The sequence below is a fragment of the Bos taurus genome, chromosome 26, assembly GCF_002263795.3.
Source record: "Bos taurus isolate L1 Dominette 01449 registration number 42190680 breed Hereford chromosome 26, ARS-UCD2.0, whole genome shotgun sequence".
Classification (NCBI taxonomy): Eukaryota; Metazoa; Chordata; class Mammalia; order Artiodactyla; family Bovidae; genus Bos; species Bos taurus.
In genome coordinates, this window is record NC_037353.1 from 6,456,295 (window position 1) to 6,528,383 (window position 72,089).

Below are 72,089 nucleotides of genomic sequence, written 5' to 3' on the forward strand. Positions count from 1 at the left end.
GGAGCCTGGTTGGCTGCAGCCCATGGGGTCGCTAGGAGTCAGACACGACTGAGGGACTTCAGTTTCAATTTTCACTTCGTGCGTTGGAGAAGGAAATGGCAACCCACTCCAGTGTTCTTGCCTGGAGAATCCCAGGGATGGGGGAGTCTGCTGGGCTGCCATCTGCGGGGTCGCACAGAGTTGGACACGACTGAAGCGACTTAGAAGCAGCAGCAGCAGGCACTCAACTGAGTGGATAATGCCACCAATAGAAAGGTAAAGGTATATGGCCTCTAAGGGTCCTTGACATGATACCTGTGAGGTCCAGGACTTTCCACTTTATGTGCACAAAGGGCACGTGTTGTCAGAAAGCCTAGATTCAAATCCTGCAATCCCACTTGCAAGTGTTAGGAGCTTAGGCATACTAGTGAGCCCCTCTAAGCTTTATCTTCCTCATCTGTAACTTGGAGATAAAAGTGCTTTGTGTAGATAATGTGAACATTAAAGCTACTGTATCAGCAGAGCCTAGCACTGTGCCTGCTTGTAATAGGTACTCAATACATAAACTATCGCACAATTGCACTCATCTCACATGCTAGCAAAGTAACGCTCAAAATTCTCCAAGCCGGGCTTCAACGGTACATGAACCCTGAACTTCCAGATGTTCAAGCTGGATTTAGAAAAGGCAAAGGAACCAGAGATCAAATTGCCAACATCCATTGGATCATTGATAAAGCAAGAGAGTGTCAGAAAAACATCTACCTCTGCTTTATTGACTATGCCAAAGCCTTTTTCACAACGAACTGTGGAAAATTCTTCAGACCACCTGACCTGCCTCTTAAGAAATCTATATGCAGGCCAAGAAGCTACAGTTAGAACTGGACACAGAACAACACACTGGTTCCAAATTGGGAAAGGAGTATGTCAAAGCTGTATATTGCCACCCTGCTTATTTAACTTATATGCAGAATACCTCATGAGAAATGCTGGACTGGATGAAGCACAAGCTTCAGGACACGACTGAGCGACTGATCTGAACTGAACATTCTAGATTGATTAGTGAATAGTTATTAAGGATGTATATGTTACTAAAATCTGTCTGCCTATGCAGGAGACATAAGAGATGTGGGTTCAGTCCCTGGGTCAGGAAGATCCCCTGGAGGAGGGCATGGCAACCCACTCCAGCACTCCTGCCTGAAGAATCCCTATGGACAGAGAACAGTCAGACACAACCGACATGACTTAGCACGCATGCATGTTACTAAAGTCAAATAGACAAAGTTTTGTACTGTAGCATCAGAAAGCAGTTCTTCTCCAATAGAGGGCAGTTCAGTATATGGTATAAAGCACTAGACAGACTGGCAAATGGCTTTCTCAGTGCTTACTGGTTTTGACAAAAAGAGCACCAAGTAGTGACTCTTTTTCTAGAGAGAAGACAGCCTGCAATAAAATCTGAAATAATCCCAATAAACTTACAAGCTCTTTGGGCTTTTCTATATCTTTGATGGTGTCTCTAACTATCTTACATCTAAGGAATAACTTCCAGACCAATGAATTCTGATCCCAATCATTGATGATCAAATGGTGGAACGGCATCACTATCTTCCTGTTACATGAGTCCTGAGAGCTACACTAAAAGAGCGTAAGAGTTCGCGTGCCCGGCCACTATCTCACATAGGCAGAGCTGAAGACAGAGTCCCACGAGATAAACTGAGAGGGTGCTGAGGGCCCCATGTCCTGTCAGTGTTTCTCAGGAGTGAGACTGGAAACGAAACACAAGCCTGCACACTGCTTTCTGCTAGGATGTGCCACAGCAATATTTTCTCTGACCTTGAACACCATTTACCCCTGCTGCTGGCAGCTCTTAGTGAGGACACTCATCCTGACCACATTTCCCTCGTCATCACATTGATTCATTTACCAAGAAATGACACGACGTTACCATTTCAGGCCGTCAGATCAACTGTATTAGCACTGGGTGTCACTGTTGTTCCATGAAGACCGGACACAAGCGTGCTTCTTCCTCAGCGAGTTTCAGAAACGGCCGAGAGGCTTCTGGAAAAGCTCATCACAAACTTTGGCAGAACCACACAACGTTTCTCAACCAGCCTGGCCTTAGCGTTGCTATTTTCAGATTCTAAATCTAACCTATTCCAAGAGCAAGAGGCCAGGAGGAAAGCCAAGAGGCCTCTGAGGCACAGAATTTATACAGATTTCATCAAATTACTAGGATTACCAGAAAGGTATATTTATAAGCAAGAAGTTCTGCACTTGCTACAAGTTTCATAAACACAATAACAGCAACTCAATGCCTTAAATATATATTAATATCTGAATCAAAATGAATTACATCATCATCCCATGAAAGAGTTCCAGGAGCATTTCTTTGGTAAATGAGACACAAATATTAACTCTTGCTTCTTATTGCAGTCACTTCATAACCAAGTAACAGCCCGTAATCAAGGCTATTAAAGCTTTCAGTCTAACCTTCTAAACGGCTCTTGGACAAAAGCAAGCACAGCAGGCAATGCATTTTGAGGCAATTACAGGCATAACTCAAGTATTTACAGGACACAGCATTGTAATAGAACAATCTTTTTGGTATTTCCGAGGTAACAGTTAAATCCTTCAGCAGTGGTGGCCCATCAGGGGTGGGAAAAGACCAATTGCTCCTGAGGGTGGAAAATAATTTTGCAGCTTAAGCTAGTGAGGGATGGCATTTCTTCTTCTACTACATTCAAAGCGCACTCCAGCAACTTTTTTTTTCCTTCTTCTACATGATTTCCTCATGACAATGTTGTGGTTACTTTAGCAGGGGGTGGAAAACTGATAAGTGTAATTGCTGTAATCACAGGATGTATAGGATGTAAATATTTGTAGGGCAATTAAAAACGATTTGCCTCTTTAGCTTCTTAAAATAAAAGGCACATCTGAACAGCAAACGAGTGGAGTTTTTGTTGTTGTTGTTTGCTTATGTTTTTAAGTAGAAAAGATTTTAAGAGGCAAGAATATGAAATGATTTACCTAAACTTCATTTTGTGGTTTGGTTAGATGTGAATAAAGGGGAGAAAAACAAAATATTGTGGGTCAGGAGAAATGTGCCATCAAATAACTAAAAATAAATTTCAAGAGAACACCCTAGGGTTATAAATGATCTCAGTGTGTGGTATTGTCAATTATCTTCTCCAGCAGGAACACTGTTTGGGGGGCAGGGGATGTCTAACTGCCAAGATGTTATTGTAACGAGTCAAGGGCTTTGCCTCATTGATTAGACACCGGTGGGATGGTAGTCAAAATCCCATGCCTATTAACCACCATACCAAAAGTGGCAGTTCTCCTCTGAGAATAGCTTTTCTTTTTCACTCTTATCTGATTTATACATAAAATTTTGCTTCTCTACATTCAAAGTAACGTTTTGATTGCATTTGACTCATGCACTGCATTTCTAATGTATTCTAATATACTGGGCTTCCCTGGTGGCTCAGTGGTAAAGGATCTGCCTGCCAATGCAGGAGACACAGTTTCAACTCCTGGGTTGGGAAGATCCCCGGAGTAGAAAATGGCAACCCACTCCAGTCTTCTTGTCTGGAGAATTCCATGGACAGAGGAGCCTGGAGCACACATCAGTCCATTGGATCGCTAAGAGTTGGATGTGGCTTAGCGACAAAACAATGACTAATCTTTACTAACAGCAAAGAGAACAAAAAGACTACCATCTACCCTGTAGAAAGTGTATGGTTTGCATAAGGTAGGAAAGAGGAGGGCTGAACAGCATTTGGATACTCCTATAGCACACAGGTTAAAATTGGCATACTACAATTTGGATAGGCAAAAAGTTATAATTTGTTATGTTCTATCACTGACGTCATCTTACCCTTGATCCTCAATTTCTCTGATTTAAAAAAAAAAAAAAATTCCCAGGGACTTACCTGGATGTCCAGTAGTTAAGACTCCATGCTCCCAATGCTGGGGCTGTGGGGACTGGGGGTGGGTGGGGGCAAGGAGTAGGGGGAGTGTTCCATCCCTGGTGGGGAAACTAGATCCCATATGCTACAACTAAGCGTTCACATGCTACAACTAAGACCCAGTGCAGCCAAATAAATAAAATACTAAAAAAAAAATATATATATATATATATATATATATATCACAAGCACAGAAATCCTTAAACTTGACCAATGGGTGGTTTCAAAGGCTCTCAGGGTCACTTAATCTCTTACAGGTAAACAATCAATCATTTTGGATTTTTTACGTCTTTAGTGCTCTTAGGAGGCCATCTGGGGGTGAATAATCTCCTGAGGAGGAAGGAGAGGAAATTTTGATCCACCCACCATCCACTGTGAGCCCGGTTGAAATAACAGGCCGTCTCGGCACTCATCTCTGTCTTTGGCTTCATTTGTTGTCACAATGTCCATGGACATGCTCCTTGGAGGTCTGTGGTCTCAGGACAGACAGAGTGACAGGTTCCATGAAGCTCAGCAAACTTCTTGTGCTAGTTGGGCACTGAACTTTGACTTTTCCAGCACTGTTGATACTCTGAGACTTAGTGGTATGTCTGTCACCTGCAAAGCCCAGTGGAGTCCCAGGGAAGATAAGATGGATTCTAAATGATAAGATAAGGTCTAACTTATCTTTGTCTAGTTTCATTTGCTGTTGGGGGCTGTGTGCAGAGGCCTTCCACCTAATATATTGGATTCAAGTTCCCGTCACAGCACCATGGCACCTGACTGGGGTATAAGGAGATGGCGGCGGCAGGTCATGGGCAGAGACACCACGTGAACTCACACTGCAGTCCCAGAGCCCAGAAGCAGCACACCTGGGCCTCACCTGCCAGGACTCCGCCCCCTCCCGGTGGACAAGCACCCTGTGAATTAGCCCAGACAATGGCCCATCAAGGAGAGTGCACACTCTAGAATGCAAGCTCCTGCCTCTCCAGTCTTTGAACAAAGAATTAAATTTTCCTTTGCTCCTGAGCCAAACTCAGTCTTATTCTTTAGGCACAAAGGACACTGGGCAGGAGGACTCCTGCTGGGGCCTGACTCCAGGGGTTGGTAACATGTCCTCGGGACCCTTGACTTTGCAGTGGTGCCTGAGCCATTGGTGACCCTTTGGCAATTACACCTAATTTTATTTACTTATGCTTAATTTGGGGCTTCCCTGGTGGCTCGGATGGTAAAGAATATGCCTGCTAATGCAGGAGACTTGAGTTAGATCCCCAGGTCAGGAAAATCCTTTGGAGAACAGAATAATTACCCACTCCAATATTCTTGCCTGAAGAATTCCTGGACAGAGGATCCTGGCAGGCTACAGTCCATGGGGTTGCAAACATTTGAACATGATTGAATGACTAACACTTTCACTTTCATGCTTAATGTTAATTCTCAGCCACCTGCTTGGTTCTTCTCACAGAAATGCTGGAATTTCGGACATTTTCCATATCAGGTATAAGATATAGAGGAGCTTGCTGTCCCAAGTCTGTACATCTAGACCCTTCTCCTACCTGGTACAGACCCAGCTTTCTAATACCACGTTGCCTGAAGCAGAGGGATGCAGAGAAGAAGTTTGGGTGTTCTTTGATTTCCCCTCACTCAATCTGGAATCCAGATCAGGGTTTCTAACATATTGCTTTTTCTTTTTTTTCTCCCTAATTCCCACCCAAGGGTCCTTGGTCAGCATGGTCATCTCACCTGAATTACCTGGTCTTCACCACATCTCATTTACTAATCTCAGAGGTGGAATAGCTTTGTATTTCCATTTTCTATCTTAAAGTGCTGTGCTGTGCTTAGTCGCTCAGTCATGTCTGACTCTTTGCGACCCCATGGACTATAGCCCGCCAGGCTCCCCTGTCCATGGGGATTCTTCAGGCAAGAATACTGGAGTGGGTTGCCATGCTCTTCTCCAGGAGATCTTCCCAACCCAGGGATCGAACCCAGGTCTTCCGTGTTGCAGGTGGATTCTTTGCCATCTGAGCCACCAGGGAAGCCCAAGAATACTGAAGTGGGTAGCCTATCCCTTCTCCAGGGGATCTTCCTGACCCAGGAATCTAACGGGGGTCTCCTTCACTACAGGCAGATTGTTTACCAGCTGAGCTACCAGGGAAGCCCATCTTAAAGTAAGCACCCTCTGTTATATATTTTATCATAGAATCAGAGAGCATATTTTGAATTCCTAGTTTCATCCTTGATACGAAAAGGAAGATTTAGAAATCCTTTTTATTCCTTCACAAAAATCTGACTCATCTTCTGTGTTCAGTTGCTTAGTTTTGTCCAACTCTGCAACCCTACTCTATGGACTATAGACCACTCAGCTTCTCTGTCGATGGAATTTTCCAGGCAAGAATACTGGAATGGGTTGCCATTTCCTCCTCTAGGGGATCCACACTGAAGCAATATAAGCAATTTATTCCCTGGATTGAGAGTTATGAGACAACAAAATTTGGGGGACAAATTTTAATGATTAGCTTGGTGTCTTAAAAATATCATTTCAGTTATACTTCTTACTCACAATAGTTTTTAAAGATTAGCTTACCATCTTAAATAATATCATTTCAGTTTTATTTCTGCCAATGCTTTTGGAGTCTGTACAAAGCTACATGGCACTAAAGACATCCACAAAGTCCCAGGCATTTCTCTCACTTCTTTGTAAGAGAAGAATAGACTTGAGTTTAAGCTAAGAGACTCATAGCTAATGAAGAGAAATTGCCAAAAGGCAGATTTTGACCAACCGGACCAAATTCCTTATAATGTCAGAATTAAGTTCTGAAATTAGAAGTTAAGACAAATACTGCATTTATAAAAGTGATCTTAGGCAATTTCTTTGAGCCTGGTGGGCTTTGGTCCATGGGGTCGCAAAGAGTCGGATATGATTGAGCAACTTCACTTTGTTGCCTGTAAAGTATATTTCACTCTAATAAAAAGTAAAAACAAAGAAACAAAATGATCCTTCAGTTAGCCCAGTAATCAATTTTTATTCCTCTAATAGGGGTATGTTGCATGAAAAAGATACACCTCAAACTCTGCTGTCAGACTCAGAAATGCTGCCATTATAAACATGGGACTCATGGATCAATAAAGTTGTTACTCCTCTTTTTTCCAAGGGGATATAGAGTTCAAGTTGCAAACATTAGATGTACTTATGATGTAATGCAACGTTATGCAGAAAAATGTTCTAAGAAATATTTGATAATGAAATGCAAAACAAGTATGCTGAAAGTGATCAGATAAGGACAATGATAATAATAACAGTATTGGCATAGCTCTGTGTCAGAACATTATTTCATTTCATCCTCCAAACAGCACCATGATGTAGATATTATTATTATCCCTGTTTGAAGAAAACTGAGACATTATTCAGAGATAGGTATCTTACAGCATTAAGTAATCAGTCTAAAGAATAAGAAAAAAATATTTTTTTAAAGATTGGGAATCTTAGAATTCTGCATTTTCTCATTAAAAAGAATCAGAAAATGGAGTGATTACCCTGAATAGCATAATATAAACACAAATATTTACATGAAAACCATTGCAAAATTATTTCTTGTTTCTGCTAGGCCTATGGAAAAGAAAGAGAAACTAATTTTAGGATAAAGTTGCTGTTACTAAAGAGCTATATATTCTCTTGCCTTGAATTCTAATAGAAAATAATTCATAAAATGCCTGGGTGCATTCAAAATTGAATAGATGTATTTTCTAGTTCATGGTTTTCTATTGTTTCCACATGTACACACCAATTAAAACAATTTCAAACTTAATTTGTTAAAACACAACATTTCAGTTTTGCAGATCATGTTTTTAACATTAAACTTTGTCCTTCCCTGCATGCTAATCTTCAAAAACACTTTTTAAATCAATCCTTGCCTGATAAATATGTCCATTTGGTTTAGCTCTTTGACTCATGTTCCATAATAATTCTGATTTTTTTTTTTTCTGAGCCACAAATTGAAGCCAAGGGAAGCATGAATGCACAGTTTTCTTTCCTCTTTGTAAGTTTATACAAAGGTGAGGAGACATGTCTTTCATTAAGCAGATAGTAACTTCTTAAAGTTTTCAGAACCAGATGGACTAAATGATAACCTCTCTAGTGATTAGAATGTCTGATTCTTTCTAAGAGACCTTAAAGGAAGCCAATTAGCATCAGCAGATGTGTGTACAATGGAGAAAGGGAAGAAAAAGAGGGCAGTAGTGGCTTTTTAGGGACGTGGATAGAAAAAAGATAAGACTTCTAGACGAGGGGGATGTGGGGATTAGAGTTTTATGTAGAAGGTCTAGGGAAACAGTATAGGGGTTGTAGAGGACAAGGACAGGGAGGGGCAGTCACAGATTTGAAGGGAATTAATGTGGATACAGTACACCAAGGAAATTATACTTAACGAGTATGAGAAACCAATACATATTCTGTTAAGAGGGGAATATATATTACATTGTCTTTCATTCTGAAATTGTACCCTAGAATCAAGCATTGTATGAATGTTAAGATCAAAATAAGACTCCAAAATTCTCAAGAGCTCAGTTCAATTCCCCAGGTTCTTCTGAATATAGCTTAGATGAACACAGCTCAGTGGAAGTATTCTGACAGCCATGCAGGTAATTTAAATTTTTATATTTTATTTCCTTGTAAATTTTAAAACCCTTTCAGACAAATTGTAACTACAGCATTAATTGAGGTATCTCCTATAGCATGACTCCTCTAAATGTAAAGAAAAGATCTTGATTTTTTAAACTTATTTATCAATTGATCTTTACATTTTTTAGAAAGAGTTTGTTCTACTGTAATTGTTTGATAGTTTAATTGAAATTTTTAACTTTTTGTGGTTTTCAGTCTTTTTTCCTCATAATTATCTAGCAAAATTACTATCACTAACATAATTATTTTTAACATCAACCTAAAAATGCTTTTTTTGTGTGTGTGTGCACAAAAATGCAAGCTATTTTATAGCTTGCCAAGGTTAAAAACTCAGTTCCTATTTTAAAAATCATTTAAAATTTATTTAACATTTAATTATCAAATTTACTATGTGTTTTCTAAAAATATCTCAATTTTTCTCCATTTTATTATCTTTAAAAAATTTTATACAGCAATCAAGCAGCTGTTTTGTTTTGATCTGCTCCCCAAAATTTAATTGCCTGTCATTATTAAATTTTGACTTATATTCCTCTAGTTTCTTTCTTTACTCTTCCTATCAAAATACCAGCTTCTTTTTCAAACAGCCTTGTATAAGATGTATACATTTATTTTAAATTTGAAAATTAGCCATACTTATTTTAATGCAAAAAATAATTTAAGTATATTATTATTAAAATCATATTTCCATTTAAATACTGATTACAATTTACATAGGTAACACTTGTGTTGCCTGAATAAAAAATTCATGTAAACACATTACAAAAATCATCTGAATTGAATCAATCCATTGACATTGGTTTGATTGATATGATGTATGCATCCGTAGTACTAGAAAGGATGTGCTATCAACATACTTACTATAACATAGCAAATTTTATGAAATATTACTGTTACAGTAAAGCAAGTTTCCTACAGAAAAATAATCTACACTGCTTCAGGTTTTAAATGGAAATTAATTAAAATAAAATCAAATAAAGGATTCAATTCCTCAGTCTAACCTGTTTCTCATTAACATTTTCAAGTGCTTAATAGCTGCTGATGACTATGGCTCTTGTATAGAGGAGTATAGGTCTAAAAACAATAAAATGCATATTGTTATCTTTATTTGTATGTGTAGTGATGGAGGGACATAGTTCTCACTCCTCTCCTCACATGATTGGGACTACTTGACAAAATGTGGAGTTGTTATTTTTATCGCAACAGTTTCCAGAATAGTGATTAGATCACACTTACTAGTTTCATGGTCACTTTGTGCAAAAAGTTCCAACACTTGAGTGTGGCTCTCTCTCTCTCTCGGACTTTGCTGCTATATTTTCTGTTCTTGCCCTGCCTCCATAGGGTAACATAAGCCCAGATGAGGCCTCTTCATGCAGGCTAGCTGTCCTGAGCTCTCATCTTTTCCTACAGGACAGGAAGAATTTAGACTTTTATAGATAAACTTATTTATTTCATTTTGGAAACCAATTGGTAGTAAGAATAGAGATCTAAAAATGGCCCAAGTTCCACTTAGTTCTTGAGCCCAAATCATTTGTTAATCCAGTCTTCCAGCAAGTTCTAAATTGGAGGTAATTAGCTGCTACAGCTGCCAAGTCAGTTCAGTCACATTCGATTCTGTGTGACCCCATGGGCTGTAGCCCACCAGGCTCCTCGGTCCGTGGGATTCTCCAGGTGAGAATACTGGAGTGGGTTGCCATGCCCTCTAGGGGATCTTCCTGACCCAGGTCTAGACCTGTGTCTCCAATGTCTCCTGCATTGCAAAATTCTTTACCACTAGTGCCACTGGGAAGCCCAATTAGCTGTTACTTAATTTATAAAGAAGAGGTGGGACTTGTTTATCATTTTTATTTGCCTCTTGTGGGTATATCTGGCTTCCCTGATAGCATAACTGATAAAGAATCAGCCCACAATCAGGAGACCCTGATTCAATTACTGGGTTAGGAAGATCTGCTGGAGAAGGGATACTCACTCCAATATTCTGGCTTGGAGAACTCCATGGACTGTATAGTCCATGCGGTCACAGAGAGTTGGACATGACTGAGCAACTTTCACACTGTGAGTATATCTTTCTCAGGAACTTCATGGTGGAAAAGCAGTTAGGCAAAGATGGAGCTCAGTACTTCAAATTCCTTAGTTAAATATCACTTGATTATAGCCGAGTTCAGTTCATTTCAGTCGCTCAGTCGTGTCCGACTCTTTGCAACCCCATGAACCGCAGCGCGTCAGGCCTCCCTGTCCATCACCAACTCCCGGTGTCCACCGAAAACCCATGTCCATCGAGTCGGTGATGCCATCCAACCATCTCATCCTCCATCGTTCCCTTCTCCTCCTGCCCTCAATCTTTCCCAGCATCGGGGTCTTTTCAAATCAGTCAGCTCTTTGCAATGGCACAGCTATTTCTATTTTCATCTTAGTTGCATTGTCGTCTTTTTAATAATGACCCTGGAGCAAAAGGATGAAGTCTTTTTATCAACTTACATATACAAATGATACTGTGAATGGGATTATTTCTTTATCAAGATAATGATATTAGTCATTGAAGACATAGCTTTTGAGGTCACAGAAGGAAGTAATTAAAATGTTAAAAGATAGTCCACACTTATCTTAACCCAAAGAAATGTCCCTTTAAGAGTTGTATATGACTTATAAACATCTCATACATTTGAACGAGGTTGAACAGTTTCTGGTCCGCCCAGTTTCCTGTTCATAACCACCCCAAACCCTATTATTTAACCCTCTTGTTCCTGACAATAAGTTGTCCTGAGCCACGACTGCCACCTAGTGTCAATTTGAGGAAGAGTTTGATCCAAAATATATTTCCTGCATCATTTCTTTTATATTGATATATTCCACGTTCTCTGTCTTTCCATATCTAGCTTCAGTTTATTTCATTTATGCAAATTATTATTATATAAACTGAAATAAATGTGATATTATGCTCTCAGTACTGTTCTAGAGCTAGACTTTCCAGGTTTACTTTTCTTTACCACTTAGAGTTCTATGACCTTGAACAAGTTACTCAGATTTTTGTCCTCAATTGAGTCCTTGTAAAAATGCAGTGATAACAACACCTATCTAGTAAAGTTATTTTGAACAGTTAGTTATGTAATTTATATAAAAGGATAGCATCACCCGCTAGCATACAGAAATTGTACTGCAGAACAATAAGCTGCAAGTGTCATGTGCACATATCCTTTTTAGTCAGCTGCTTTCTTTCCTTTTCTCTTCCAATTTTGACTGTTTTTCCATCTCCCTCAAATAAACCTAAATTATGTCTGATAAATACATTATTTTTACAAATAATTAGAGATGTGACTGTAGCAAAGGAAAGGAGATTAATGTTTGACCGTGAAATTACAGGTGACTGACTAGCACAAATTATAATTCTCTTAGCAATACTCAAAAGAACCATTTAGAATTTCAGTAAATATCTTACTTGCTTCCTTTTTCAGTCCATGCAGGCTGTAATAATAAACTACCACAGACTAATGGCCTATGAACAACAGAATTTGTTTCCCACAGTCTAAGATCAAGGTACCGGCTGATTCAGTGTCTGGTGAGAGCTAGTTTCCTAGTTCACAGTTCACTGTCCTCTTACAATGTCCTCAGTTGTGGCAGGAAAGAGAGAGATCTATGAGGTCTCTTCCATAAGGGCACAAATCCAAATCCTGAGGGCTCCACCCCATAACCTAATCACCTTGCAAAGGCCACCTCTTAATACCTCACTTTGGAGGTCAGAATTGCAACATCTGAATTGAGGCTGTAGGGGAGGGGGGAGTGTAGGGAGACAAACATTTAGCTCATAACTTTCCAAACTTTCTCTTTTAAAAATACTCAGCTGTCAAGAAAATGTTTTCTTAAATATTTGATTCCAACTTCTCAAAGATTTAAAATTATTTTAATTACACAAAACACTAAAAGATATTTTCTTTTCATAAATCTTTAAATCAGAAATAATGGAGAAATTCTCCCTGAGTCCTTCATCGCTCAGTTCTACAAGCCACCCTTGACGTAAAGACTATTCCCTTTGATGTGTTTCATTTTAGGATTTTCCCCTGCATTTTGCCATTGCTGACGGTCTTTAGAAATCCCTAATTGACTCGGAAAAAGTCAGTTTTCATTCCAATCCCTAAGAAAGGCAATGCCAAAGAATGCTCAAACTATCGCACAATTGCACTCATCTCACATGCTAGTAAAGTAATGCTCAAAATTCTCCAAGCCAGGCTTCAACAACACATGAACCATGAATTTCCAGATGTTCAAGCTGGTTTTAGAAAAGGCAGAGGAACCAGAGATCAAAATGTCAACATCTGCTGGATCATCAAAAGAGCAAGAGAGTTCCAGAAAAACATCTATTTCTGCTTTATTGACTGTGCCAAAGCCTTTGACTGTGTGGATCACAATAAATTGTGGAAAATTCTTCAAGAGAAGGGAATATCAGACCACCTGACCGGCCTCTTGAGAAATCTGTATGCGAGTCAGGAAGCAACAGTTAGAACTGGACATGGAACAACAGACTGGTTCCAAATAGGAAAAGAAGTACATCAAGGCTGTATATTGTCACCCTGCTTATTTAACTTCTATGCAGAGTACTTTTATTCATGAAGTAACTTCTATTCATGAGAAGTGCTGGGCTGGATGAAGCACAAGCTGAAATCAAGATTGCTGGGAAAAATATCAATAACCTCAGATATGTAGATGATACCACCCTTATGGCAGAAAGTGAAGAAGAACTAAAGAGCCTCTTGATGAAAGCGAAAGAGGAGAGTGAAAAAGTTGGCATAAAGCTCAACATTCAGAAAACTTAAGATCATGGCATCTGGTCCTATCACTTCATGGGAAATTGATGGGGAAACAGTGGAAGACTATTTTTCTGGACTCCAAAATCACTGCAGATGGTGACTGCAGCCATGAAATTAAAAGATGTTCCTTGGAAGGAAAGTTATGAACAACCTAGACAGCATATTAAAAAGCAGAGACATTACTTTGCCAAGAAAGGTCCATCTAGTCAAGGCTATGGTTTTTCCAGTGGTCATGTATGGATGTGAGAGTCGGACTATAAAGAACGCTGAGCACGGAAGAATTGATGCTTTTGAACTGTGGTGTTGAAGAAGACCCTTGAGAGTCCCTTGGACACCAATGAGATCCATGCAGTCCATCCTAAACAAGATCAGTCCTGAATGTTCTTTGGAAGGACTGATGTTGAAGCTGAAACTCCAGTACTTGGCCACCTGATGCAAAGAGCTTTCTCATTTGAAAAGACCCTAATGCTGGGAAAGATTGAAGGTGGGAGAATAAGGGGACAACAGAGGATGAGATGGTTGGATGGCATCACCAACTCAGTGGACATGAGTTTGAGTAAACTCTGGGAGTTGTTAATGGACAGGGAGGCCTGGTGTGGCCATTGGGTCGCAAAGAGTCAGACATGACTGACTGAGTAAACTGAACTGAACTGACTCGAGTGCTTCTTTTCTGATCGTCACCACACATGGTGTTCAATTCTCAGACCCTTGCTCAGGGGATTACAAACATCTCCAAGGCTGGATGGAAGGTTTCTCTCTTGGCACTAACACAAGTGCAGCCCAAGGTCCTTCTGCTCCTCCACTCCTTGGTCCTATTGAGAGCCTTCCTCTGTTTCAACTGAAGACCTTGGTCTTCTGGTTCCTTTCTCTCTGAACGCACTTTCATTAGAACTGTGAGCAGAAAAATTGTCTCTTGGAGCACAAACCCAAATCTTTCTATCCTAGGCATCAGTCAGGAGTTTCCTTGAATATATGTTTCTGTTTCCTGAAGCAGAAAATGTCCTTGGGGTTTGCGTAAGAGAAACAGGAATATAGAGAAACTGAAAGATTATTTTAAGATACTATTCTGTCACACAGGTATTTAAACATAGATAAATATATGGTTTTATTTAGACTTAGCTTTTCTCACTCAAATGTCATCACCCTGTAGATATTATTTTTCAGATTGTTCTTTTATTTAATAACCATATTGTCATAAATTTAAAATATTGACTGAGGCACTAAAGGAAATCAACCCTGAATTTCATCGGAAGGACTATGCTGAAGCTGAAGCTCCAACACTTTGGCCAACTGATGTGAAGACTGACTCATTGGAAAAGACCCTGAGACTGGGAAGGATTGAAGGCAAACAGAAGGGGGTGCAGAGGATGAGATGGGTAGAGAGCATCTCCAACTCAATGGATGTGAATTTGAGTAAACTCCGGGAGATAGTGAAGGACAGGGAAACCTGGTGTACTACAGTCCACGGGGTCACAAAGAGTTGGCCACAACTTAGGGACTGAACAGCGGCTACGTGGAGTAGTAAAGGGGTTCAAGAGTTAGGAAATAAGCACTAAAATCTTATTTTAAGAATGTCCTTTTCCACTGGTTTTAGTTACAATGTGCCAGATTTAACAAATGTTTTCACCTTTGCTCCCTCTGTGAGTATGTATGACGGTGTGATTTTAGTCACTCAGTTGTGTCCGACTCTTTTACAACCCCATGGGCTGTAGCCCGCCAGGCTCCTCTGTCCATGGAATTCTCCGGGAAAGAATACTAGAGTGGGTTGCCATTTCCTCCTCCAAGGGAACTTCCCAACCCAGAGGTCAAACTGGTGTCTCCTGCATTGGCAGGAGGATTCTTCACCACTGAGCCACCAAGGAAGCCTGGGTAAGCATGTACACCAACTTCCAAACTATTGACTTATAAATGAATTTTATCAAAATAATCTATTTATAAGGTGGTGACCTTCTGTATTTATATTAGAGATTTGTTTTTTTAATCTAGTTGTTTTTTCTTATTCCCTAGAAATTAATTGCCTTCAAAACCTCTCCTGTGGTATAGTTCCCAAATTAGCAACAAAACCTAAGAATACATGATCATATTTTAAACCTTTCATAAGTGAAGTGAAATATAGTTTGCTCTTTCTACACAAAAATGTATGTATAATTTTTAAAAAGAGTTTTTGTCATTTTCTCTTATGGCAAATTGTATCTAAAGAATTTTACCATGCAGCATTAATTGCAAATCATATGACTATGCAGTCTAAGTCAAAGTGGACTTAAAGGTACAAATATAGTTCATGAACCAGTTAGAATATACATTTAATCTTGACTTCCTATGCTAAGTGGTAGTAAGTAGCTAAAGAAAATTCATTATCATGGATAAATACTAAAAGGAAAGTTTTGTTTAGTTTTAAGTAACATATAAAGCTCACCATGATATTGTATATATTTAGGCTAATTCGTGTGTAATTAGTCACTCAGTCATGCGTGACTGTTTGCTACCCCATGGACTGCAGCCCACCAGGGTCCTCTGTCCATGGGCTAATTCATAGACACATTCTTTTTTGCCTAAAGTAATTCACATTCTTTAAATTCACAGTATGTTCCAGTTGAGCTATTTCAAATCCTTAAAGTGATGCTGTGAAAGTGCTGCACTCAATATGCCAGCAAATTTGGAAAACTCAGCAGTGGCCACAGGACTGGAAAAGGTCAGTTTTCATTCCAATCCCAAAGAAAGGCAATGCCAAAGAATGCTCAAACTACCGCACAATTGCATTCATCTCACATGCTAGTAAAGTAATGCTCAAAATTCTCCAAGACGGGCTTCAGCAATACGTGAACTGTGGACTTCCTGATGTTCAAGCTGGTTTTAGAAAAGACAGAGGAACCAGAGATCAAATTGCCAACATCCACTGGATCATGGAGAAAGCAAGAGTTCCAGAAAAACATCTATTTCTGCTTTATTGACTATGCCAAAGCCTTTGACTGTGTGGATCACAATAAACTGTGGAAAATTCTGAAAGAGATGGGAATACCAGACCACCTGACCTGCCTCTTGAGAAATCTGTATGCAGGTCAGGAAGCAACAGTTAGAACTGGACATCGAACAACAGACTGGTTCCAAATAGGAAAAGGAGTATGTCAAGGCTGTATATTATCACCCTGCTTATTTAACTTATATGCAGAGTACATCACGAGAAATGCTGGACTGGAAGAAACACAAGCTGGAATCAATATTGCCGGGAGAAATATCAATAACCTCAGATATGCAGATGACACCACCCTTATGGCAGAAAGTGAAGAGGAACTCAAAAGCCTCTTGATGAAAGTGCAAGAGGAGAGTGAAAAAGTTGGCTTAAAGCTCAACATTCAGAAAACGAAGATCATGGCATCCCGTCCCATCACTTCATGGGAAATAGATGGGGAAACAGTGGAAACAGTGTCAGACTTTATTTTTCTGGGCTTCAAAATCACTGCAGATGGTGATTGCAGCCATGAAATTAAAAGATGCTTACTTTTGGAAGGAAAGTTATGACCAACCTAGATGGTATATTGAAAAACAGAGACATTACTTTGCCAACTAAGGTCCATCTAGTCAAGGCTATGGTTTTTCCTGTGGTCATGTATGGATGTGAGAGTCGGACTGTGAAGAAGGCTGAGCGCCAAAGAATTCATGCTTTTGAACTGTGGTGTTGGAGAAGACTCTTGAGAGTCCCTTGGACTGCAAGGAGATCCAACCAGTCCATTCTAAAGGAGATCAGCCCTGGGATTTCTTTGGAAGGAATGATGCTAAAGCTGAAACTCCAGTACTTTGGCCACCTCATGTGAAGAGTTGACTCATTGGAAAAGACTCTGATGCTGGGAGGGATTGGGGGCAGGAGGAGAAGGGGACAACAGAGGATGAGATGGCTTGATGGCATCACTGACTCGATGGACGTGAGTCTGAGTGAACTCCGGGAGTTGATGATGGACAGGGAGGCTTGGCATGCTGGGATTCATGGAGTCACAAAGAGTCGGACCCGACTGAGCAACTGAACTGAACTGAACTGATGTAGCTGTACATTTGCATGCATGCAGGCTAAGTCACTTCAGTTGTGACTGACTCTGTGCGACCCCATGGACCGTAGCCTGCCAGGCTCCTCTGTCCATGGGATTCTCCAGGCAAGAGTACTGGAGTGGGTTGCCATGCCCTCCTACCGGGGATCTTCCCAACCCAGGGATTGAATCCACATCTCTTGAGTCTCTGGCATTGGCAGGTGGGTTCTTTACCCCTAGCACCATCTGAGAAGCCCATGTAGCTATATAAATAGTATTAATAGCTTTCTACCATGTTGGGATTTCTTTTTGGAACATTATTTGGGAATGACATATAAATGCCTACTACAAGTGTGAACTTGTCAAAGCAAAAATGTAAAAATCTTTAGAAATGTGATTCAAGGGCACTTAATATTTTTTAAAGAAAAAGAAAGTATGAATCAAATAATTTTTTTAAATTACATTGAATTTGTAAAAATGGAGACAGAGAGGGACATTTTATGGCAGCAACTGCTAAGCTGATAATGACAATAAGCTGTGTTATCACTAATGAATCAGTACTTCACTATTCATTAGTTTTCTAATAAACACAATACTGCATATGAAATATAAAGAAAAGTCAAACGTTTGGACCCCATGCATTTCATAAAAGTCTTTGGTCATCTGCCTGAAAGATATTTATGTAGAACAGATTCACAGAAAGTCGTTTTAGACACATAGCCCACCCCTATACTATATACATGTTCTTTCCTGTTATCGGTGTGAGTGAGTATGAGTAGGGAGGAAGAGAGAAAATCATGGAAGAAAGAAAGACATATTGTTTTGGGTATTTTTTTGCTTTGTTTTCCTACTATTGTAGCACTGAAAATACCATCAGACTTAAACTGGGCAAGAAAGTTATTTTTAGGGTTGGCAGTAAATTCATCTGGAGTATGTAATCACTCACTTTTTTTTATTTTTATCTTTTATTCTTGGCACAGTTAACATTTTGCCAGCATCTCCTGATATGGACACAGGGTAAACACTTTCATGATCTCATTTTTGCAATTACTATCTCCTGTTCCCAGGTGAGTGGTTACAAAATGCTTGCTGTGCATTTGTGGACTCTCGCTGTCTCTCAAGGGCTAATTGGCTTACACGCAGTTTTCTGTGGTTAGCCACTTAACTCTGAAGCTGTCTTTTACCTCATGATTCATGGCATCCTTCTCACTATATCAGGTCTTGGAGCAATTGTTCTGGTGAGGTTGGGCATGTAATTATCTTCTCATCATTTCTGTTTTTGTCTGCCATCCTGCACCCTTCTGGATTCACCCTTTTGGAAAGGTGGAAGGAAGAGTTACAAATACATGTAAAAGTTGTATCTGCAATATAAGTTAAAGTAGAAATGCCTGGACATCCAAATATTAACTGATTTGGCTCTTCCGGAACTCTCAGATATCACATAAATGTGCTGATGTAGAGAACTTCCGTTCTCTCTTGTGGTTCTTCTTTCTTATTTCCTTTCAGATCTCAAGGTAATTGTGAAATAATATGAGACCATGTTTATCCATATATAATTACTATTTAATTTTGACATTGTGCCAGTCACTATTTAGTGTTAAAACACATACATACACAAACTAGGTACTATAGAAGATAAAAATCTCATATTCTTCACAGGGGATTATGCTGGTCAACATCATGAGCATGCCTCTGATTGCTGGGGAGGATACCAGTATCTGCCCCTCCTCTTCTAAAAAGATGTCTACCTCATTTGGTTTCTGGGAGGATTAAATACAATTTGTTGTTTAGTATCTAAACAGTGTCTTCAGTATAAATAGTACACAATTATATTACTGTTATATAATTACAAATGATTCTATCAATGAGTACTGAATTACAAGGACCGAACAATAGGAATGTAGATGTTTTGTAATGGAAAGATTTTTTGAGAGCAGTGATTGTCAATAAAGTTTTTATGGCCTTTGGGATAAGCTTTAATTGAAGAACACCAGTACTAGAACAAAGGAGAATCAGGAGAAATTTAGGAAGTGATTTATCAGGAGAAACCAAAAAGATCCACTTCACAAGGATGAAAGGTTGGTGTGATGAGTAATGTGGCCCAAGATTGTATAAAATGCAGATGGAAAATGAAGAGTGTTGAATTTTGTATATTTGCCAGTTTCTAAACGTTCGATATAAACTTAGAAACTCTTTAGGAAGGGGAAATCCATCCTTGTATTTTTTTAGGAGAAACTAATGTATTTAAACCAGAGACTCAAGTCCCAGGATCCAAAGTAATTCTTATGGATTTTGATTGTCTGTATCTGGACAACAGCTAACTTATCTCAACAATGTTTGCTAAGATGAGGACTATTTTAAGAGAGCATATAGCCCCTGGTTGCTCAAATGGTAAAGAATCTGCCTGCAATGCAGGAGACCTGGGTTCAATCCAGGGGATCTACCTAATTGGAGTGGCTACCCACTCCAGTATTCTAGCCTAGAGAATTCCAAGGATAGAGGAGCCTGGCGGGCTACAGTCCATGGGTGGCAAAAAGTTGGACAAGAGTGAGCGACTAAAACTTTTATTCACTAGCTATTTTAGAACAGCAGCAGTAAAAATAAAGGGAAAAGATGCTCTGAGGTAGAAGGAAGAGAATTAACAAGAAATTAGCACGCTGACTATTCACAGGTACATTTGGATCATCTCAGTGGAACCTAAAATAGAACGTGAGTTCTCTGCTAAGTCTGTACTGTGTTGCACGGCTATTTTTGGTTCCTAATGTCCCACTCTCTTCTCAAGCTGTTTTTCTTTTAAAAAGAAAGTATCCTTATCCTCTCAAAATTTCTAAAAGGTTGAAATTAGCAGCATCCGCACCTCTTTCACTGCATACACATTGAATTCTATGGATGAGATGGCGTCCAGTAAATTTGTGTTGCTTGGGCCCTGCCTGGCCAAAAGTTGATTTGCTGCTTACATCAGAATAGACCAGTACCTACCTGGAAGTCTCCCCGCTGACTCAACAGTGTACCCCACTAAATGGCAGGCCAGACAGGCCAGTGTTTCCTTGAAATACCAGCCATATATGCATCATTCTTTTCCTCTCTGAAACAGAGGCCCCGTTGTATAAATGTGGGTCAAGTCCAAAGTTCATGTGATGGGTGTCTCCTGTTGTTCAGACATCTATTAGTTGAACCAAGTCATCCTGGAAAACCATCTTAACCTCTGTATTGTGTTTATGTCAGTTCTCTCCAGAGTAGATCAATGCATATTAAATGGCAAGTAGCTACATAATAAAATATGATTCTAAAATAATATACTAGCTTACCTGCTCAAAACTCTTTCCAATCAATATGAAAAAAAGTCTGAAACTCATGCCCACTTCCAAATGAGGGCTTTGACTTTAGAAATCTGTAAAAATGTGTGCATTATTTAAGAGTGTAACACGTCATCTCTAAGGAGTTCAACAGAATGGGTACTTAAGGAAAGGTCACCCTGAACAAGTTAGTTTTGTTCGGAGAGACAGAATCATAGGAATCTAGAGTATGACAAACTCTCCAAGGATTCTGGGATAGACTTACAGTTCACTGCAGTCTCACAAATACATAGGAAGCCCCACTAAAGCACCTGGATGAGAAAAATAATAATAGAAAGGCATAGGATTTATTGAGATGATCTATCCTTATTTTAAAAGTATATGTGGAACACATTTATGAATTATTACGTTGTCACTCCCAAGCCAGAGGAACTTTTGTATAAATTAGACTTATTTTGTACAGGTCCACTAACAAGTGCTCTAAGATCCTACGAATACTATTGAAAATACATCCAAAGTACTTTTAGATTTCAAAGTAACAATGCGCAAACCTGGAAAAAATATTCTTTTTTTTAATAGTTTTCTCTTTTATTAAGGAAGGAAAAAAATCTTCATGATTCTGCTGAAAGATCATCTCCCACTGCAGAGGTAATCATGGAATGTCTCAGCTCTCCTTCCATCGATGGATCCTTTCTCAGTCTTTCCACGCAGAAGACTACGTAAAGTCCTGTCATACAGCAGTCACACAGCCTGGTGTAACACTCAGAATCGGTTCACTTGTGCCTGATGCAAAAGTTCTCAACTCTGGGTCCCCATTATGTTATATACAAAGTTATCCTTCCTCTAATATATTAAAAACGACCATCTAAATAAAGCCACCTGTAAAGTGGCTTTCACAATATGTAACTTGTCCCTCTGCCTTTTCTGGAAAATGGAAACTTGGGAGGTGTATATTTCAGACAAAAGAAACTCTATATGTATCTGTTTTATAGCTTTGGAAAAAATATTCTTATATCTATCCTTAGGAATACTTTTAGCTATTAAAAAAAGGCATATGTTTAGCTGGATAATTTAATATGATTGAAGCTACAAAAAGTTATAATGGACTAATTAATCAATAAAGAGTATAAGTTTTCACTTCTCTCAGTTTTCAATTATTGTCAATAAAATGAGTAGCACAAGAAAACAGGTTTAATATTGAATGAAATACCCAAATTTTCTTTCTGCATGTCTAAATACAAATTAATGTAGTTTTATTTTACTTTACAGGAAAGCAGCTTCTTACTTTCAGCAATTTATCCAACGGAGAGTTTACAAAAAGAACTTATTTTTTATTAATAAACTAATTAGTAGTAAATGTCTATTTAGTGACAATTTCTGATAATCTCAAAGGAAATAAGATATGTATGTTTATTTAAGTCATCACAGGACACAAAGACATAAATTAAATATAACAGTAATAAACACTTAAAAAGTAATAACGTTGCCAAAATAAATTTTGTTGAAGGTTCTATCATACCATAGTCAGAGACTTTCCCTACTTAAGGGTACAAAATATTTTTATGGATGCCAACCAATACTCACAGCTAACCTCATCACATATTTTTAAATCTAGTATCAAATGAAACAGAGAAAGATCTTTAACTCACTCATTATAAATCCCTATGATTTTCACTAATGCATTTTGTTTGAAAAATGAAGATAGGTGGGAAAGTGTAGCTTCAACTCATCAGAGTGGATTGGAGGAACTTGCCAAAATTTCAAGAGTTGTTTGACCTATAGTGATGATGTTCTAAAACCAGACAAAATTGGACAGACTTAAAAATCCAAAGAAAGCACATGCAAATTAGAGGTTTCCAAGTGTTATAAACTTAGCCAAAGAACTTGCTGAAGGTTACATAACTTGGGTCTTGTATTTTTGTCTACCAAGTGTTGAAAGATTCTCTCGGATATCTCTTTCTCTTCCTGTATTAATTTTGAAGGAAATTAGAAAGTTTTTATTGTTTTTTCTTGAGGGAATGTGGCAGTATTGATAATCTGCATTAAATCTTATATTTTAAGCCTGACTGGTAACATTTTAAATGCTGGTCATAGCCCCCAATGAGCTAGAGTATGTACAAGTTTGTAGAACACAAGGATTCTTGGAACTTTAAAAAACTCTGTTAAAGTTGTTAAAATATTATCTGGCTCATGTTTTGCTTGGCATAAAACGACACACTGGCACTTCACGTCTTACAGTGCACCCGTATGAGAGAATCACAGACCACATATATGCAACCTGGCAAATGATAAATTAAGTTACTGTCAGGGTTTAGTCTAAGCCAAGTGCCTCCTTCTCTAACTGCTGCACTTTCTACTATTTAAAATCATTTCTATCATGTATTATTTTTAATTGTGGCAAGGAGAACACCATGAGATATATGAATAGAATTTATGTAACAAGTCTTTCAATCATATATACCTTGTTTTATAGATATTAAAACAAGAAATAACATTTTAATTGATTGAAAGAAAATTATGATACAGAGAAGCTTCATGTGGAAAGTTTAGAAATGATACTTTATATACTTATATATATATATGATGCTATATGTTCAATTAAAAATATTAATAACATAACTAGTTTTTAATTTGCATTTCTCTAATAATTAGTGATGTTGAAAAATGGTACAGGTGAATCTATTTGCAAAGTAGACATAGAGAACAAACGTTTGAGCACCATGAGAGGGAAGGGGCGGAGAGTGGGATGAATTGGGATATTGGGATTGACATATAACATTCCTATGTATAAAATAGGTAATTAATGAGAACTTACTGAATAACACATGGAGAAAAATGGAAAAATTATATGTCCTAATCTGTTTGTAGGACATATATTAACCCTAAAATATAGTCCAATATACAGTGAAGTGAAGTGAAGTCACTCAGTCGTATCTGACTCTTAGTGACCCTGTGGACTGCAGCCCACCAGACTCCTCCATCCATGGGATTTTCCAGGCAAGAGTACTGGAGTGGGGTGCCATTGCCTTCTCCAATATACAGTAAATACAGACAAATACTGTTTTATTCCACTTACACAAGGTACATAGAATAGTGAAATTCATAGAGTCAGAAAGTACACAGGCCTTGATAGATACCTGAGGTCAGGGGCTGGGGAGGTGGGGAAGGAAAATGGGGAGTTTGTGTTTAAAAGGTACAGAGTTTCAGTTTAGGGAGGTGAAAAACTGGGGAGATGGATGATGGTAATGTGAATATTCTTACTGTCACTGAACTGTACAGTTAAATATGGTAAAATAGTATGTTTTATATCACATAACTTTTACTACAATAAAAAATTTACAAAGAAATAATTATATTTCCATTTCATATGATGACAGGTAAAGTGACCCTACTTTTTTTGAGGTAACATCTTGCTTTAACTATTTCTCCGGTATGTATAAGCTTTTCAGAAAAAAATCAGTATCTTTTCTCTTTTGAGTGTTAATTTTGAGAAAGCATATTAAATTTGACTCAAAATCCTTTTTCTTGACATGTAGAATTTCTGTGTATTTTGGCTCAGATTGTCTTTCACAATATACATTTAAATGTAATATATTAATCAGCTTTATTGCTGGAAAGACTGATTTTTGTTCAGAGTGATATTTACTACCCTTTGCCTTGGTTTGATTTTACGGGAGATTCCAGTCAACTTTAATGTGTGCTATTTTAACATTTTACTACAGTTCTCACTTCTTTTGAGAAAGAATTTATTCCTTTTTCAAAATTTACAGGATTCCTTTACGACTTCTTTCTAAAAGAAAAATAAGTCAGGTCGTAATTAATTCCCTTAGAGATAGCTTATGAAATTAGTGCTGACTCTGTCCCTTTACTATGGTTTGTGAGGCCTTAAAATGTAATTTAAGAGGTGAGATTATAAGCACTTCCTCATTCAGGAAAAAGCAAGAGGAAGAAAACTCCTCTCAGGAAATATAAAAAGCCTTAGAAGAAAGATTATTTTGTACGCATTGTGAATGGAGAGGGTGGATCACGCATGAGTTGTGTTCTGTCAAAATAGATGGTGGCACTTTGTTAGGTTATAAATTCAAATGTGGTCTCACAAGCTCAGGTCAATTTAAATCATGAGGAATCTTCACAAAGCACCATTTAGTTCATTCTCACTGTGACCAGGAGACCCTATTAAGCAACAAGGTACCTCTCAGTGGGAGACCAAAGTCCGGGATTGTAATCCTTCATTAGCAAAAAGAGGGAAGACTAAGGATAGAATAAGGGAAAGAAGTGGACTTGCAGGTAGGAAGTCCTTTCCAGTTAAGTGACCTTGTGACCATTTCACATCACTTCGGCCAAGCCTGGGTTTCCTTAGTGAAAAACTGCTATGTTCCCAAACTCACGTGGCAGGCAGTGCTAGTTTTCTTCTGCATCTCAGATTTGTTCCTAGTCTCTGATAGCTATCTGTGTCTTTGGGCACGTTTTAGTGTGGGTTTTACCTCTCTCGCTTGTAATAATTGAAGATATAGAAAAGCTGATTTAAAGGTGACTTCCAACTCATACAATTCTCTAAGAAACTTGAAATAGCAGGGCAAAAATTGAAAATAAAATTATAAAACCAAATACAAGTGATCAAAAAAACAGTATTAAACATAGTAAAGAATCTTTCATGATTTTTAAATTAGTTTTTCAGCTTTGAAACCAAAAGAAGTTACATAAGTTGTATTTTTCTTTAACTGGTTTCAAAACTGATCTTTATGCAATTAAAGGAAAAACAAGCTAATAAACCAACATGGTATGACTTTATGTTTATAGAGACAGATTACAGGCTCACCTTGGAGATACGGCAGGTTTACTTTCAGACTACTTCAGTAAAGAATATCATAATAAAACCATTACCTCCAAACAATTCCAATAGTAACATCAAAGATCATTGATCACAGATCACCATAACAAATATAATCATAATGAAAAAGTTTGAAAAATTATAAGAATTACCAAAATATGACTCAGAGACACAAAATGAGCAAATGCTGTTGTCACAAACCTTCCATTTTTAAACTACGCAGTATCTGTGAAGCACAATAAGATGAGTATGCCTGTATTTGACTCTGGACATCATCTAGCACTTATGACAACTCCAAAGCCATCCTTTCCAGAGCAGACCTTATTAGTCAATTCAAACACTGAGTTCATATTTGAATTTAGAATTACAATATAACTCTGTTAGTCATTTTACTGATTTAACTTCACTGTTCCTTTAGATTTCATTGAGTAGCCTGAGGCTCAGATAGATAAGATTCTAGCCCAAAACCAAGCATTAGCAGGTCTTTTAGTCAGTTTCTGCCTAATTCTCTGCCTCCAAGACCTGAAATATACTGCTTGTATTCCTCTCCCCACTGTAAGAACAAGAAAGCTTGAAAGAAGATAAATCCAAATTGAACATCATTTATTTTATTTGCAGTGCTTATTAAATATTTGCAATTTGATAGTGTTCTAAAATGAAGGTAATATAATGGTCAATAAAACAGAAAAAAATATATGGACTTGTGGGAGACAGATAATAAATGGGATCACTAAGTAAAATATTAAATATGTTGATAATGTGACAGAGAAAAAAATAAGACAAGGAAAGTTCAGTCACTCAGTTGTGTCCGACTCTCTGCGACCACAAGGACTGCAGCACACCAGGCTTCCCTGTCTATCACCAACTTCCGGAGCTTGATCAAACTCATGTCCATGGAGTTGGTGATGCCATCAAACCACCTCATCCTCTGTCGTCCCCTTCTCCTCCCACCTTAAATCTTTCCCAGCATCAGGGTCTTCTCCAATGAGTCAGTTCTTCGTATTAGGTGGAAAAGTGTTGGAGTTTCTGGCACAGCATCAGTCCTTCCAATGAATATTCATAACCGATTTCTTTTAGGATTAACTGGTTGGATCGCCTTGCAATCCAAGGGACTCTCAAGAGTCTTCTCCAACACCACAGTCAAAAGTATCAGTTTTTTGCTGCTCAGATTTCTTTATGATCCAACTCTCACATCCATATATGACTACTGGAAAACCCATAGTTTTGACTAGATGAACATTTAATTCATGTAGTCAAATGAACTAGTTCATTTAGTTCATTTAGTTGGCAAAGTAATGTCTCTGCTTTTTAATATGCTATCTAGCTTGGTCATAGCTTTTCTTCCAAGGATCAAGTGTCTTTTAATTTCCTGGCTACAATCACCATCTGCAGTGATTCTGGAACCAGAGAAAATAAAGTCTGTCACTGCTTCCATTGTTTCCCCATCTATTTACCATGAAGTGATGGGACTGGATGCCACGATCTTGGTTTTCGAATGTTGACTTTTAAGCTAGATTTTTCACTCTCCTCTTTCATCTTCATCATGATGCTCTTTAGTTCTTCTTCACTTTCTTCCATAAGGGTGGTGTCATCTGAGTATCTGAGATTATTAATATTTCTCCCGGCAATCTTGATTTCAGCTTGTGCTTCATCCAGCCCTGTATTTCTCACGATGTACTCTGCATGTAAGCTAAATAAACAGGGTGACAATATACCTTGACAATGTCCTTTCCCAATTTGGAACCAGTCTGTTGTTCCATGTCGAATTCTAACTGTTGCTTCTTGGTCTGCATACAGATTTCTCAGGAGGCAGGTCAGGTGGTCTGGTATTCCCATCTCTTTCAGAATTTTCCACAGTTTATTGTGATCCACACAGTCAAAGGCTTTGGCATAGTCAATAAAGCAGAAGTAGATGCTTTTCTGGAACTCTTTCGCTTTTTCAATGATTCAGTGGATGTTGGAAATTTGACCTCTTGCTCCTCTGCCTTTTCTAAATCCAGCTTGCAACATCTGGAAGTTCTCCATTCACAAACTATTAAAGCCTCGCTTGGAGAATTTTGAGGATTACTTTGCTAGCATGTGAGATAAGTGTAATTGTGTGGTAGTCTGAACATTTTTGGCATTGTCTTTCTTTGGTGTTGGAATTAAAACTGACTTTTTCAGTCCTGTGGCCCCTGCTGAGTTTTCAAAATTTACTGGCATATTGTGTGCAGCACTTTCACAGCATCATCTTTTAGGATTTGAAATAGCTCAGCTGGAATTTCATCACCTCCCCAGCTTTGTTTGTAGTGATGCTTCCTTAGGCCCACTTGACCTTGCTCTCTAGGATGTCTGGCTCTAGGTGAGTGATCACACCATTGTGGTTATCTGTGTCATGAAGATACTTTTTGTATAGTTCTTCTGTGTATTCTTGCCACCTCTTCTTAATATCTTCTGCTTCTGTTAGGTCCATACCATTTCTGTCCTTTATTGTACCCATCTTTTCATGAAATGTTCCCTTGGTATCTCTAATTTTCTTGAAGAGATCTCTAGTTTTTTCCATTCTGTTGTTTTCCCCTGTTTCTTTGTATCTATCACCAAAGAAGGCTCTCTTATCTCTCCTTGCTAGTCTTTGGAACTCTGCATTCAAATGTGTACATCTTTTCTTTTCTCCTTTGCCTTTAACTTCTCGTCTTTTCTCAGCTATTTGTAAGGCCTCCTCAGACAACCATGTTGCCTTTTTGCATTTCTTTTTTTGGGGGATGGGCTTGATCACTGCCTTCTGTACAATGTCACAAGCCTCTTTCTATAATTATTCAGGCACTCTGTCTCCTCAGATCTGATCCCTTGAATCTATTTGTCACTTCTATTGTATAATCATGTGGGACTTGACTTATGTCATACCTGGATGGTCTGGTGGTTTCCCCTACTTTCTTCAATTTAAGTCTGAATTTGGCAATAAGGAGTTCATGATCAGAGCCACAGTCAGCTCCCAGTCTTGTGTTTGCTGACTGTATAGAGCTTATCCATCTTCAGCTGCAAGGAATATAATCAATCTGACTTTGATACTGACCATCTGGTGGGGTCCACGTGTAGAGTCATCTCTTGTGTTGTTAGAAGAGGGTGTTTGCTATGACCAGTGCATTCTCTTGGCAAAACTCTATTAGCCTTTGCCCTGCTTCATTTTGTCTTTCAAAGCCAAACTTTCCCATTACACCAGTAATCTCTTTACCTCCTAATTTTGCATGTCAGTCCCCTATGATGAAAAGGACATCTTTTTGGGGTGTTAGTTCTAGAAACTCTTGTAGGTCATCATAGAACCATTCAACTTTAGTGTCTTCAGCATTAGTGGTTGGGTCATAAACTTGAATTACTGTGATATAGCATGTTTTTCTTGGAAATGACCAGAGATCATTCTGTGTCATTTTTGAGATTGCACCCAAGTACTGCATTTCAGACTCTTTTGTTGACTATGATGGCTAAACCATTTGTTCTAAGGGATTCTTGCCCACAGTGGTAGATATAATGGTCATCTGAATTAAATTTGCCCATTCTGGTCCATTTTAGTTCACTGATTCCTAAAATGTCAAGATTCACTCTTGCCATCTCCTGTTTGACCACTTCCAATTTACCTTGATTCACGCACCTAACATTCCAGGTTCCTATGCAATATTGCTTGCTACAGCATCAGACTTTACTTCTGTCATCAGTTACATCCACAACTGGGCATTGTTTTTGTTTTGGCTCCATCTCTTCATAGTTTCTGGAGTTATTTATTCTCCAGTAACATATTGGCCACCTACTGACCTGGGGAGCTCATATTTCAGTATCATATCTTTTTGCCTTTACATACTGTTCATGGGGTTCTCAAGGCAAGAATACTGAAGTGGTTTACCATTCCTTTCTCCAGTGGACTATGTTTTGTCAGATCTCTCCACCATGACGTGTATGTCTTGGGTGGCCCTACATAGCATGGCTCATAGTTTCATTGAGTTGGACAAGGCTTGGTTTATGTGATCAGTTTGGTTAGTTTACTGTGATTATGGCTTTCATTCTGTCTGCTCTCTGACAAATAAAGATAAGAGGCTTATGGAAGCTTCCTGATGGGAGAGACTGACTGTGAGGAAAACTGGGTCTTGTTCTGACGGGCACAGCCATGATCAGTAAATATTTAATCCAATTTTCCACTTGATGCTGGGGCTGTGTTTTGTTCCTGTTGTGTGGCTTGAGGACAAACTGTTGACCTAAGCCTCCACATGAGACTCCTGGACACTCACAGGCAAGTCTGACTCAGGCTTTTGTGGGGACACTGCTCCTTTCTCTTGGCTCCTGGTGTGCACAAGGTTTTATTTGTGCCCTCCACAAGTCTGTTTTCCCAGTCCTGTGGAAATTCTGTAATCAAATCCCACTGGCCTCCAACATCAAATTCCCTTGGGGTTCTCAGTCCCTTTGCAGGATCCCCGGGTTGCAAAGTCTGTTGTGGGTACTAGGACTTTCTTAACGGTGCAAGAATTTCTTTGGCATAATCGTTCTGCAGTTTGTGGGTCATTTGCTCTGCGGCCTCTATGGTGGGTAATGCTGTGTGACTCAGGTCTGCTGCAGCCAGAGACTCTATCCCTATGGAAAGCCATTGCTGACCCATGCCTCCACGGGAGACACTCAAACACTCAAGATAAAGGACTATATATTAGAAAGTCAGACGGAGATTTTCTCATGAGATGATGATATTTAAAGGAAGAATAATGGAAAGAAGGGAGGAAAGAGAGGAAAATTCATTTCAAACAGAAGGAGGTCTGTCACTGAGGCTGAGGGCACGGAAGTAGTGAGCCAAGTGATATTGTAGTGGGAAGTAGATTCTGAGAGAGAGGAGGTTGAAGAGAGCAGATGGAATAGTCTTGTAGGATACAGGAAAGACTTTGTATTTTGAGCAAGATGGGTAGATTGAAGGGCTTTGACAAAAGAGTGCAAGATCTGCTTTTGTGTGTTGAATTGTTGACTACTTTTCTGGTGAGAAAGAATTAGAAATATATATTTCAACTTAAATTAACTATACAGAAGTATGCTGCTTAGGGCTGAATTGTGCCCCCTCCAAAAAAAAAAAAAAAAATTCTGTATATTGAAATCCTAAGCCCCACACCTGAGAAGGTAACTGTATTTGGAAATGGGGTCTTTAAAGACATGATTAAATTAAAATCAGGCCATTAGGGTGGACCCTAATCCAGTGTGGGGCTTCCCAGGTGGCGCTAGTGGTAAAGAACCTGCCTGCCAATGCAGGAGACATAGAGACACAGGTTTGATCCCTGGGTTGGGAAGATCCCTTGGAGAAGGGCATAAGAACCCACTCCACTGTTCTTGCCTGGAGAATCCCGTGGACAGATGAGTCTGGTGGGCAACAGTCTATGGGGTCACAAAAAGTGAGGAACAACTGAAGTGACTTAGCATGAAATCCAGTGTGACTGGTATCCTCATAAGAAGAGCTTAGGGTACAAATACAGGAGGGGAGTGCACAGAGGAAAGGCCATGCGTGGAGACAATGAGAAGCAGCTACCAGCCAGCCAAGGAGAGGCCTCCGAAGAAACCAGATTCTGCCAACACTTTGATCTTGGATTTCTAGCCTCCAGAAGTGTGAGCAAACAAATTTGCCATGTGAAGACTACCCAGTCTGTGTTATTTTGTAATGGTAGCCCTAGCAAACAAATTTCTATAGGCAATGCCAAAGAAGGCTCAAACTACCAAACAATGGCACTCATCTCACACGCTAGTAAAGTAATGCCCAAAATTCTCCAAGCCAGGCTTCAGCAATATGTGAATCATGAAATTCATGATGTTCAAGCTGGTTTAGAAAAGGCAGAGGAACCAGAGATCAAATTGCCAACATCTTCTGGATCATGGAAAAAGCAAGAGAGTTCCAGAAAAACATCTATTTCTCCCTTATTGACTATGCCAAAGCCTTTGACTGTGTGGATCACAATAAACTGTGGAAAATTCTGAAAGAGATGGGAATACCAGACCACTTGATCTGCCTCTTGAGAAATTTGTATGCAGGTCAGGAAGCAACAGTTAGAACTGGACATGGAACAACAGACTGGTTCAAAATAGGAAAAGGAGTATGTCAAGGCTGTATATTGTCACCCTGTTTATTTACTTATATGCAGAGTACATCATGAGAAACACTGGACTGGAAGAAACACAAGCGGGAATCAAGATTGCTTGGAGAAATATCAATAACCTCAGATATGCAGATGATACCACCCTTATGGCAGAAAGTGAAGAGGAACTCAAAAGCCTCTTGATGAAAGTGAAAGAGGAGAGTGAAAAAGTTGGCTTAAAACTCAACATTCAGAAAACAAAGATCATGGCATCCTGTCCCATCACTTCATGGGAAATAGATGGGGAAACAGTGGAAACAGTGTCAGACTTTATTTTTCTGGGCTTCAAAATCACTGCAGATGGTGACTGCAGCCATGAAATTAAAAGATGCTTACTCCTTGGAAGGAAAGTTATGACCAACCTAGATAGCATATTCAAAAGCAGAGACATTATTTTGCCAACAAAGGTCCGTCTAGTCAAGGCTATGGTTTTTCCTGTGGTCATGTATGGATGTGAGAGTTGGACTGTGAAGAAGGCTGAGCTTGAAGAATTGATGCTTTTGAACTGTGGTGCTGGAGAAGACTCTTGAGAGTCCCTTGGACTGCAAGGAGATCCAACCAGTCCATTCTGAAGGAGATCAGCCCTGGGATTTCTTTGGAAGGAATGATGCTAAAGCTGAAACTCCAGTACTTTGGCCACCTCATGGGAAGAGTTGACTCATTGGAAAAGACTCTGATGCTGGAAGTGATTGGGGGCAGGAGGAGAAGGGGACGACAGAGGATGAGATGGCTGGATGGCATCACTGACTCGATGGATGTGAGTCTCAGTGAACTCCGGGAGTTGGTGATGGACAGGGCGGCCTGGCATGGGGTCGGCAAAGAGTCAGACAGAACTGAGTGACTGATCTGATCTGATCTGATCTGATACAGTCCATGGAACTCTCTAGGCCAGAATACTGGAGTGGGTAACCTTTCCCTTTTCCAGGGGATCTTCCCAACCCAGGAATCAAACCCAGGTCTCTCACATTGCAGGCGGCTTCTTTACCACCTGAGCCACAAGGGAAGCCCTTGTGGAAGTGGGTAGTCTATCCTTTCTCCAGCAGATCTTCTCGAGCCAGGAATTGAACTGTGGCTTAGACGGTAAAGCATCTGCCTGCAGTGCAGGAGACCCGGGTCCGATCCCTGGGTTGGGAAGATCCCCTGGAGAAGGAAATGGCAACCCACTCCAGTACTCTTGCTTGGAAAATCCCATGGACTGAGGAGCCTGGTAGGCTACAGTCTATGGGATCACAAAGAGTCGGACACAACTGTGCAACTTCACTTTCACTTTCTAATGCATTGAAGGTGGATTCTCTACCAACTCAGCTATCAGGGAAGCCCAAGGCAACAAAACACTTGCCCAACGTGTGGCTCGAACCCACGACCCTGAGATTAAGAGTCTCATGCTCTACTGACTGGGCTAGCTAGGTATGACTTACTGAAAAATATAGTCAAATGCACATTTTCTTTTGACAGGGACACAGCATATTTTTCATATGATATTAAGTATACAGTGACAACCAAAGTGTTTTTCCTCCTATTCTTTTTACTGTAAAGGTAAATATCTTTAATATTTAATACTTAATACAGGGGACTTCCCTGGCAGTCCAGTGGTTGGGACTTCATCTTCTAATGCAGGGAGTGATCCTTAGTCAGGGAGCTTAGATCCCACAGACCTTGTAGCCAAAAGACCAAAACATAAAACAGAAGCAATACTGTAGCAAATTCAATAAAGATTTTCAAAATCATCCACATCAAAAAAATCTTTAAAAGCGATATTTAATACAAATAGCTGGGCAGACTATATTCTACCTCACTGTGGCAATTGGAGACCACTCATTTCTTCAGCTTATTTTGCACATGCATCATTTTTAAAAGAATTGATCACCTAAATATGCCAACAAAGCCTAGCTATAAGGCAGCTATCATAAACTACCAAAGTTTTTATTAATCATTTTCTTACATACTCTAAAGAAAATTCTAATTTCCAAACTTTTAAATAATGCTTAGCATTTGTTTGCTTATGTATGTTTTGAAAAGTGTTAGAATTGAGTTTGGTAAAGATAGAAAGTTGCTAAATAATTCACTTTTTTTAATAACTAATTTTATTACATAAACTTCTCAATTCTCAAAGTCTCTCTCTCTCTATTTTTTTTGTCCTGAAATCTTAGTAATAAGACAAAGTATAAACTGGGGAAATTCTGGTGTAGCATTTCCCTGACTGAAGCAAAGAAAAAAATGTAAATAAGCCAAATAAATACAGAGAATGTATGGTTGAGTCATTGGGGGAGGAAGATTAGTATCTGTCTCTTTAGGCTCCTCACTTACACCTCCACACACATACACACCCGTGGAAACATGACCTTTACCTAGGGTTGTCAGAGAAAATACAGGACACCTGCCTAATTTGAATTCAGATCCACAACAAAAAATTGTCTCAAATATCAGATATATTTGTATTTGTTAAATCTGGCAACCCTTCCCTACAAGCACCCTCTCAGTGTTGTGGTGAAATTGGTCTGTTCAAGCTCAAAAGAGTAGATCATTAAGTTTTCTGGAAGTTTGCAGTCTGGTTGACATCAAGGTGCTGGTTTGAAATTGGCCAGAGTAGGACTATTCAGTTCAGTGCAGTGCAGTCACTCAGTCATGTCCGACTCTTTGTGACCTCATGAATCGAAGCATGCCAGGCCTCCCTGTCCATCAACAACTCCCGGAGTGCACTCAGACTCATGTTTATGGAGTCAGTGATGCCATCCAGCCATCTTGTCCTCTGTTGTCCCCTTCTCCTCCTGCCCCCAATCCCTCCCAGCATCAGAGTCTTTCCCAATGAGTCAACTCTTCGCATGAAGTGGCCAGGGTATTGGAGTTTCAGCCTCAGCATCAGTCCTTCCAATGAACACCCAGGACTAGTCTCCTTCAGAATGGACTGGTTGGATCTCCTTGCAGTCCAAGGGACTCTCAAGAGTCTTCTCCAGCACCACAGTTTGAAAGCATCAATTCTTCAGCGCTCAGCTTTCTTCATAGTCCAACTCTCACATCCATACATGACCACAGGAAAAACCATAGCCTTGACTAGATGAACCTTTGTTGGCAAAATAATGTCTCTGCTTTTGAATATGCTATCTAGGTTGGTCATAACTTTCCTTCCAAAGAGTAAGCGTCTTTTAATTTCATAGCTGCAATCACCATCTGCAGTGATTTTGGAGCCCCCCAAAATAAAGTCTGACCCTGTTTCCACTGTTTCCCCATCTATTTCCCATAAAGTGATGGGACAGGATGCCATGATCTTTGTTTTCTGAATGTTGAGCTTTAAGCCAACTTTTTCACTCTCCTCTTTCACTTTCATCAAGAGGCTTTCTACTTCCTCTTCACTTTCTACCATAAGGGTGGTGTCATCTGCATATCTGAGATTATTGATATTTCTTCTGGAAATCTTGATTCCAGCTTGTGCTTCTTCCAGCCCAGTGTTTCTCATGATGTACTCTGCATATAAGTTAAATAAGTTGGGTGACTATATACAGCCTTGACGTACTCCTTTTCCTGTTTGGAACCAGTCTGTTGTTTCATATCCAGTTCTAACTGTTGCTTCCTGATCTGCATATAAGTTTCTTAAGAGGCAGGTCAGGTGGTCTGGTATTCCCATCTCTTTCAGAATTTTCCACAGTTTATTGTGATCCACACAGTCAAAGGCTTTGGCATAGTCAATAAAGTAGAAATAGATGTTTTTCTGGAACTCTCTTGCTTTTTCGATGGTCCAGCAGATGTTGGCAATTTGATCTCTGGTTCCTCTGCCTTGAGCTTCCCTGGTGGCTCAAATGGTAAAGCATCTGCCTGCAATGCGGGAGACCTGGGTTTGATCCCTGGGTCAGGAAGATCCCATGGAGGAGAAAATGACAACCCACTCCAATACTCTTGCCTGGAAAATTCCATGGACTGAGGAGCCTGATAGGCTACAGTCCATGGCATCACAAAGAGTCAGACATGACTGAGCGACTTAAATATGAACACCACAGAAATTGTCAAAATTTAAAAAGCAAGCCTTTTCTTTTTGTAAAGATGGTTGCTGAGCCATGTACCAGATCACCACGGCTTCCCCTGAATAAGGAGTTTGTTCAGAGCATCTGAAACTATTAATATTTCTTTATAGGAATAAAGATGTCTTAAAATTGCAAAATACTTTGCAATTTCCATAACCATTTCACATACATTATTTTACTGAATCTTTACAATCTCACGTTTGTTTTTAATTAATGGATGGTAAGAAAGGAAGCTTCAGGGAGATGATATAACTTCCTTGAGGCAAGCAATTGGTTAAGAATCAAAATGGTGAAAAAAGTAAGGATGTATTTAGAGAGTGTTTAAAGTAACACCACAAATAACTTAATGTAAATGGGAAAATGTATCTGTATAGGGGAGAGTAACCACCTTACCAAGAGGTCAAATGGTGGGAGAACCTGACGTATGTCAGTCCTGATGTGATGCATCATGAAATACACAATGTCACTGACAATGTAGCCTTGCCAAAAGTATTTACCCTGAATCTCATCAATTAGACCTAAATTTCAATTTAGAAGAAATACAAGAGATAGGGGGACATATTAAACTACACAAGGAGCAAGCAATTAAATAAATTCAGAATGTGGAACATTTTATGAGAACACTGATCTGGGCTTTTAAAAAAAATGTAATTAAAAAAAGAGGGGTATGTGGAGAGAACTTTCTAAAAGAAACTAAAAAGATGTACCAGCACATACAACATAAGAACATAGAATTCTTCTTTAGGAAGAAAAAAGGACTAGAAAACACATCCATGGCATAAGTGGGGAAATTTGAATGTGGACTGAAGATTAAATGGTAACAAGTCAATTTTGTTAATCTCCATAGGTTTGCGATTAGTATTGTACTTATGTAACACAATGTCCTCATTTTGAAAAATTTAAGGGTGAAAATAAATACTGTCTAAAATTTATGTTTTAAACATTTCAGAATAAATGTGTGTATCCATAGAGATTAAGATGTAAAACAAATATAGTAGATGGTTAATTGTTGAATTTATGTGGCATAAATACAGTGTTCATTGCACTTGTGCTTCAACTTTTCTGTTTATTTCAATATTTCACAACAAAAAATTGAAGATATAAAAGAGAAAATCAGCTTTGGACATTGAAAATGCTCAAAGAAAGCAGACTTATGTACGTATGGAGAAGTAGTGGTTTAAGAAGAAAGAGTTGTTCAGTCGCTAAGTCATGACTCTTTGGGACCCCATAGGCTGCAAGCCAGGCCTCCCTGTCGCTCACCATCTCCCAGAATTCTTTAAGAAGAAAAAAAGAGAGGTTACTAAAAGTTTTCCAAGGATTGGCCTTTAGTCATGGGATTGGTCCCTGGAGACAAACCAAAGTGACATTTAAAACTTTTTTTTTCACTAGTAAATACATGCCCATAAAAACTAAATAAAAATGTTCTCAAGTCATCCAGAATTTTAAAGTGATTCATGATCCTTGCTACCTCACTGATCACGTAGAAGATATGAAGCTCTGAGATTACATTTGAGTTAAACCTCCTTTATGTTCCACAACTAACCCACTACTTTCTTTTTTCTCCTCAAGCTGCATGTATATTCCAGGAACTCCTGAAATAGCAGTCAGTTCTTAGATCAGAAAAGAATCCGGATTTAGTTCCTCCATGTATTGAGATACACACGATCTCAGGCTGTGCTTGGTTCTATGCCCACACTAGTTTCTATTTTGATATCTTTCACATTTGTCCATAAACCTTTCCTTAATCGACTCACTTTCAGTTATTTCCCTCCTCTTTTTGAGGGTATGGGAAACATGCAGGTGCTCTCTCTCATGACTTTCTGGGACTTCTGGAAATATAATGAGGCTAAATAAGGCCGTGTTCCCAAAAAAACCATCTAATCATTTTTGTTCCAGTGCTGTGCTGGGTTGAAGTCAGAACTCTGGGTTCTTGCTACTTTATTTGCATAAGACTCAGTCCCCAGGGCGTGAATTCTTTTATTACCCCTTGGCTACTTCCTGGAGAGTGGCCTATATGAAATATAGGGCATAGGCCTTTTAAGGATATGATGCTATGTAAACTCTCTAGCATCCTCTTCTCCTCTCTCTTTCTCTCCACCCTTCCCCAGTTAGGAAAAACTTGATCCAGTTTTGGAGATAAGAAAAAAATCAATCAGACTGCTTAAAGTATCCCCCTAAATCTTGTATTTATGCCTCAAGGTCTAGGCTTTGAAAACTTAGAAATAAATATTTACTTTTGTTCTCTGGATTCTACTGGATCATCACTGCCCTGAGATTAAGCATAGTCAGTCCCAGATGGCACCTTAACTAATGAAGGAAGACAACTTAATAGGAGCATAGGGATACAAAGCCCTTTGTTTTACATATCAACACGATTCTCAGTACATTTATAAAAACATCAACATGTACTTATCCACCATTCTGCCAGTATACCACCCTTCCACAAACATTTTGTAAATCAGAATATATGATCATTTTTTTTAATATCAAAGTGTCTTAAATTAGCTCAGGGTTTTTTGGTACAAACAAAATGAATTCTCTAACAGAGTGCAACACACTTTGAGCCAAATATGTAATTTAAATTTTTCTTGCACTTATAAAAGAAAAAACAGGTGTAATTAATTTGATAAATTTTTTACTCAGTATGTCCAAAATATTACCATTTCAACATGTAATCAACATCAAAACATTAATATGTTATATTGTGTTTTTCCATGACAAGAAACCCAGCAAATGCTTTATGCATATAGTATATTTCAATGTGCACTAACTATATTCTGAGTGCTAAATACAGTCACTACTGTATCAGACAGCATGATTCTAGCATCTCTTTTCTCAATGCATCACAAAACATCAGAATTTTCAAAATTGAATGTACATTATTTTTCTAATTGGAGTAAAGGTTTTCTCTGATGTTTATAAAGTTTTCTCCATTTGATTTATGGGGGCTAACAAATGATAATGAAATAAAAACAAAAACATCTGTATATAACATATAAAAGCACATTTATGTCACAATAATTCTCTAGTTTGAAAACTTGTGTTTTAGATTGATGTAGTTTTTTTTTAATTTATTTCTCTGTTTATCCAGAGTATGACTTTTTAGTAGTAATAAGTAAAAATAGTAATTAGGCTCTAAATATAAAGGGTCATTGTTGATTACATGATGAAGTGAAAAACTGAAAGCATTAGTTGTTCCTGACTCTTTGTGACCCCACGGGCTGTAGCTCACAAGGCTCTTCTGTCCATGGGATTCTCCAGGCAAGAATACTGAAGTGGGTAGCCATTCCCTTCTCCAGGGAATTTTCCTGATCCAGGGATTGAACCTGAGTTTCCTGCATTACGGGTAGATTCTTTATCATCTGAACCATCGGGAGAACCTCCTAAAAGAGAATACTAGGTAGAAGAAGACAGAGAGAATATCTAAGGAAGAAAAATAGGAAGATATTTTGAAAAACTAGATTTTTGTACTTTATTTAGTGGTTCCTAAAGACACTTAGATGCATTGTTTTTGGACTGCAGGGTCAGTGCTCATTTATGAAAATCAGAAGAAAGCCTAGGAGCTAAAAAAGTTCAAGTGAAAGTTTTAGCATTCAAAAAGGAAATAAAATTTATAAGGAAGCATGGTCTAGCTATTTTTAATGTAGTAGAGACCCTATCTGTGAGGATACATGTAAAAACCTTTCTATACATGCCTATCTAATGCTCCAATAGTATGTTTCCAATATGGCTCAGGAAAACATAATACACGTTATATAAAAGAACACTGCAGAAGTGCAACTTCTTGTTGAAACCTAAGACTGCAGTGAGATACTAAGTAAGCTGGACATAGGTTATAAAGATTGAATGCTTTACATGCTTTGACCAATCCAAAAGCATGGAACTGTACAACCTTGAATAATTTCCTCCAAATTTTATTTACTTTAAAGTCCTCCTCCACATAATGGTAACCTAAAGTTCTGAGATCTGTACAAGTACTGTAGATACTTGTCCAACAGTATCTATCACTTTTTAAATTCCTGGATAGTGGTGATCTCTTCCTTTGGCACTGACAGGTGGTTTGCAGGCCATTTTTTAAATCAATTCAGCCTTTATTTACATAGTACCACAAATTCAATCATGTCGTAACTAAAGTGATGGCTTGGTAGTCAAACAGCTACATAGCTAACAATTACATTGGAAACCATGAGCTCAGTTTGGTCCTTTCTAGAACCTGTAGTGTGTTCAATTATTTATATGTAAACAGCTGATCCAATCATTTATATAAAACTGATTGTAGTCATTCACACTTTTGAAAATCGAGCACCATATAAAGTTACTATAACCAATATATCAATTGCTAAAAATTTAAATTTGAACTAAAAGTTCTTTATCTTAAAGTGATATAGACCCAATCAAAAAATGGGCCAAAGAACTAAATAGACATTTCTCCAAAGACATACAGAGGGCTAACAAACACATGAAAAGATGCTCAACATCACTTATTATCAGAGAAATGCAAATCAAAACCACTATGAGGTACCATTTCACGCCAGTCAGAATGGCTGCGATCCAAAAGTCTGCAAATAATAAATGCTGGAGAGGGTGTGGAGAAAAGGGAACCCTCTTACACTGTTGGTGGGAATGCAAACTAGTACAGCCACTATGGAGAACAGTGTGGAGATTCCTTAAAAAACTGGAAGTAGAACTGCCTTATGATCCAGCAATCCCACTGCTGGGCATACACACTGAGGAAACCAGAAGGGAAAGAGACACGTGTACCCCAATGTTCATCGCAGCACTGTTTATAATAGCCAGGACATGGAAGCAACCTAGATGTCCATCAGCAGATGAATGGATAAGAAAGCAGTGGTACATATACACAATGGAGTATTACTCAGCCATTAAAAAGAATACATTTGAATCAGTTCTAATGAGGTGGATGAAACTGGAGCCTATTATACAGAGTGAAGTAAGCCAGAAGGAAAAACACCAACACAGTATAATAACACATATATATGGAATTTAGAAAGATGGTAACAATAACCCTGTGTACGAGACAGCAAAAGAGACACTGATGTATAGAACAGTCTTACGGACTCTGTGGGAGAGGGAGAGGGTGGGAAGATTTGGGAGAATGGCATTGAAACATGTAAAATATCATGTATGAAACGAGATGCCAGTCCGGGTTCGATGCACAATACTGGATGCTTGGGGCTAGTGCACTGGGATGACCCAGAGGGATGGTATGGGGAGGGAGGAGGGAGGAGGGTTCAGGAGGGGGAACACATGTATACCTGTGATGGATTCATTTTGATATTTGGCAAAACTAATACAATTATGTAAAGTTTAAAAATAAAATAAAATTAAAAGAAAAAATAAAATAAAATTTTAAAAAAGGCCACACAAAAAAAAATAAATAAAGTGATATAGAAAATTAAATTTTATTAGTGAAGCAATTCTTTTAAGTAGGTCAGAAATATTTTCCTATAAACCAAGATAACAGAATTGGGGAAATTTTGATTCCATTTAATTTGTGCATTCATCTTATAACAATCTGGTTAAATTGCTCAAGGAGTTTCAAAGAAATAATAAGAAAAAATTGAAATTCAATAAGAATGCAGCATTCTGTTTCTAAGCCCTGATGTCACTTAATCTCATTCAATGAAAGGACAAAAAAAAAAAAAGGTATGTGACTTTCCCAGTAAATGTCTCATAAAATTTGGAAAATAACAATTGAAGTTATGTTCTAACTTTCTAAAAGAACCTTTGTAAAAACTTAATGAAGGCTTTGGATTTCAGGGCATAAATATAGTCAGAAATAGTTACTAAGGTATAGTAATTAAATTTATTATTTCTGTTAAAGAACTTGTATATCTGTCTAAGATTTACCAAAGTGATGGATACCAAGAAAATAATCTGTGGGCTTAATTGCCAAATTCCCAAACTATAAAGAATACTACTAGGATCAGAGAGTATAATGGCCCCTTTGATCACAAAGTACAAACATTACAGAATCTTTTCTACCACAAAAATGTACATATATGTATTACTTTTTCACATAATATACCATTGCCTTCTTTAGAGCATCTTCAGAGAATGAGAAACTCATATTAATGTTTAACTACAGTACTATTGATAAGTACACTCTCAGTTCAGTTCAGTTCAGTTGCTCAGTTGTGTCTAAAATTTGTGAGCCCACGGAATGCAGCACACCACGCTTTCCTGTTCATTACCAACTCCCGGAGCTTACTCAAACTCATGGCCATCGAGTTGGTGATACCATCCAACCATGTCTTCCTCTGTCATCCCCTTCTCCTCCTGCCCTCAATCTTTCCCAGCATCAGGGTCTTTTCCAATGAGTCAGCACTTCGCATCAAGCGGCCAAAGTACTGGAGTTTCAGCTTCAATATCAGTCCTACCAATGAACACCCAGGACTGATCTCCTTTAGGATGGACTGGTTGGATCTCCTTGTGGTCCAAAGGACTCTCAAGAGTCTTCTCCAACACCACAGTTCAAAAGCATCAATTCTTTGATGCTCAGCTTTCTTTATAGTCCAACTCTCACATCTATACAAAACTACTGGAAAAACCATAGCTTTGACTAGATGGACATTTGTTGGCAAAATAATGTCTTTGCTTTTTAATATGCTGTCTAGGTTGGCCATAGCTTTTCTTCCAAGGAGCAAATGTCTTTTAATTTCAGGGATGCAGTTACCATCTGCAGTGATTTTGGAGGCAAAAAAATAAAGTCTGTCACTGTTTCCATTGTTTCCACATCTATTTGCCATGAAGTGATGGGACCGGTTGCCATGAACTTAGTTTTCTGAATATTGAGTTTTAAGCCAATTTCTCATTCTCCTCTTTCACATTCATCACAACAGGCTCTTTAGTTCCTCTCCACTTTCTGCCATAAGGGTTGTGTCATGTCCGTATCTGAGGTTATTGATATTTCTCCTGGCATTCTTGATTCCAGTTTGTGCTTAGTCCAGCCTGGGACTTCACATGAAGTACTCTGCATATAAGTTAAATAAGCAGGGTGACAATATACAGCCTTGATGTACTCCTTTCCCACTTTGCAACCAGTCTGTTGTTCCATGTCCAGTTCTAACTGTTTCTTCCTGACCTGCATATAGATTTCTCAGGAGGCAGGTCAGGTGGTCTGGTATTCCCATCTCTTTCAGAATTTTCCAGTTTGTTGTGATCCACCCAGTGAAAGGCTTTGGCATAGTCAATAAAGCAGAGGTAGATGCTTTAATGGAGAAGGCAATGGCACCCCACTCCAGTACTCTTGCCTGGAAAATCCCATGGATGGAGGAGCCTGGTAGGCTGCAGTCCATGGGGTCGCTGAGGGTCGGACACGACTGAACGACTTTACTTTCACTTTTCACTTTCATGCATTGGAGAAAGAAATGGCAACCCACTCCAGTGTTCTTGCCTGGAGCATCCCAGGGACGGGGGAGCCTGGTGGGCTGCCATCTATGGGGTCCCATAGAGTCGGACATGACTGAAGCAACTTAGCAGCAGCAGCAGCAGCAAATGCTTTAATGGAACTCTCTTGCTTTTCCAATGATCCAAGAGATGTTGGCAATTTGATCTCTGGTTCCTCTGCCTTTTCTAAATCCAGCTTGAACATCTGGAAGTGCACAGTTCACGTTCTGTTGAAGCCTGGCTTGGAGAATAATGAGCATTACTTTGATAGCATGTGAGATGACTGCAATTGTGTGGTAGTTGAACATTCTTTGGCATTGTCTTTCTTTTGAATTGGAATGAATACTGATCTTTCCAGTCCTGTGGCCACTGCTGAGCTTTCCAAATTTGCTCGTATATTGAGTGCAGCACTTCAGCAACATCATCTGTTAAGATTTGAAATATTCTCTACTGAAAAATACCAAAGTACTCTCCATTTTAAAAAATCAGCAGGGCCAAATATATGTCACATGAAATATTTCCCTCATGAAATTTGACAGTTCTATGCAAATTTTCAAATTTATGAGAGATCAGTTTTTGTTCTAGCTTAGGAAAATATTGTATTTTTTATATCCTCTCTTTCAATTCTTAGTCAGTGACTCTCTAATCTATGCTTAAAATTCAAGCTTCCCTCTTTAGAGACACAAATATGTGGATCCAAATATTCACTGAACATCTCTAACTGGTTCTTCCAAAGCACCTCTAACGAAAAATCTCTACAGGAGGCAATGACAAGACCATCTCCAAGATAAAGAAATGCAAAAAGGCAAAATGGTTGTCTGAGGAGGCCTTACAAATAGCTGAGAAAAGAAGAGAAGCTAAAAGCAAAGGAGAAAAGGAAAAATATACACATTTGAATGCAGAGTTTCAAAGAATAGTAAGGAGAGATAAGAAAGCCTTCCTCAGTGATCAATGCAAAAAATAGGGGAAAACAATAGAGTGGGAAAGAGTAGAGATTTCTTCAAGAAAATTAGAGATACCAAGGGAACATTTCATTCAAAGATGGGCACAAAAAAGGACACAAATGGTATGGAACAAACAGAAGCAGAAGATATTAAGAAGAGGTGGCAAGAATACACAGAAGAACTGTACAAAAAAAATCTTCATGACCCAGATAACCACAATGGTGTGATCACTCACCTAGAGCCAGATGCTGGAATGCAAAGTTAAGTGGGCCTTAGGAAGCATCACTACGAACAAAGCTAGTGGAGGTGATGGAATTCCAGTGGAGCTATTTCAAATCCTAAAAGATGATGCTGTTAAAGTGCTGCAGTCAATATGCCATTCAAATTTGGAAAACTCAGCAGTGGCCAAAGGACTGGAAAAGTCAGTTTTCATTCCAATCCCAAAGAAAGGCAATGCCAAAGAATGCTCAAACTACCACACAATTGCACTCATCTCACATGCTAGCAAAATAATGCTCAAAATTCTCCAAGCCAGGCTTCAACAGTATGTGAACCATGCACTTCTAGATATATAAGCTGGATTTAGAAAAGGCAGAGGAACCAGAGATAAAATTGCCAACATCTGCTGGATCATGGAAAAAGCAAGAGAGTTCCAGAAAAATATCTATTTCTGCTTTATTGAGTACACCAAAGCCTTTGACTGTGTGGATCACCACAAACTGTGGAAAATTCTTCAAGAGATGGGAATACCAGGCCACCTGACCTGCCTCCTGAGAAATCTGTATGCAGGTCAGGACGCAACAGTTAGAACTGGACATGGAACAACAGACTGGTTCCAAATCGGGAAAAGAGTATGTCAAGGCTGTATATTGTCACCTGGGCTTATTCAATTTATATACAGAGTACATTATGAGAAATACCAGGCTGGATGAAGCACAAGCTGGAATCAAGATTGCCAGGAGAAATATCAATAACCTCAGATATGCAGATGACACCACCCTTATGGCAGAAAGTGAAGAAGAACTAATGAGCCTCTTGATGAAAGTGAAAGAGTAGAGTGAAAAAGTTGTCTTAAAACTCAACATTCAGAAAACTAAGATTATGGCATCTGGTCCCACCACATCATAGAGAATAGACGCAGAAACAATGGAAACAGTGACAGACTTTATTTTTTTGTCTCCAAAATCACTGCAGATGGTGACTGCAGCCCTGAAATTAAAAGACATTTGCTCCTTGGAAGAAAAGCTACGGCCAACCTAAACAGCATATTAAAAAGCAGAGACATTACTTTGTCAACAAAAGTCCATCTAGTCAAAGCTATGGTTTTTCCAGTAGTCATGTATGGATGGGAGAGTTGAACTATAAAGAAAGATGAGCACTGAATAATTGATGCTTTTGAACTGTGGTGTTGGAGAAGACTCTTGAGAGTCCCTTGGACTGCAAGGAAATCCAACCAGTCCATCCTAAAGGAAATCAGTCCTGAATATTCATTGAAAGAACTGATGTTGAAGCTGAAGCTCCCATAGTTTGACCACCTTATTCTAAGAACTGACTCATTGGAGAAGACCCTAATGATGGGAAAGATTGAACGAAAGAGTAGAAGGGGATGACAGAGGATGAGATGGTTGGATGGCATCACCAACTCAATGGACGTGAGTTTCAGTAAGCTCTGGGAGTTGGTGATGGACCGGGAAGCATGGTGTGCTGCAGTCCATGGTTGCAAATGGTCAGACATGACTGAGCTACTGAACTGAACTGAACTGTAGATGGAAGATACTGTTACCTATCCTCATCCTCATCTTTTTGTGCCATTTATACTTGTAGAAGGTGCCACCATCCCTTCAGATCCCCAAGGCAACACTTTTGGGGATATTTTAAATGCTTCTTTAGCATTCATTTTTTCCAAAAATTCTGTAACAAAAGGATGTCTTGTTATAACTGCAAGTTAAAGTTGTATCTAATCATCTCTGACCCTGGCTATTAGTTCCCTTTCCTTCCTTCCACCCTGTAATCTTTCCTGAGCTTTTTCAACATGTTTTTCTCTATCTTTTCTAACAATTCTGATCATCACTTGTCACTCTTCAATAGCTCTCCATTTGTAGCAAAATAAGTTACATTCATTTTGCATGACATTCAAGGCACTTTATGATCTGGCTTCCTGTTTACCCACTCATCTTTATCTGTCACTCAAAATCTGTACAATGCAAATGTAAACTACTAAGAACCCCTGAACACTCCTTTCTCATTTGACTTATGCATTTTATACTTTGCTCTTTTCTTGGAATGCCAGGCAGTTCTGCTATGCAATTCATCAGTTTTCAAGAATGACCTAAATGCTAACTCGCCATGAAGACTTCTTTGATTCCTTCAGGCTGACTCAAGTGTCCTCTCCTAGGTTCTCTCTGTACTTTGTACACAATATCCTTACAACAACTGCTTCATTGAGTCATTGCAACTGCTTGTTTACCATTACAGAATAGTAAAAATTATTGTCAAAATTAATTAGACTTATTTTATAAGGATCCTCAAGAAGGCTTTCTTTCAGCTCTTAACATTAGGAAAAGATGTGCTTTTCTTGAATAAATCATTGTTCTTTAATATAAGAATATCTAATTTTGTAACTTTCTTTAGAAGATTATAATACCTAGGACCCTCAATGGCATACTGTATACCAGCAGATTAATTGCTTTTTATTGAATAAATAAATAAATAAAAATGCATCTTTCTTGCTTTGATCACTAGAAAGCACAGAACTAAATCTGCAGCAACAACACAGGACCTTGAGGTATGCAAGTGCTGTATTAATCTTAATGCTGGTTTCATCTCATTTTTTTTAACCTTTTTTGTCATTCATTACACATATCACCTTATCACTTTACTTTTATTTTTTAACTTTTTCAACAGAGTATGGTGGTGGTTTAGTCACTCAGTCATGGACTTTGCAACCCCATGGACTTTAACCTGCTACACTCCTTTGTCTGTGGGATTCTCCAGGCAAGACTACTGGAGTGGGTCGCCATTTCCTTCTCCAAGGGATCTTCCTGACCCAGGGATCCAATCCAGGGTCTCCTGCATGGCAGGCAGATTCTTCCTGAGCCACCAAAGAAATCCTTAATAGAGGATATACATGCCTTACTGTTTTCCTGAAAGGAAAATAGGGTATAATCATAAGCAACAATTGCACATTCATTGTTTAATTAAAGAAGAACGAACGTAAACACAAAACCAACAATTTGGCAAAGTTTAGTAAAAGAGATCATTGAATTTAATTTCTTGTTAATATTATTATGGCAGAAAACAATAGTTTACTGTTCTACCTTTAAGTTCACTTTCACTGTTAGGTCAGTAAATTTACACTCTCCAAACTATAGATATTACAGCTTCCCCCCAAAGTTGTAGCTGATCCCACCAGATTTTCAGTAAAATATGTTCAAGTGATATCAGAAAGATTATTATCATTCTACTTTTAGTCTACCACATAGGTCTTTTCCTAAACCTAGTCATGATGAAGATCTAAAATCACAGCAAACTTTCCATTTTGAATTTTCCCAGTCACAAAGGAAGTAATTCTAACACAGGAACTGTTCAAGACTCCTTAAGTGTGGTTCTTGTTAGGTTATCAGTACCATCTTCTCCTTGGCTCTTAGATGGGAAAATATCTCTAATAGTACAGGTAGGGAGAGTTTGTGCATTAGGAGAAAAACTAACAAACAGAGCCAAAGCCATGCCTCCTGGTGCTGTTTTTATATTTAACTGTTTGATTCAAACAAAATTTCTATTCATAAGATGCATTCCTTTAGTAGAGATTAAATTGCCCATGCATTTTTTCATGGAAGCATAACTTTCTATGAGGAACATGTTTCAGTTTAGTCTTTAATTGCAAATTTTCCTTTTATGAAAACTACCTAGATGGACAGAAAAAGAAGGGAAAAAGTCAGGAACTCAAACTGGACAAGCATTCTCTGAATAATTGGATGATTTGGAGTTGGATGGAAAGCTTATCTGAAAGAGAAGAGTTTCTTAGTTTGGGTTTTTTAAGTGAAATCCTTTACATTTCTCTGTGTGTTTCTGCAAGATTTTCAGCTATTAAAAAAAAAAAAAAGCACTAGGGAAATGAGGAACATAGTTTTGAAAATAATTGCAATTGGACTATGTATTATTTAAATCCTGATGAAAAACAAAAATTAAATGTTTACATTCTGTCAGTGGATCAAGGTTCCTAATATAAGAAGAAACACACTGTGGGTTGATCCAACCAAACTGTATTTACAAGTCAGTTAGTATTCTAAGATATTTACCATTATACCTCATTTAACTTCACAACAACCCCGTGTGGTACATGGGTGATGATCACATAGATAAGGAGACCAATGTCTCCACAGGCAGCTTTCTCAATGTATTAATAAATGGCTGAAAGGAAAGGTTAGGGGCCATAGGATTAGAGGGAGCCAGGAGTAAAGGGCTGATTTTGAGCCAGATATGAATTTGAAAACCAAGTCCACCACCTGCTAGGTGTATAGCCTTGATAAATTACTTAACCTCTCTGAAGATCCATAAGGTACCAATTATACCTATATTTTAGTGCTGATAAAAACAACACTATGTGTCAGAAATAGGGTAGGTGCTAAATAAATGTTTGTCCAATATATTAATAAATAATAGATGAAAAGTTCTAGTGTGGTTTTCAGTGAGGATTAAATGGATTAATATATGTGGCTGCCTAGCACATAATAGGTACTAGTAAATATTGGTAACACCATTATTATTGCTATTACATTATTAAAGTCTCTAAATAGTATTAGTAAAGTCTTTAAGTAAGCATAGCTAATACTATTATCATCATTAACTTACCAGGTTTGAATTTCAGTTCTTAGATCCCTCTTACTTGTTATGCCAATTAGAAATTAAAAATGCCCAACCTTTTCAGAGCAAAATAATCTCTTTTCAAAGTGAGGGCTGAGAGAAGATGACTCTTTATGATCTCATCTTTGAAGATGAGTATCTGCATGTAATTCATATCTTTCCCATTCTTTCTTAGGTTATTTTTCTAACATTCTTAAAAGTACTTCCAAAAAAACTGCCAGTGAACGTGGCTACATTGCTAAATTTCTCTCTAACTGGGGCCAGCAATATACCATGTTCCCTTTCTACTCAGTTCAGTTCAGTCACTCAGTTGTGTCTGACTCTTTGTGACCCCATGAACCGCAAAACGCCAGGCCTCCCTGTCCATCACCAAATCCCAGAGTCTACCCAAACCAATGTCCACTGAGTCGGTGATGCCATCCAGCCATCTCATCCTCTGTCGTCCCCTTCTTCTCCTGCCCTCAATCTGTCCCAGCATCAGGGTCTTTTCAAATGAGTCATCTCCTCGCATCAGGTGGCCAAAGTATTGGAGTCTCAGCTTCAACATCAGTCCTTCCAATGAACACCCAGGACTGATCTCCTTTAGAATGGACTGGTTGGATCTCCTTGCAGTCCAAGGGACTCTCAAGAGTCTTCTCCAACACTACAGTTCAAAAGCATCAGTTCTTCAGCGCTCAGCTTTCTTCACAGTCCAACTCTCACATGCATACATGACCATTAGAAAAACCATTGCCTTGACTAGATGGACATTTGTTGACAAAGTAATATCTCTGCTTTTAAATATGCTATCTAGGTTGGTCATAACTTTCCTTCCAAGAAGTACACGTCTTTTAATTTCATGGCTGCAGTCACCATCTGCAGTCATTTTGGAGCCCCAAAAAATAAAGTCTGACACTGTTTCCACTGTTTCCCCATCTATTACCCATGAAGTGATGGGACCAGATGCCATGATCTTAGTTTTCTGAATGTTGAGATTTAAGCCAACTTTTTCACTCTCCTCTTGCACTTTCATCAAGAGGCTCTTTAGTTCCTCTTCACTTTCTGCCATAAGGGTGGTGTCATCTGCATTTCTGAGGTTATTGATATTTCTCCCAGCAATCTTGATTCCAGCTTGTGCTTCATCCAGCCCAGCATTTCTCATGATGTACTCTGCATATAAGTTAAATAAGCAGGGTGACAATATACAGCCTTGACGTACTCCTTTTCCTATTTGGAACCAGTCTGTTCTTCCATGTCCAGTTCTAACTGTTGTTTCCTGACCTGCATTCAGGTTTCACAAGAGGCAGGTCAGGTGGTCTGGTATTCCTGTCTCTTGAAGAATTTTTCACATTTTATTATGATCCACACAGTCAAAGGCTTTGGCATAGTCAATAAAGCAGAAATAGATGTTTTTCTGGAACTCTCTTGCTTTTTCCATGATCCAGCAGATGTTGGCAATTTGATCTCTGGTTCCTCTGCCTTTTCTAAAACCAGCTTGAACATCTGGAAGTTCATGGTTCATGTATTGCTGAAGCATGGCTTGGAGAATTTTAAGCATTACTTTACTAGCATGTGAGATGAGTACAACTGTGCGGTAGTTTGAGCATTCTTTGGCATTGACTTTCTTTGGATTGGAATGAAAACTGACCTTTTCCAGTCCTGTAGGCACTGCTGAGTTTTCCAAATTTGCTGGCATATTTAATGCAGCAGTTTCACAGTATCATCTTTTAGGATTTGAAATAGCTCCACTGGTATTCCATCACCTCCACTGGCTTTGTTTGTAGTGATGCTTCCTAAGGCCCACTTGACTTCACATGCCAGGATGTCTGGCTCTAGGTGAGGGATCACACCATCGTGATTATCTGGGTCATGAAGATCTTTTTTGTACAGTTCTTCTGTGTATTCTTGTCACTTCTTCTTAATATCTTCTGCTTCTGTTAGGTCCATACACTTTCTGTCCTTTATCAAGCCCGTCTTTGCATGAAATGTTCCCTTGGAATCTCTAATTTTCTTGACGAGATCTCTAGTCTTTCCCATTCTATTGTTTTCCTCTATGTCTTTGTATTGATTGCTGAGGAAGGATCTTTCCTTTTCTCCTTTGCTTTTACACTTCCCTTCTTTTCACAGCTATATGTAAGGCCTCCTCAGACAGCCATTTTGCTTTTGTGCATTTCTTTTTCTTGGGGATGGTCTTGATCCCTGTCTCCTGTATAATGTCACAATCCTCCATCCATAGTTCATCAGGTATTCTATCTATCAGAACTAGTCCCTTAAATCTCTTTCTCACTTCCACTGTATAGTCATAGGGGATTTGATTTAGGTCATACTTGAACAGTCTAGTGGTTTTCTCTACTTTCTTCAATTTCAGTCTGAATTTGGCAATAAGGAGTTCATGATCTGAGCCACAGTCAGCTCCTGGTCTTGTATAGAGTTCTTGTATAAAACTCCGGAGAAGCTCCAGACTGTATAGAGCTTCTCCATCTTTGGCTGCAAAGAATATAATCAATCTGATTTTGGTGTTGACCATCTGGTGATGTCCATGTGTAGAGTATTCTCTTATGTTGTTGGAAGAGGGTGTTTGCTATGACCAGTGTGTTTTCTTGGCAGAACTCTATTAGCCTTTGCCTTGCTTCATTCCATACTCCAAGGCGAAATTTGCCTGTTACTCCAAGTGTTTCTTGACTTTCTACTTTTGCATTCCAGTCCCCTATAATGAAAAGGACATCTTTTCTGGGTGTTAGTTCTAAAAGGTCTTGTAGGTCTTCATAGAACCGTTCAACTTCAGCTTCTTCAGCGTTACTGGTTGGGGCACAGACTTGGATTACCATGATATTGAATGGTTTGCCTTGGAAATGAACAAAGATCATTCTGTCATTTTTGAGATTGCATCCAAGTACTGCGTTTCAGAGTCTTTTGTTGACTATCATGGCTACTCCATTTCTTCTAAGGGATTCCTGTCCACAGTAGTAGATATAATGGTCATCTGAGTTCAATTCACCTGTTCCAGTCCATCTTAGTTCGCTGATTCCTAGAAGGTTGATATTCACTATTGTTATCTCCTGTTTGACCACTTCCAATTTGCCTTGATTCATGGACCTAACATTGCAGGTTCCTATGCAATATTGTTCTTTACAGCATCTAAACTTGCTTCTATCACCAGCCCCATCCACAACTGGGTGTTGTATTTGCTTTGCCTCTATCTCTTTCTACTATGCAAGGGCTACTTTATTTGCTTGCCTTAAGAGAGACTTGACATTGCCATTCTCAATTCACAAACCCACAAGTCACTGTCACAGACCTGGTTTTTATCTTTCAAGCACCTCTTCCTAAACTGGTATCCTTGCCTTTAAGGAAAGGAGACCAGATGCTTCCATCAGATATTATTAACCTGAGGAAAAATGCAAATCCTGCCATGACAAATGTGGCTTGTGATATAAGCATGCTGTTGTCCTCGACTCTGGAATGGACAAACCATCTGAAGGGTACAGCCCAACCTGCTGACTGGCTTTGCATGTTCAGGAAACCATCTCGACAAAGGGTTGAATCTGTTTCAAATTAGGAGAGTAGAAATACAGTAAGATGATTGCACAGTGATTAAATAACTGAAAACAATTTATCAATTCAATAAGTTGTCACACCATCTGTCACATAAATGAGACAGTATAGATTTGGCCTGTAACACAGCCTGATGAAATGCAAACTGGATCTGATTATTCCTTTTGTAAATTCTTCATTTTTATTACCTTTATTGAATGAACTTCCTAGTTTCAGTAGTCATTTGTCAAGAATTCTGCTCTCTTCTTGACATCTTTTTGTGTTTTTACTCTTTCATTTTAGGAATGCACAGCTCAGAGATTGTACCAAAAAAGTGTGTCAAGTTTTCATTCATTTTAAGAATCAATAAAACTTGAAATATATTCTATTAATAATAGCTATAATTTATTGAGGACTTATTATGTGCTATGCTAAACTTTTTATAGACAGTCTCATTCAATCCTCACAGCAATTCTTTTAAATAGGTTTTATAATTTGTGCCAAGAGAAATTAAATATTTTACTCAGGGTCACACAAAACTTAAGTGAAATATCTGGAATCTAAACTTCAGTCTGTCTGACTCCAAAGACTGTAGTTTTCATTACTTACTTTTTATTTAGATCCAATTCCATAAAAAATATTCCAGAATATCCCTAGCCAAATACTATGAGGAACTCAGGGAAGGCAGATAGCAGATTTGGTTTGGTAGGTACAATTTATAAGGCACAGTCTAGTCCAAAAGTGTATAATTATTAGAACTGAAGTAAGTCCATTTCCCACTTCACTTCCCTAAGTCAGTAAATTGTAACTATTTAAACCCTGTGGAGAAATCTTAAATTGTATTATTGAGTAGACAAAAGGAGATAATGATATAAAAAGCCAATGCTTTAATGATATAATTAAAACCAGATTTTTCAGCTCACCTCAGATAACTTTTATTCTGATATTTCAAAGCCTGAATACAGGTAGAACATTAGAGATTCTTCAATCATTTTGAGATAGCCATTATACCAGCCATTTTGGCTTTTTAGGTCCAAATCCACCCTTCTTTGCCCTGTGACATGCTTCCCCTTTGCCAGTAGAATATGCTGGGGTGGAGGTGGGGGAGGATATACTGCAAGAGGAAAGGGGTTTCTCTTCTTTGTTTGGTGCTTTATCTCTTACTCCAGTGGCTCAGATACCAACGCTTCCTTGTCAGCCGGCAGCATCCCAGCTAATGGGAAGGGGGCTTCTCTGATATTGCATTAAGGGGCTCAGTGACACATACCCTTCCAAAGATTTTTGCCAGTACAACCATGGGCATCTTCCTAGTGAGTCTCATCAGTATCCCAGTACTGGGTCAGCTTCTTTGTAAGTCTCTCTGGTACCTACTGTGTGTCTGGTTTCTTTCAGTACAGCTCCTGCCTGCTTCACAAACTTCATTGTCCAGTGAGCAGAGCCACATTCTCTGCAGAGAAGCTTGGACCCCAGCTTGGGGTGGAGGACAGCTGCTCCAGGTTAGTTCCTCCCTCAGGTTCTCTCACAGCCCTAGAGTCAGAAGCTGTTCTCTACATCTGTTATCCCTGCACTTCCATCACACTAGGAGCCTACATACAAACTCCTCCAAGAATCCTTTTAGATTCCCCATGTAAATTGCCTTTTTTTGCTGATTTCTGGTAATTATATATTGAAACCTCTCATATGCTTCTTGGCACTTTCCCCCTTTTGTTTTAGCTATAATAAATATGCATTCTTTCACACCCCTCAGGGTAAGAATAAGACGATACTGTTTATTTCTCAAATTAAATTATAATTATGTTCTAGAAATACAAAGCCAGTCTAGGTTAGCACAAAGTCCAAAATCATATTTTATGTTTTTAAATTTATTTATATTTAATGGGAAGATAATTGCTTTACAATGTTGTGTTGGTTTCTTCTATACATCAACATGAATTGTATACATATGTCTACTCCCTCTTGAACATCCCTTCAATCTCCCACCCCTTCCTAACCCTCTACATTGTCACAGAATACTGAGTTGGGCTTCCTGCATCATATAGCAAATTCCTACCATTTACCTATTTTATACATGGTAATGTATGTTTCCATTCTAAATATCAGCTCTGGGTGTTCTTTGGAAGGAATGATGCTAAAGCTGAAATTCCAGTACTTTGGCCACCTCATGTGAAGAGTTGACTCATTGGAAAAGACTCTGATGCTGTGAGAGATTGGGGGCAGGAGGAAAAGGGGACGACAGAGGATGAGATGTCTGGATGGCATCACCGACTCAATGGATGTGAGTCTGAGTGAACTTCAGGAGATGGTGATGGACAGGGAGGCCTGGCATGCTGCAATTCATGGGTTCGCAAAGAGTCAGACACAACTGAGTGACTGAACTGAACTGAATGTATGTTTCCATGCTACTATCTCAATTCGTCCCACCCTCTTCTTCCCCCATTGTGTCCGTAAGTCTGTTCTCTATGCCTGTGTTTCTACTGCTTCCCTGCAAATAAGTTCATCAGTACTATATTTCTAGATTCCATATATATGTGTTAATAAACAGTATTTGTTTTTCTCTTTCTGATTTACTTCACTCTGTAAAACAGGCTCAACATTCATCCGCCTCACTAAAACTGATTCAAATTTGTTTGAATTCATTCCTTTCTATGACTGAGTAATATTCCATTGTATATATGTACCACAATTTCTTTATCCATTCATCTGCCAGTGGACATCTAGGTTGCTTCCATGTCCTGACTATTGCAAATAGTGCTGCAATGAACACTGGGATATATGTGTCTTTTAGAGTTGTGATTTTCTCAGGGTATATGCCCAGTAGTAGGACTGCTGGTTCATATGGTAGTTTTACTGATGGAGCCACAAGGGAAGCCCAAGCTCATCTGGTAAAGAATCTGCCTGCAATGCAGAAGACACTGGTTCAATTCCTGGTCAGGGAAGATCCCCTGGAGAAAGGACAACTACCCACTCCAGTATTCTTGGGCTTCCATGGTGGCTCAGTCAGTAAACAATCTGCCTGCAGTGCAGGAGACCTGGGTTCAATTTCTGGGTTGGGAAGATCCCCTAGGGGAGAGCAAACCACTCCACTATTGCTTGGATAATCCCCATGGACAGAAGAGCCTGGCAGGCTGCAGTCCATGGGGTCACAAAGACAGCTTTATTTCTAGAATCATGTTCTTCAGTTCAGCCCAGTCACTCAGCTGTGACCAACTTTTTGCAACCCCATGAACTGCAGCACAGCATGCTTCCCTGTCCATCACCAAATCCTGGAGCCTACTCAAACTCATGTCCATCAAGTTGGTGATGCCATCCAACCATCTCATCCTCTGTCGCCCCCTTCTCCTTCTGCCTTCAATTTTTTCCAGAATCAGGGCCTTTTCCAGTCAGTATGTTCTTCACATCTGGTGGCCAAAGTATTGGTGTTTCAGCTTCAGCATCAGTCCTTCCAATGAATATTCAGTAATGATTTGCTTTAAGGTGGACTGGTTGGATCTCCTTGCAGTCCAAGGGACTTTCAAGACTTTTCTTCAACACCACCGTTCAAAAGCATCCGTTCTTCAGCACTCAGGCTTCTTCACAGTCCAACTCTCACATCCATACATGACTACTGGAAAAACTATAGCTTTGACTAGACGGACTTTTGCTGGCAAAGTAGTGTCTCTGCTTTTTAACATGCTGTCTAGGTTGGTCATAACTTTTCACACAAGGAGCAAGCGTCTTCATGGCTGCAGTCACCATCTGCAGTCATTTTGGAGCCCCCAAAAATGAAGTCTCTCACTGTTTCCATTGTTTCTGCATCTATTTGCATGAAGTGATGGGACTAGATGCCATAATCTTACTTTTCTGAATGTTGAGCTTTAAGCCAACTTTTTCACTTTTCTCTTTCACTTTCATCAAGAGGCTCTTCACTTTCTGCCATAAGGGTCATATCACTTGCATATCTGAAATTATTGATATTTCTCCAATCAATCTTGATTCCAGCTTGTGCTTCTTCCAGCCCAGAATTTCTCATGATGTACTCTGCATAGAAGTTAAATAAGCAGGGTGACAATATACAACTTTGACATACTACTCTCCCAATTAGGAACCAGTCCTTTGTCCCATGCCCAGTTCTAACTGTTGCTTCTTGACCTGCATACAGACTTCTCAGGAGGCAGGTAGCTGTGAAAAGAAGAGAAGCAAAAAGCAAAGGAGAAAAGGAAAGATATACCCATTTGAATTCAGAGTTCCAAAGAATAACAAGGAGAAATAAGAAAGCCTTCCTCAGCAATCAATACAAAGACATAGAGGAAAACAATAGAATGGGAAAGACTAGAGATTGCTTCAAGAAAATTAGATTCCAAGGGAACATTTCATGCAAAGACGGGCTTGATAAAGAACAGAAATGGTAGGGACCTCACAGAAACAGAAGATATTAAGAAGAGGTGGCAAGAATACACTGAAAACTGTACAAAAAAGATCTTCATGACCCAGATAATCATGATGGTGTGATCCCTCACCTAGAGCCAGACATTCTGGAATGTGAAGTCAAGTGGGCCTTATGAAGCATCACTACAAACAAAGCTAGTGGAGGTGATAGAATTCCAGTGGAGGTATTTCAAATCCTAAAAGATGATGCTGTGAAAGTGCTGCACTCAATATGCCAGCAAATTTGGAAAACTCAGCAGTGGCCACAGGACTGGAAAAGGTCAGTTTTCATTCCAGTCCCAAAGAAAGGCAATGGCAAAGAATGCTCAAACTACTGTATAATTGCACTCATCTCACACGCAAGTAAAGTAATGCTTAAAATTCTCCAAGCCATGCTTCAGCAATACGTGAACCATGAACTTCCAGATGTTCAAGCTGGTTTTAGAAAAGGCAGAAGAACAAGAGATCAAATTGCCAACATCTGCTGGATCATGGAAAAAGCAAGAGAGTTCCAGAAAAACATCTATTTCTGCTTTATTGACTATGCCAAAGCCTTTGACTGTGTGGATCACAATAAACTGTGGAAAATTCTGAAAGAGATGGGAATACCAGACCACCTGACCTGCCTCTTGAGAAACCTGAATGCAGGTCAGGAAACAACAGTTAGAACTGGACATGGAACAACAAACTGGTTCCAAATAGGAAAAGGAGTACGTCAAGGCTGTATATTGTCACCCTGCTTATTTAACTCATATGCAGAGCACATCATGAGAAATGCTGGGCTGGCTGAAGCACAAGCTGGAATCAATATTGCCAGGAGAAATATCAATAACCTCAGATATGCAAATGACACCACCCTTATGGCAGAAAGTGAAGAGGAACTCAAAAGCCTCTTGATGAAAGTGAAAGAAGAAAGTGAAAAAGTTGGCTTAAAGCTCAACATTCAGAAAACTAAGCTCATGGCATCCAGGCCCATCAATTCATGGTGAATAGATGGGGAAAGAGTGGTAGATTTTATTTTGGGGGGCTCCAAAATCACTGCAAATGCTGACTGCAGCCATGAAATAAAAGATGCTTACTCCTAGGAAGGAAGGTTAAAACATCTGCCTGCAATGTGGGAGACACAGTTCAGTCCCTGGGTCAGAGGATTCCCTGGAGAAGGAAATGGCAACGCACTCCAGTATGTCGCCTGGAGAAACCAATGGACGCAGGAGCCTCGTAGTAGTCCACGGGGTCGCAAAGAATCAGACACACTGACTAACTTCACTTTCTTTAGAAAGCATATTAAAAAGCAGAGATATTACTTTGTCAACAAAGGTCTGCCTAGTCAAGGCTATCATTTTTCCAGTAGTCATGTATGGATGTGAGAGTTGGACTACAAAGAAAGCTGAGCACCGAAGAAGTGATGCTTTTGAACTGTGTTTTGGAGAAGACTTGAGAGTCCCTTGGACTGCAAGGAGATCCAACCAGTCCATCCTAAAGAGATCTGTCCTGGATGTTCATTGAAAGGACTGATGTTGAAGCTAAAACTCTAATACTTTGGCCACCTGATGCAAAGAGCTGACTCATTTGAAAAGACCCTGATGCTGGGACAGATTGAGGGCAGGAGGAGAAGGGGACGACAGAGGATGAGATGGTTGGATGGCATCACCGACTCATTCTACATGAGTTTGGGTAGACTCCGGGAGTTGGTGATGGACAGGGAGGCCTGGCGCTCTACCGTTCATGGGGTCACAAAGAGTCAGACACGACTCAGCGACTGAACTGACCTGATTGTATAATTGTAAGAGATTTGATTTAGTTCATACCTGAATGGTCTTGTGATTTTCCCTACTTTCTTCAATTTAAGTCTTAATTTGGCAATGCAGGGTTCATGATCTGAGCCATAGTTATTTGTTAACCTGTATCATCCATGAAAATGAGTCCAGATTATAGGTCTCCAGTTTTCCCTTTCCAAGAGGGTAAGAGCTGGTACTTACCCTTTACATACAGTAAGCAAGCAAAGGATTAGATCACCAGCAAAATAAACCCATCAAAATCACCTTTTTTTAATCTGAAAATATTTTAAAAATGCATTTTAATATTGTCATACATAGAAGTTTTACATTTTATGGTTAATATTAAGCTGACTGTGATATATCTCAGGCTTCCCTGGTGGCTCAGGCTGTAAAGAATCCACCAGTTCCAGGAGACCCAGGTTTGATCCCTGGGTCAGGAGGATGCCCTGGAGAAGGGAATGGCTAATTCACTCCAGCATTCTTGCCTGGAAATGTTCATGGACAGAGGAGCCTGGAAGGCTATCGTCCATGGGATCTCAAAGACTTAGACATGATTGAGTGACTAACACACACACATACATGATGTATCTATGGGGTAAGTGGGTGAGAGTTTCTTAAACTTTTCTGAGCTCTGAGCCTCTGAAGGTCCTGCCTGGAAGAACACTGGCATCTCAGTTTGTCCTGCCATCACTTGTTGGTATACAAGGCCACTGCTGAGCTTGTGGGGGCTTCTTTCCTCTGCTTATTGCTATTGTTTCAGGCCAGGTCCCTGCAGAGGCCTGCCTGGTCTTTTAAAGGAGGGTGGCTCTGAGTGTTATTTCATTCTCTTGTTACCAGCTTGGTTATGATTCACCCTTGGTCAAGTTTCCAAGCCCTGGGTCTAATGTCTAGTCCATCTGGGTACACAAACCAACATCCTTGTCAGAAGTCTTTCTGCATCAGAACCTTTGGATCCAGGTCGTCTCAAACACTAACCCACATGAAATCTTCAAACTTTATGTGACAGATCTAACACAAAGTGTTCCTTCTACATTCTGGTGATTCATCTGCCAAGCCTGATGGTCATTAGAAAGGACTGAAAGGGAGCCATAGCCACACTACTTAGCGAATGAGTCACTCTCCCATTCCTTCCAATCAAATCATTTTGTCTTGATTGGATGAATGCAGAACTTGCAGCAGTATCAACACATACACACAGAATTCTGGAATGTTCATTTCAATATTTTATTATGACATTGTCTAATGTTTCTCACTAGAATCAAAATCCTGAATGTGAGCTTAATGTCCAATTTTTTCCTGTCCTTTCTGCAGGATACAGAACACAATATTTTTTTTAAGATTTTTTATATGGACCATTTGTAAAGTTTTATTGAATCTGTTACAATATTGCTTCTGTTTTATGTTTTGATTTTTTGGCTGAGGCATGTAGGATGTTGGCTCCCCAACCGGGGTTTGAATTCATATTCCTTGCACTGGAAGGTGAAGTCTTAACCACTAGACTCCCAGGGAAGTCCCAAAATGCAATATTTTCATATATCAGAATTGAACAAATATTTGTTGAATGAGGGAGTGAAGAAACTGCATTATTTTTAATTCCAAGAAATTATATTGACTAAAGTAAATCACAGAATTAATATTTTTACCATAAAATAATATATCATCGAGAGTTACAGAAGAGGGATTTGAAAACTACTTACCTAATTAGAGACTAGTTATAATAAATCAACCATTCAAAGAACATTTATTGGGTACCTACTATGAGCTTAAAATATGTTAGGTTCTAGGATCACAAAAATAAATAAGATGCTGGGAATCAGGGAGTTTATTGTCCAAGGAGGAAAACTAGTACATAGACAAATATTCATTTTTCAATGTAATGAGGCCAATAAAATGAGTATGAAACACTGGAGTTGCAGAGAACACATGGTTATGTAGCACCCTGTAACTCTCCCAGTAGAACACTCAGTACTCTCTAGGTAATCCCCAACTGAATAATTGCCTTCTCTAGAAGATTTTGAGCTCTGCGAGGTCAGTGGCTTTGCTTTTTATGTTCACTACAGCCTCCAAGTAGCTAGCAGAGAACCTGGCACATAATGGGCACTAAATAATCTTTTGATTGAAGACTACATTTAAATGAATTTTGCTCTGATGATTTAAAACATTAGTAAACATTAGTAGTAAACAATTTCAATTATTTGAATTAAATAAATTTTCTAAAATAACAAACATAACACATGCCCCTTTGGGACAATTTAACAAGAAAGAAATGCTGATAAATTAGACCACTTGGACCTTTCATTTCTTCCTTCAGTGATTGATGTTGACTGCTTATCCAACATCCATTTTTTCTAAGGCTTTTCTGTTGAAAAATTAATTTTAGTTATATAATATTCCTTCACATACCTCAACTGCCCAGTTGCATAATTGGTCCTAAGGTAGGGTTTCCAAATTTTGGGTTCTGGGAACCCCTTGACAACTCTTATAATTACTGAGGATTCTAAAAATGTTGTTTATCTGGATTGTATGAATTCATATTTACTATATGAGTAATTAGCTTCCCCCAGTGTCTCAGCAGTAAAAGAATTCACCTGCAATGCAGAAGTCACAAGAGACGTGGGTTTGAGCCCTGATTCGGGAAGATCCCCAAGAGTAGAAAATAGCAACCCCACTCTAGCATTCTTGCCTGGAAACTTCCATGAACAGAGGAACCTCACAGGCTACAGTTGATGGGATCACAGAAAGTTGGATACAACTAAGTGACTGAGCATGCAAGCATGGTGCCTCAGTAGGAAACAGACTCTGCTTGCAATGCAGGAAATGCAGGAGATAGGAGATTGATCCTCCGGTGGGGAAGATCCCCTGGAGAAGGAAATGGCAACTCAGTTGCACAACTGGCCCTAAGGTTATTTCAAAACTACTGGTCTAAGGTAATTTCTCTCTCCATCCAATGACTGAGAAGTTCAAAAACACAGTCAGCATTCGGCATGCCCTCAGTCACAGGATTTGGGTCAGTGATGGAAAAAGTATCCAGTTCATGCCAGGAAATCTTGCGAACTCTATTTAAGGCTTCTAAAAGAAATCATGGTATTCTCTTTCATGGTAAAGCCAGGAGAAAATGCCATCTCTCTCTTCCTCTGAATGTTGTGACTTGTGAAGTGTAGCCATAGATGCCAGCTGGTCTGGGACCAGTCTGGCTTATGCCTATTGTCCTGGAGTGAGTATTAATAGCACCTCCTTTCACTCTCCAAAATTTCCCAGTTTAGGTGATTAATCAGGCAGGAAGTCACCCCAGGCATGTGAATATGATACAAAGAATGGCAATAGCTCTTTTGCCAGTATAAAGAAAGCAGAAAGAGGACAAAGGTAGTATTCAAAGGCTTCAAATAGGAAGCAGCCAAATAAATCACAGACCAGAGCCAGAAAGACACTGACCCTGAATCACCCAAGGGCTAGGATTCTAGAATGGATTTCTATTCCAATCTCTTTCCTCACTTCCAAGATCATTTTGAATTTAGATTACTAGGCCCTGAATATTCATTGGAAGGACTGATGCTGATGCTGAAGCTCCTATACTTTGGCTAACTGCTGCGAAGAGCCAACTCATTGGAAAAGACCCTAATTCTGGGAAAGACTGAGGGCAAGAGAGGATGAGATGGTTGGATGGCATCACTGACCCAAACTAAACTCTAGGAGACAGCGAAGGACAGGGAAGCTTGGCATGCTGTACTTCATGGGGTTCCAAAGAGTCAGACATGACTTAGCCACAGAACAGCCATAACAACAAGGCCCTGAAGATGAAGGTGAACTGACTGAGTGCTCCCCCACCTCAAGTGACAGGTGGTAGTGACTTGGTGCAGGCTCTTCCACCTTTCCCTTGGTCACATAAATGTATCCTCACACATATTTCACAGAATAGCTTTTGGTTGAGGTTTGTTTTTCTAAGAATTAAATTACTGGGTTGGTCAGAAAGTTCATTCAAAAGATGTTATGGAAAAACCCAAATGAACTTATTGCCCAACCCAATACTATGTACTTTTTATAACAACACATTATGAACTCTGAGTCTGTAGATATAAATCAACCTGACATCATTTTACTAGATCCATCATATAAATATGACACTACTCCCCACCCCCCTGCCCCGATCTTGGGCATATAGGTTGTTTCCAGGTTTTGCCACCTGTTAATAATGTTCAAATGATGATTTTAATACATGAATTTCTTGCCCTGTAGCTTATGATATGGTAGATTTCTAAATCTGGGATTTCTAGATCAAAGGGTTTGTGAGGATAATTATTCTTCAAAGTAAATAGAAAATATTTGAATGGAGGAGTAAAGGAATAAGTAAAGATCTCAAGACATACCAGAAGAAGCAATGATCTGAATTCAATGTTCTTCCTTCTGATGGTAAAGCTGGGGAAGGAGAGAGGTTTGGAATCTCTTTTAATTGGTATCTTTTGTCATCACCTGACTGCTCAATTTACCCAAGTTTTCAGAAAGAGAATATGGATGGAGAATAAAATGGGATATAACTCTTTCAGTTAGGGAATGTTTTTTTCTCCCGCTTGGCATGTTGAGAAAATAAGTAGCTACATAAAATATTAAATACTCAATTAAATAGATACATATAATATTTGTTTAAATGACAATTGATAGTTTCATTACCAACTAGAAAAGTGACTTTACAAATAAAGATAATATGCAGTAGATTAAACCATTGAAAACCATTTATATTAACTTATGAGCCATATACAGGCTCATATATATATATATAGCCATATATAGGACTCATATATATATATATAGCCATATATAGGACTCAGTAAAGAGTCCCCCTGCAATGCAGAAGACCTGTGTTCTATCCCTGAGTTAGGAAGATCCTCCGCAGAAGGGGATGGCTACCCACTCCAGTATTCTTGCCTGGAGAATTTCATGGACAGAGGAGCCTTGCAGACTAGAGTCCATGGGGTTGCAAAGAGTCAGACACAACTGAGTGACTAACACTTGACAAGGCATATAAGATTAGGTTTAACAGTGCCTCTTTCAAGGCAGAAAACTAAAAACTTAAAGTTCTAGTGTTGACATATAGCCATTTTTAAACAAGTAAAAGGAGGTCATGATCTGAATATTTAGATTGTTTTTCAATTGTCATTCATGTAACATGTATGTGTTCTGGATTTTAGAGCAATGTCCACTTTATAAAGGAAATGGCTTTAATTCTCTTGCTAGCTATCTTTTTTGTCCCTCCAGTATGGACAAAAGGTTGGAAAGGCAGGTTGGAAGAAAGACTATGCTTACAATAAATAATCTGCTGATTTATTTGAATAATTATCTTCTAATTAAAGGATATAAGTGGCTAATCCCATCAGCAATTCACTCATTGCTTCTAGTTTTCAAAGACTAGATTTCATTCATATTTTCATATCTATGGATTTTGGAGGTGTAAAATCATAGTGCAATTGCTAAAACTGGCTCAAGACATTAGAAAGATATAAATCAGAAATCATAAATTTATGATGAGATTATCTGCACATATTAAATATTAAATGTTGCCATGTACATACAATTGATGTATATGTGAAAACGAAATACATAAGCTTGATACAATATTAAAAATGTTAATAGAGGAAGGATTCTCTCCTACCCTTCCTTCTTTCCCAGTACCATCAGTTTACCAGATATTCTTCCAGAGACAGACAAAAATATGTATGTGTGTGTATTACTGCTTTGTACATAAATGGTAGCCTTTTATTTTATTTTTTTAATTTTATTTTATTTTTAAACTTTACATAATTGTATTAGTTTTGCCAAATATCAAAATGAATCCACCACAGGTATACATGTGTTCCCCATCCTGAACCCTCCTCCCTCCTCCCTCCCCATACCATCCCTCTGGGTTGTCCCAGTGCACTAGCCCCAAGCATCCAGTATCGTGCATCGAACCTGGACTGGTGGTAGCCTTTTAAATATACTATCAAAAAAGCATTATGCTTTTTTTTACTTTACACTGCAGTTGGCTTTCCAGAGGCCCATGTTTCCCATATACAGTTATATATGAGGAACTTGAGCATTGCAGATTTTGGTGTCTGTGGGTGTTGTGGGATGGATGGTCCTGAAACAAATTCTCCATAGATAGGAGGGGTGACTGTACACCATGTAGCTTCAATTCAGTACATACAGAGCATATAGTGCTTTTTAACTAGTTGTGTATGGCCCAAAATCACTGCAGATGGTGACTGCAGCCATGAAATTAAAAGACGCTTACTCCTTGGAAGGAAAGTTATGACCAACCTAGACAACATATTATGGCAAAACCAATACAATATTGTAAAGTTAAAAAATAAAATTAAAAAAAAAAAAAAGCAGAGACATTACTTTGCCAACAAAGGTCCGTCTAGTCAAGGCTATGATTTTTCCAATAGTCATGTATGGATGTGAGAGTTGGACTATAAAGAAAGCTCAGCGCTGAAGAATTGATGCTTTTGAACTGTGGTGTTGAAGAAGACTTGAGAGTCCCTAGGACTGCAAGGAGATCCAACCAGTCCATCCTAAAGGAAATCAGCCCTGAATATTCACTGGAAGGACTGATGCTGAAGCTGAAACTCCAACACTTTGACTATTTGATGCAAAGAACTGACTCATTTGAAAAGACCCTGATGTTGGAAAAGACTGAAGGCGGGAGTAGAAGGGGACGACAGAGGATGAGATGGTTGGATGGCATCACCGACTCAATGGACAAGAGTTTGAGTGAACTCCAGGAGTTGGTGATGGACAGGGAGGCCTGGTGTGCTGCAGTCCATGGGGTCATAAAGAGTCAGACACAACTGAGCAACTGAGCTAAACTGAAGTGATATGGCCTATTTAATCATTCTCTTATTTTTAGACATCTACATTGTTTTTCTAACATTGTTATAAATAAAACTGTAATGAGTATCTTTGCACATGTCCTATGTATATGTGGAGAAATTCCTAGAAGTCAAAAGGTATATGCATTTTACATTTTGGCCAAATGGCCTTCTGCAGCAATCTAATCTGTTCCACTAATTGCGTGTGAGTTACCTGCAATGCTTTACTCTCATGCACAAACTGTCCTAAACTTTTTGATATTTGCAGATCTGATGAATAAAAAATAGTATATAATTTTCATTTTGTTTGTTTGATTATAAATGAGTGTGAATCATTTTAAATGTCGAAAGAACTTTTTTTTTTTTTCCTGCTGTTTATATCTTTTGCTCATTTTTGTTCTATTTAGGATTTGGTTATTTTTATTAATTTGTTATTGATATTTATAGCATTAAAGAAATTAGCCCTCTGTATGTAACATTTATGGTAAATAGGATTATTTAAGTCTCTTATCTTTTAAAAATTTCATTATCCTTATTATACATACTTTCTCATTTTAGGATAGGTCATGTTTACTACTATAATAGATAAAATTCATCTGTTTTCTTCTATGGTCTGGATTTGGTGTCAATCTTAGAATGGTTGATTCCTAGATGTTTTTTAAAAGCTCATCTTCTTCTTCTAATTGTTAGTTTTACTTTTCTTGTTTAAATCTCTAATCCACCTGAAATGTATTTTGGAATAATGAGTGAAATATTGAATATAATATTTGCCTCAATCCATTTATTGACTAACCATCTTTACTCCACAAGGAGGCAATGATACTTTGTTCATTTAATTTGTTTTACCCAATAAATTACATTAAGATACATACATTTAAAAAAATAAAAGTATAATGTTTTAGTAATTAGCTAGCCTAGTTTCCCCTATATTTTGTCATTTTTCAGAATTTCTCTGGTCTGATTCCCAAATTGTTCTTCAGAGGAGCAAGTAGTGGGATTTAGGAAGGTTTTGTTTTGTTTTTTCTCTAAAATAATATAATTCTATTTAAATTTATTTTTTAAACTTCAAACAAGAAAAGTTGTTGTTTTGTTGTTGTTGATAAGAACAGAAGATAAACCCCTAAGGTGCAGATATGACATTAAATAAATTCCCTCTCCCCTTCCTGCTCCCCTCAACAAACTATCTCTAACAACAACATCATTCCAGTGGGTTTTCCTCAGAAGAACATTTCTGCATTTAGGTATCCCATTGTTGTTATGTGGGAAGTGGAGCATATTATCTGAATCCCTACAACAAAAGAAAATGGTGAGTATATATTTTTTTCTCTTTTGCCATGTTTTCTGATCTAGTTTCCACTAATTAAGCAGCAGTTTAGTCCCTTACACTTTGAAGTTTCACTCATTACCTGGCTTCTGTAAGTCAACAAAAGGCAACATCTGAAGCTCTCAGGATTGGGCCATCACTTTGCGGACTGCTAATTGAATGTAATTACTTTATTTTGTGCCAGGGTTCATACTTGTAACATTGCCTTGTAATAATTTAAATTGTCTGCATACTGCAAGGGGACTGTTTGACGCCAGAGTGGAGACGGCCAGGCAGCCACTTGGGCCTTAGAAGCAAAGTCCAAAGTAAGGAGACATTGTCATTTGGCTACCTACTCATTAGCTTCCCTCCATGCTGTCTGTTGTTTTGTGTGGACAGGATGTGTAGTCACTGAATCTTGCCCCTAAAAATATCTGTGAAAACATGCATTTGGGATGTACAGTAATTGGTTGCTTAGTTGATCGCAGATATTTTTAAAGACCTTGGGAAAAGGCAAGGTATTTTTAAACCATGACCTTACAATACCACTTTACTTTTCTCTCCCTTTCTCTCTCTCACTCTCTGTTCCTCCCTCCCTCCAAAAAGAGAGGAAGATAGAATTGTAAGGGAGCAAGAATCAAAATGATAATGAGAAGGTAATCCTTCATTATCTCATTTTGAGATATTTGAAAGAATGATGTGTATCCTTGAAGAATAAACCCAAATCCTCTTGCCACTTCTCTGGCCTAATGTTTGGCAACCAGCTTGCTTCCAACAGGAAGTATTACCCAAACTTCAGTTTTTACTGCATGTTGGAAGAAAGTTTATTGTAGAAGAGGAAAATTACAAGCCTGAAGCCCTAAACAAGCTCTGGAAAAGCTCTTTGACCCACACACTAGGTGCAATCCAGGCTGAATTCTTGACTCTACTTCAGTGATTAATCACATGGTGAATCTGGTCTCACTAACTCTAATAATAGGGCTTGCTCTTGACTTTTTGTGAACCAGGCAAATAAGAACATCTTCCCTGAGTGTTAGAATCCTCCTTTTTTTGTTAATGGTGCCAGCAGGTCTACACCACTGGCAGTTAAAGCTAATGTGAGCCTTGCATTCTCAAATAGCATTCAAGTTCAAAAAGAAAAGAATGCTACAGTTCCTTAAGAAAGGGCAAAACACATGGTAAACAGGAAAAAATCACTGAAAAATATAAATGAGATAAAATTTAATAAAATTAAGTATAAGTCTTACTTAAGACTAGCACTTTTAGTAAATGATTGTATGATTCTGCTTAAACCCCTTTCATGTTTAAAAATCATGTACTTGGGTCACAAATACAATGAATTTTCTCGAGATATTTCATACTTATAAAATTAAAGTATACTTTAAAAAAATAAAATAAAGTGTGAGTCTTTAATTTATCTGAATCCTCTGCAATTATTTCTTTAAGATGATTAAAAGAATAAAATGACTACCAAAGTAAAAGATATTAATTCTTTCCCAATATGTGTATAGTTAGTGTTTGTTTCTAGATATAATTCACATACCATAAAATTCACCTTTTCAAAGTGTACAAGTCAGTGATTTTTAGTATATATATTGAAAGTTGTATGGCTATTACCACTCTCTAGTTTAATAACATTTTAATCACCCAACAAAAAAACTCCATATCCATTAGCAATCACTCCCCATTTATCCCTTTCCCACCAGCTTCTGGTGACCTCTTTACTGATTTCTGTCTCAGTAAATTTACCTACTCTGGACATTTCATGTAAATGGAATCATACAATATGTGGCCTTTGGGGATCGGCTTCTCTCAGCATGTTTTCAAGGCTTATCTACCTTGTAGTGTGTGTCAATACCCCATTTTTATGGCTAAATAATACTCCAGTGTATAGATAGATGCCTTGTGTGTATCCATTCACTTCTTGATGGATATTTGAATTGATTCTACTTTTTAGCGATTTTGAAGTGCTTTTATATACATTCATATATGAATTTTTGTGCATATGCTTTCAATTCTCAGAGGTATACACCTAAAAGTGGAATTCATGGGTCATATGGTAACTTTCTGTTTTATTTGTGGAAGAACTGCTAGATTGTCTTCCAGTGTGGCTGAACCCTTTTACATTTGAACCAGTAACCTATGAAGATTCCAGTTTTTCCATATCCTTACCAAAGCTTTGCCTATTTGTCTATTATTTTGATTATAATCATCCTAGTGGATATGAAGTGTTATCTTAAAGTTTTGGTCTGCATTTCTTTAACAACTAATGACATTAAGCAACTTTTTATGTGCTAGTTGACCATTTGTATATCTTCTTTGAAAAAATGTTTATTTAAATTTTTTGCCCAGTTTTTTTTTTAATTTTATTTTTAAACTTTACATAATTGTATTAGTTTTGCCAAACATCAAAATGAATCCATCACAGGTATACATGCCCAGTTTTAATTGGATTATTTGTCTTTTATTGTTAAGTTGTAAACATTCTTTATATATTCTGGACACTAAGCCATTATCCAATATATGATTTGCAAATGTTTTCTCCCATTTTGTGGTTTGTCTTTTCACTTTATTGAAAGTGTTATACAGTTTATCTGTTCTTTTTTTCGTTTAGTTGCTTGTGTTTTTTGCTGTCTCAGCTAAGAAATAATTGCCTAATCCTGTATTCTAAAGATTATTCCTATGTTTTCTTCTAAGAGTTTTATAGTTTTAGTTTTTACACTTCTGTCTTTATTCCCTTTTGAGTTAATTTTTTGGATATGGTGAGAGGTAAAAATCCAGCTTAATTTTTTGCATGAGGATATCCAGTTATTCTGGCACCATTTATTGAAAAGACTATTCTTTCCTCTCTGAATGGTCAAAGTACAGTTGAAAATTAATTGGCCATGCCTGGGTTTATTTCTTTCAGTTCTATTCCATTGATTTATTTGTCTGTCCTTTTGCCAGTTCTACACAGTCTTGAATATTATAGTGTTGTAGTAAGTTTTGAAATTGAGAGGTGTAAATCTTTCACATTTGTTCTTCTTTCAAGGTTGCCTTAGATGTGTATGATAGTTTTAACATAATTATAGTAAAAATCACAACAGAAATGTTTGAACTGAGAAAGCCTGGAGACATAATTTGCTTTTATAAAGTATTTTTAAAAATTCTTTTCATGAATAAACAGTTTCACATAACCTAAATGTCTGTCTGTAAACTGTTCTCCAGTAATGTTTTTAGTAAGTGGCCTAATTCATCTGAAATCCAATTAACATTTTTTTAATGAATGTTTTAGAATGCTAAATTAGCAAATATCCTGGTGCTACAGTAGCTAAGCCTCTGAGCTCCCAATTCAGCGATCTTGGATTCCATCACTAGTCAGGGAACTAGATCCCACATGCCAAAACTAAGATTTTGCATGCCACAACTAAAAGATGCCGTGTGTTTCGACTAAGACCCAGCACAGCCAAACAAATGTGTGTGCTTAGTCGCTCAGTCGTGTCCAGCTCTTTGTGACCCTATGGACTGCAGCCCGTCGGCTCCTCTGTCCATGGGGATTCTCCAGGTAAGAACACCAGAGTGGATTGCCATGCCCTCTTCCAGGGGATCATCCCAACCCAGGGATCAAACCCAGGTCTGCTGCATTGCAGGTGGATTCCTTACTAACTGAGCCACCAGTGAGGCTCAAAACAAAAAAAAAATAAAAATAAGTAAATAAATATTTAAAGAGGAAAGAATGCTGAATTATTGTGGGAGTAAATAATTCAATAGAATAGTCAGACACATGCTTCACAGAGAATTTGTGCTAAAATACTTACATTTTTCTTTCAGTTCTTCTGTTTATTGATTATGATCTTTAGCAAGTCACTTTCCCTTTCCAATCTTGGTATTCCTTTATGTAGTTTTATTATAACACCTTGTTCCTGGCAGCTGGAAGAAAGGAAAGGGGAGGTGGTGAGCATATGCCTTCCTCCTAAAGGCTCAATCTGAATAGTGCACACATAATTCAAATTCACATATGGTTGCCTAGAAATTAGTTATGCAAATTAGGGAGGCTAGGAAATGGTCTTAATTCAGAGCAACTATATTCTCGGCTAAATTCAGAGAAATTACCTGCTAGAGATGAGACAGAACAATGATTCTTCTATCACACTTCATGATTGAGGCCCACTAACCCTTCGCCATGGGGTCGCAAAGAGTCGGACATGACTGAACGACTGAACTGAACTGAAGTGAACCTTTCACTGAAAGATTGATGCTTTTGAACTGTGGTGTTGGAGAAGACTCTTGAGAGTCGTTTGGACTGCAAGGAGATCCAACCAGTCCGTCCTAAAGTAGATCAGTCTTGGGTGTTCATTGGAAGGACTGATGCTAAAGCTGAAACTCCAATACTTTGGCCACCTCATACAAAGAGTTGACTCATTGAAAAAGACCCTGATGCTTGGAGGGATTGGGGGCAGGAGGAGAAGGGGATGACAGAGGATGAGATGGCTGGATGGCATCACCGACTCGATGGACATGAGTTTGGATAAACTCCGGGAGTTGGTGATGGACAGGGAGGCCTGGCGTGTTGCGATTCATGGGATCGCAGAATCGGACACGACTGAGCGACTGAACTGAACTGAACTGAACCCTTTACTTGATTTGCATGGCTAGTTTATACCTTCCCAGGTGCCTCTAGTGGTAAAGAAGCACCTGCCTACCAGTGCAGGAGATGTAAGAGATGTGGGTTCAATCCCTGGGTGGGAAAGATCCCCTGGAAAAGGAAATGGCAACCCATCCCAATATTCTTGCCTAGAGAATTCCATGGACAGAGTTAGTCCATGGGGTCACAAAGAGTTGGACATGACTGACCAGTTACTGCTTGGAACCCTTTACTTGATTTGCATGGCCAGTTTGTATCTTTCAATGAGAAAGCGTTTTGCATGTTTCTAATAATACACTTTTTGTGATAATAAAAGCCCTCTCAAATGTGCAAACAAATTTCCAAGAGCCTCCAAGAATAATTTTGTTCCTTATTTTTAGGTCTGAATTTTATCGAAATACTCCAGGGACTTGATAACAAATCAAATACTACAGAGAAGTTTATAATGAAAATCAGTAGTCACTCCTTCTGTACATAGACTGCAATCTGTTCCTATTTTTAATTCTTGTGGTTGTTACTTCTGTAACTATATATGTTTGAACTTCCATTTCCTATTTGATCTAATTTAGATATGCATGGGGCTTCCCTGGTGGTTCAGTCAGTAAAGAATCCACCTGCAATGCAGGGACTTGGGTTCAATCCCTGGGTTGAGAAGATTCCCTGGAGGAGGACATGGCAACCCAGTATTCTTGATGGAGAATCCCCATGGATAGAG

At 38.6% G+C, this 72,089-nt stretch overlaps 1 non-coding gene across 1 annotated transcript; it reads right to left on the reverse strand.

Annotated features, from left to right (window-relative positions):
- Positions 1-33,010: 33,010 nt before the first annotated feature.
- TRNAK-CUU (transfer RNA lysine (anticodon CUU)) lies at positions 33,011-33,083 on the reverse strand. The gene has a single exon. It is a non-coding gene; the product is annotated as a tRNA-Lys (tRNA).
- Between the last annotated feature and the right edge of the window lie 39,006 nt (positions 33,084-72,089).